Raw genomic sequence first — 64,212 nt, forward strand, 5'->3', positions numbered from 1 at the left:
TTGTTTTTTTGGCTGCAGCAGCAGCAGCAGCAAGGCCCACAGGGCTGGCTAGCTGGCTAGCCAGCAAGCAGGTAGCAATGAAAGTAGGAATCTTTCTTTTTAACCCTGTAAGGGGGTGGTGCACTGTACCGAAGATACTGCCATATCGGGTCAATGCATAGGGCGACGGAAGCAAGCTTCGAAATCGGCCCCCGTTCTCAAAAATCCATTTAATATATGGTCCCCAGATAGGGGACGTATCAGATATTAAACTGATAAGAACAGATACTACACTTGATCTTAGCCAAAAGGCCGAGAAGCGATAACCGTGAAAGGGGCGGGCCCAACAAGGTCCCCTTCATGGGCACTATCACTGCTTGCTGTCAGGGAGGCTGCCAGACAATTTTCCATGCACACTCTGGGCTGGGGGGCAGTCAACCACCAGTACACACAGCAGAACCTAAACCCATACCATTATTGCTAAGCAGCAAGACAGGGGCCCATTGCACTCCCACGGGGCCTTTTTAAATGCAATCCATAACCCGGATTTGCCAGGAACCCTTCTTACTCCTCCTACTTGCATGTGACACTGGGCTTAGGATCTGCATAGGAAACACACACACAAGCACACACCTACCTTTGTTGCCTGCAGATGCCTCCTTGGCTGTCCCCAAACGGTATCAAACCAACACCCACGGGAAGCTGTAAGCATAGAGGACATGCCTGCACCCCATTGGACTTACCTGTGTGGGTTAAACCCGGGTTATTTGACAACCTATGGCGGTGATGGTTCTGCTCAGGCAGAGCAGTGCTGATGCTCCTCATAAAGCTGTCGCTGCTGTGAAGGTTCTAGGTGACATCACAAATCCCTATGGTTACATACACAACAAAGCTGGGTTGTTGTTGTTTACACTCTGCAAGGCCTGTGGAAGTGAGTGACATCATAGCACTGTAGTTCTGAGGGTTCTAGATGGATGCAACAATCTCCTGTTGCTTCTATGAAGGCCATAATAGACGACATCACCAAACAGCTCCATAGTCACATACACAGCAAAGGAGAGATGTTGTTTACACCTAGTGATGTCAGTGGTATTGAGTGACATCACAGCACAGTGCTAAGGCTCCTGGGCCTGGACACAGCAGCGGCTGCAATATCTCAACGGAGAATACGTTTATATATATGTGTGTGTGTGCGCGTATATATATATATATATATATATATATATATATATATATATTTCTCCGCCGAAATCACTTTTAAACCCATTTCCACCTTTTTTTCCCTTCTCTTCCTCTTACTTTTTTTTCACGTTTTTTTACGTTTTTCTCCTTTTCGCCTCTTTTCTGGGCGTATTATTCTTCTTTTTCTTCTTTTTTTTCGTCTAATGCATACCCCATCAGTGCAGCAATGCTTATTCAATACCGCCAGCAGATGGAGACACTGGGGGATAATTTTCTAAGGATTTATACTGATTTTTCCTGTCTGAATTTGTCGCACAGAAAGTTGCAGGCCAAATATGTGTGACATTTCTGCGACTTTAGCTTCTAGAGCATTTTTACAACATTATACATAGGTGCTGAATACATAAAAAGCGACTGTTCAGCGACAGACAAGTCACATCGGCTGAAAGTAGGCCAGAATGTCAGTCCATGTTGGAGCAGGTTTAGATACAGTCTAAAGCATAGATCTCAAAGTCTGTGCACAGAATTTAGCAAGGGCCTCGCACCTTCTGATGCATCAGGTAGGTGCACAATAGCATAGCCTAACCCTCTGTACTTTGGTCTATATTGATGCGGGACATAGACAGCCAGCTGATGACCAATCCATTAGTGCAATGGATGGCTGGAAGCATTTGTCTTTGCCTTTGCAATACCACAGAAGCAATGCATGGTCAATGTACAGCAATGACACACCTGTGTGAACAGCCAGGAGACCCCCCCCCCCCCCCCCCCCATGTTATGTTACATAGTTACATAGTTAGTACGGTCGAAAAAAGACATATGTCCATCAAGTTCAACCAGGGAATTAAGGGGTAGGGGTGTGGCGCGATATTGGGGAAGGGATGAGATTTTATATTTCTTCATAAGCATTAATCTTATTTTGTCAATTAGGAACATTCAGCACCCACCCGCTATCAAGGCAGCTGCCTATCATGTCATGCCCTACCTGCACAGGTGTGCTGGCTACTCAAATGATCCAATTAAGGAGGCCATTTAGTCAGCAGCAGCAGAAGTCCTGTGCCTGGACGCTCCAACAGCGGCCAGACACAAGCAGAAGCAGAAGCAGCAGCAGCACCACCTTTTGTTTTTTGGCTGCAGCAGCAGCAGCAGCAAGGCCCACAGGGCTGGCTAGCTGGCTAGCCAGCAAGCAGGTAGCAATGAAAGTAGGAATCTTTCTTTTTAACCCTGTAAGGGGGTGGTGCACTGTACCCGAAGATACTGCCATATCGGGTCAATGCATAGGGCGACGGAAGCAAGCTTCGAAATCGGCCCCCGTTCTCAAAAATCCATTTAATATATGGTCCCCAGATAGGGGACGTATCAGATATTAAACTGATAAGAACAGATACTACACTTGATCTTAGCCAAAAGGCCGAGAAGCGATAACCGTGAAAGGGGCGGGCCCAACAAGGTCCCCTTCATGGGCACTATCACTGCTTGCTGTCAGGGAGGCTGCCAGACAATTTTCCATGCACACTCTGGGCTGGGGGGCAGTCAACCACCAGTACACACAGCAGAACCTAAACCCATACCATTATTGCTAAGCAGCAAGACAGGGGCCCATTGCACTCCCACGGGGCCTTTTTAAATGCAATCCATAACCCGGATTTGCCAGGAACCCTTCTTACTCCTCCTACTTGCATGTGACACTGGGCTTAGGATCTGCATAGGAAACACACACACAAGCACACACCTACCTTTGTTGCCTGCAGATGCCTCCTTGGCTGTCCCCAAACGGTATCAAACCAACACCCACGGGAAGCTGTAAGCATAGAGGACATGCCTGCACCCCATTGGACTTACCTGTGTGGGTTAAACCCGGGTTATTTGACAACCTATGGCGGTGATGGTTCTGCTCAGGCAGAGCAGTGCTGATGCTCCTCATAAAGCTGTCGCTGCTGTGAAGGTTCTAGGTGACATCACAAATCCCTATGGTTACATACACAACAAAGCTGGGTTGTTGTTGTTTACACTCTGCAAGGCCTGTGGAAGTGAGTGACATCATAGCACTGTAGTTCTGAGGGTTCTAGATGGATGCAACAATCTCCTGTTGCTTCTATGAAGGCCATAATAGACGACATCACCAAACAGCTCCATAGTCACATACACAGCAAAGGAGAGATGTTGTTTACACCTAGTGATGTCAGTGGTATTGAGTGACATCACAGCACAGTGCTAAGGCTCCTGGGCCTGGACACAGCAGCGGCTGCAATATCTCAACGGAGAATACGTTTATATATATGTGTGTGTGTGCGCGTATATATATATATATATATATATATATATATATATATATATATATATATTTCTCCGCCGAAATCACTTTTAAACCCATTTCCACCTTTTTTTCCCTTCTCTTCCTCTTACTTTTTTTTCACGTTTTTTTACGTTTTTCTCCTTTTCGCCTCTTTTCTGGGCGTATTATTCTTCTTTTTCTTCTTTTTTTTCGTCTAATGCATACCCCATCAGTGCAGCAATGCTTATTCAATACCGCCAGCAGATGGAGACACTGGGGGATAATTTTCTAAGGATTTATACTGATTTTTCCTGTCTGAATTTGTCGCACAGAAAGTTGCAGGCCAAATATGTGTGACATTTCTGCGACTTTAGCTTCTAGAGCATTTTTACAACATTATACATAGGTGCTGAATACATAAAAAGCGACTGTTCAGCGACAGACAAGTCGCATCGGCTGAAAGTAGGCCAGAATGTCAGTCCATGTTGGAGCAGGTTTAGATACAGTCTAAAGCATAGATCTCAAAGTCTGTGCACAGAATTTAGCAAGGGCCTCGCACCTTCTGATGCATCAGGTAGGTGCACAATAGCATAGCCTAACCCTCTGTACTTTGGTCTATATTGATGCGGGACATAGACAGCCAGCTGATGACCAATCCATTAGTGCAATGGATGGCTGGAAGCATTTGTCTTTGCCTTTGCAATACCACAGAAGCAATGCATGGTCAATGTACAGCAATGACACACCTGTGTGAACAGCCAGGAGACCCCCCCCCCCCCCCCCCATGTTATGTTACATAGTTACATAGTTAGTACGGTCGAAAAAAGACATATGTCCATCAAGTTCAACCAGGGAATTAAGGGGTAGGGGTGTGGCGCGATATTGGGGAAGGGATGAGATTTTATATTTCTTCATAAGCATTAATCTTATTTTGTCAATTAGGAACATTCAGCACCCACCCGCTATCAAGGCAGCTGCCTATCATGTCATGCCCTACCTGCACAGGTGTGCTGGCTACTCAAATGATCCAATTAAGGAGGCCATTTAGTCAGCAGCAGCAGAAGTCCTGTGCCTGGACGCTCCAACAGCGGCCAGACACAAGCAGAAGCAGAAGCAGCAGCAGCACCACCTTTTGTTTTTTGGCTGCAGCAGCAGCAGCAGCAAGGCCCACAGGGCTGGCTAGCTGGCTAGCCAGCAAGCAGGTAGCAATGAAAGTAGGAATCTTTCTTTTTAACCCTGTAAGGGGGTGGTGCACTGTACCCGAAGATACTGCCATATCGGGTCAATGCATAGGGCGACGGAAGCAAGCTTCGAAATCGGCCCCCGTTCTCAAAAATCCATTTAATATATGGTCCCCAGATAGGGGACGTATCAGATATTAAACTGATAAGAACAGATACTACACTTGATCTTAGCCAAAAGGCCGAGAAGCGATAACCGTGAAAGGGGCGGGCCCAACAAGGTCCCCTTCATGGGCACTATCACTGCTTGCTGTCAGGGAGGCTGCCAGACAATTTTCCATGCACACTCTGGGCTGGGGGGCAGTCAACCACCAGTACACACAGCAGAACCTAAACCCATACCATTATTGCTAAGCAGCAAGACAGGGGCCCATTGCACTCCCACGGGGCCTTTTTAAATGCAATCCATAACCCGGATTTGCCAGGAACCCTTCTTACTCCTCCTACTTGCATGTGACACTGGGCTTAGGATCTGCATAGGAAACACACACACAAGCACACACCTACCTTTGTTGCCTGCAGATGCCTCCTTGGCTGTCCCCAAACGGTATCAAACCAACACCCACGGGAAGCTGTAAGCATAGAGGACATGCCTGCACCCCATTGGACTTACCTGTGTGGGTTAAACCCGGGTTATTTGACAACCTATGGCGGTGATGGTTCTGCTCAGGCAGAGCAGTGCTGATGCTCCTCATAAAGCTGTCGCTGCTGTGAAGGTTCTAGGTGACATCACAAATCCCTATGGTTACATACACAACAAAGCTGGGTTGTTGTTGTTTACACTCTGCAAGGCCTGTGGAAGTGAGTGACATCATAGCACTGTAGTTCTGAGGGTTCTAGATGGATGCAACAATCTCCTGTTGCTTCTATGAAGGCCATAATAGACGACATCACCAAACAGCTCCATAGTCACATACACAGCAAAGGAGAGATGTTGTTTACACCTAGTGATGTCAGTGGTATTGAGTGACATCACAGCACAGTGCTAAGGCTCCTGGGCCTGGACACAGCAGCGGCTGCAATATCTCAACGGAGAATACGTTTATATATATGTGTGTGTGTGCGCGTATATATATATATATATATATATATATATATATATATATATATATTTCTCCGCCGAAATCACTTTTAAACCCATTTCCACCTTTTTTTCCCTTCTCTTCCTCTTACTTTTTTTTCACGTTTTTTTACGTTTTTCTCCTTTTCGCCTCTTTTCTGGGCGTATTATTCTTCTTTTTCTTCTTTTTTTTCGTCTAATGCATACCCCATCAGTGCAGCAATGCTTATTCAATACCGCCAGCAGATGGAGACACTGGGGGATAATTTTCTAAGGATTTATACTGATTTTTCCTGTCTGAATTTGTCGCACAGAAAGTTGCAGGCCAAATATGTGTGACATTTCTGCGACTTTAGCTTCTAGAGCATTTTTACAACATTATACATAGGTGCTGAATACATAAAAAGCGACTGTTCAGCGACAGACAAGTCGCATCGGCTGAAAGTAGGCCAGAATGTCAGTCCATGTTGGAGCAGGTTTAGATACAGTCTAAAGCATAGATCTCAAAGTCTGTGCACAGAATTTAGCAAGGGCCTCGCACCTTCTGATGCATCAGGTAGGTGCACAATAGCATAGCCTAACCCTCTGTACTTTGGTCTATATTGATGCGGGACATAGACAGCCAGCTGATGACCAATCCATTAGTGCAATGGATGGCTGGAAGCATTTGTCTTTGCCTTTGCAATACCACAGAAGCAATGCATGGTCAATGTACAGCAATGACACACCTGTGTGAACAGCCAGGAGACCCCCCCCCCCCCCCCCCATGTTATGTTACATAGTTACATAGTTAGTACGGTCGAAAAAAGACATATGTCCATCAAGTTCAACCAGGGAATTAAGGGGTAGGGGTGTGGCGCGATATTGGGGAAGGGATGAGATTTTATATTTCTTCATAAGCATTAATCTTATTTTGTCAATTAGGAACATTCAGCACCCACCCGCTATCAAGGCAGCTGCCTATCATGTCATGCCCTACCTGCACAGGTGTGCTGGCTACTCAAATGATCCAATTAAGGAGGCCATTTAGTCAGCAGCAGCAGAAGTCCTGTGCCTGGACGCTCCAACAGCGGCCAGACACAAGCAGAAGCAGAAGCAGCAGCAGCACCACCTTTTGTTTTTTGGCTGCAGCAGCAGCAGCAGCAAGGCCCACAGGGCTGGCTAGCTGGCTAGCCAGCAAGCAGGTAGCAATGAAAGTAGGAATCTTTCTTTTTAACCCTGTAAGGGGGTGGTGCACTGTACCCGAAGATACTGCCATATCGGGTCAATGCATAGGGCGACGGAAGCAAGCTTCGAAATCGGCCCCCGTTCTCAAAAATCCATTTAATATATGGTCCCCAGATAGGGGACGTATCAGATATTAAACTGATAAGAACAGATACTACACTTGATCTTAGCCAAAAGGCCGAGAAGCGATAACCGTGAAAGGGGCGGGCCCAACAAGGTCCCCTTCATGGGCACTATCACTGCTTGCTGTCAGGGAGGCTGCCAGACAATTTTCCATGCACACTCTGGGCTGGGGGGCAGTCAACCACCAGTACACACAGCAGAACCTAAACCCATACCATTATTGCTAAGCAGCAAGACAGGGGCCCATTGCACTCCCACGGGGCCTTTTTAAATGCAATCCATAACCCGGATTTGCCAGGAACCCTTCTTACTCCTCCTACTTGCATGTGACACTGGGCTTAGGATCTGCATAGGAAACACACACACAAGCACACACCTACCTTTGTTGCCTGCAGATGCCTCCTTGGCTGTCCCCAAACGGTATCAAACCAACACCCACGGGAAGCTGTAAGCATAGAGGACATGCCTGCACCCCATTGGACTTACCTGTGTGGGTTAAACCCGGGTTATTTGACAACCTATGGCGGTGATGGTTCTGCTCAGGCAGAGCAGTGCTGATGCTCCTCATAAAGCTGTCGCTGCTGTGAAGGTTCTAGGTGACATCACAAATCCCTATGGTTACATACACAACAAAGCTGGGTTGTTGTTGTTTACACTCTGCAAGGCCTGTGGAAGTGAGTGACATCATAGCACTGTAGTTCTGAGGGTTCTAGATGGATGCAACAATCTCCTGTTGCTTCTATGAAGGCCATAATAGACGACATCACCAAACAGCTCCATAGTCACATACACAGCAAAGGAGAGATGTTGTTTACACCTAGTGATGTCAGTGGTATTGAGTGACATCACAGCACAGTGCTAAGGCTCCTGGGCCTGGACACAGCAGCGGCTGCAATATCTCAACGGAGAATACGTTTATATATATGTGTGTGTGTGCGCGTATATATATATATATATATATATATATATATATATATATATATTTCTCCGCCGAAATCACTTTTAAACCCATTTCCACCTTTTTTTCCCTTCTCTTCCTCTTACTTTTTTTTCACGTTTTTTTACGTTTTTCTCCTTTTCGCCTCTTTTCTGGGCGTATTATTCTTCTTTTTCTTCTTTTTTTTCGTCTAATGCATACCCCATCAGTGCAGCAATGCTTATTCAATACCGCCAGCAGATGGAGACACTGGGGGATAATTTTCTAAGGATTTATACTGATTTTTCCTGTCTGAATTTGTCGCACAGAAAGTTGCAGGCCAAATATGTGTGACATTTCTGCGACTTTAGCTTCTAGAGCATTTTTACAACATTATACATAGGTGCTGAATACATAAAAAGCGACTGTTCAGCGACAGACAAGTCGCATCGGCTGAAAGTAGGCCAGAATGTCAGTCCATGTTGGAGCAGGTTTAGATACAGTCTAAAGCATAGATCTCAAAGTCTGTGCACAGAATTTAGCAAGGGCCTCGCACCTTCTGATGCATCAGGTAGGTGCACAATAGCATAGCCTAACCCTCTGTACTTTGGTCTATATTGATGCGGGACATAGACAGCCAGCTGATGACCAATCCATTAGTGCAATGGATGGCTGGAAGCATTTGTCTTTGCCTTTGCAATACCACAGAAGCAATGCATGGTCAATGTACAGCAATGACACACCTGTGTGAACAGCCAGGAGACCCCCCCCCCCCATGTTATGTTACATAGTTACATAGTTAGTACGGTCGAAAAAAGACATATGTCCATCAAGTTCAACCAGGGAATTAAGGGGTAGGGGTGTGGCGCGATATTGGGGAAGGGATGAGATTTTATATTTCTTCATAAGCATTAATCTTATTTTGTCAATTAGGAACATTCAGCACCCACCCGCTATCAAGGCAGCTGCCTATCATGTCATGCCCTACCTGCACAGGTGTGCTGGCTACTCAAATGATCCAATTAAGGAGGCCATTTAGTCAGCAGCAGCAGAAGTCCTGTGCCTGGACGCTCCAACAGCGGCCAGACACAAGCAGAAGCAGAAGCAGCAGCAGCACCACCTTTTGTTTTTTGGCTGCAGCAGCAGCAGCAGCAAGGCCCACAGGGCTGGCTAGCTGGCTAGCCAGCAAGCAGGTAGCAATGAAAGTAGGAATCTTTCTTTTTAACCCTGTAAGGGGGTGGTGCACTGTACCCGAAGATACTGCCATATCGGGTCAATGCATAGGGCGACGGAAGCAAGCTTCGAAATCGGCCCCCGTTCTCAAAAATCCATTTAATATATGGTCCCCAGATAGGGGACGTATCAGATATTAAACTGATAAGAACAGATACTACACTTGATCTTAGCCAAAAGGCCGAGAAGCGATAACCGTGAAAGGGGCGGGCCCAACAAGGTCCCCTTCATGGGCACTATCACTGCTTGCTGTCAGGGAGGCTGCCAGACAATTTTCCATGCACACTCTGGGCTGGGGGGCAGTCAACCACCAGTACACACAGCAGAACCTAAACCCATACCATTATTGCTAAGCAGCAAGACAGGGGCCCATTGCACTCCCACGGGGCCTTTTTAAATGCAATCCATAACCCGGATTTGCCAGGAACCCTTCTTACTCCTCCTACTTGCATGTGACACTGGGCTTAGGATCTGCATAGGAAACACACACACAAGCACACACCTACCTTTGTTGCCTGCAGATGCCTCCTTGGCTGTCCCCAAACGGTATCAAACCAACACCCACGGGAAGCTGTAAGCATAGAGGACATGCCTGCACCCCATTGGACTTACCTGTGTGGGTTAAACCCGGGTTATTTGACAACCTATGGCGGTGATGGTTTTGCTCAGGCAGAGCAGTGCTGATGCTCCTCATAAAGCTGTCGCTGCTGTGAAGGTTCTAGGTGACATCACAAATCCCTATGGTTACATACACAACAAAGCTGGGTTGTTGTTGTTTACACTCTGCAAGGCCTGTGGAAGTGAGTGACATCATAGCACTGTAGTTCTGAGGGTTCTAGATGGATGCAACAATCTCCTGTTGCTTCTATGAAGGCCATAATAGACGACATCACCAAACAGCTCCATAGTCACATACACAGCAAAGGAGAGATGTTGTTTACACCTAGTGATGTCAGTGGTATTGAGTGACATCACAGCACAGTGCTAAGGCTCCTGGGCCTGGACACAGCAGCGGCTGCAATATCTCAACGGAGAATACGTTTATATATATGTGTGTGTGTGCGCGTATATATATATATATATATATATATATATATATATATATATATATATATATATATATCTCCGCCGAAATCACTTTTAAACCCATTTCCACCTTTTTTTCCCTTCTCTTCCTCTTACTTTTTTTTCACGTTTTTTTACGTTTTTCTCCTTTTCGCCTCTTTTCTGGGCGTATTATTCTTCTTTTTCTTCTTTTTTTTCGTCTAATGCATACCCCATCAGTGCAGCAATGCTTATTCAATACCGCCAGCAGATGGAGACACTGGGGGATAATTTTCTAAGGATTTATACTGATTTTTCCTGTCTGAATTTGTCGCACAGAAAGTTGCAGGCCAAATATGTGTGACATTTCTGCGACTTTAGCTTCTAGAGCATTTTTACAACATTATACATAGGTGCTGAATACATAAAAAGCGACTGTTCAGCGACAGACAAGTCGCATCGGCTGAAAGTAGGCCAGAATGTCAGTCCATGTTGGAGCAGGTTTAGATACAGTCTAAAGCATAGATCTCAAAGTCTGTGCACAGAATTTAGCAAGGGCCTCGCACCTTCTGATGCATCAGGTAGGTGCACAATAGCATAGCCTAACCCTCTGTACTTTGGTCTATATTGATGCGGGACATAGACAGCCAGCTGATGACCAATCCATTAGTGCAATGGATGGCTGGAAGCATTTGTCTTTGCCTTTGCAATACCACAGAAGCAATGCATGGTCAATGTACAGCAATGACACACCTGTGTGAACAGCCAGGAGACCCCCCCCATGTTATGTTACATAGTTACATAGTTAGTACGGTCGAAAAAAGACATATGTCCATCAAGTTCAACCAGGGAATTAAGGGGTAGGGGTGTGGCGCGATATTGGGGAAGGGATGAGATTTTATATTTCTTCATAAGCATTAATCTTATTTTGTCAATTAGGAACATTCAGCACCCACCCGCTATCAAGGCAGCTGCCTATCATGTCATGCCCTACCTGCACAGGTGTGCTGGCTACTCAAATGATCCAATTAAGGAGGCCATTTAGTCAGCAGCAGCAGAAGTCCTGTGCCTGGACGCTCCAACAGCGGCCAGACACAAGCAGAAGCAGAAGCAGCAGCAGCACCACCTTTTGTTTTTTGGCTGCAGCAGCAGCAGCAGCAAGGCCCACAGGGCTGGCTAGCTGGCTAGCCAGCAAGCAGGTAGCAATGAAAGTAGGAATCTTTCTTTTTAACCCTGTAAGGGGGTGGTGCACTGTACCCGAAGATACTGCCATATCGGGTCAATGCATAGGGCGACGGAAGCAAGCTTCGAAATCGGCCCCCGTTCTCAAAAATCCATTTAATATATGGTCCCCAGATAGGGGACGTATCAGATATTAAACTGATAAGAACAGATACTACACTTGATCTTAGCCAAAAGGCCGAGAAGCGATAACCGTGAAAGGGGCGGGCCCAACAAGGTCCCCTTCATGGGCACTATCACTGCTTGCTGTCAGGGAGGCTGCCAGACAATTTTCCATGCACACTCTGGGCTGGGGGGCAGTCAACCACCAGTACACACAGCAGAACCTAAACCCATACCATTATTGCTAAGCAGCAAGACAGGGGCCCATTGCACTCCCACGGGGCCTTTTTAAATGCAATCCATAACCCGGATTTGCCAGGAACCCTTCTTACTCCTCCTACTTGCATGTGACACTGGGCTTAGGATCTGCATAGGAAACACACACACAAGCACACACCTACCTTTGTTGCCTGCAGATGCCTCCTTGGCTGTCCCCAAACGGTATCAAACCAACACCCACGGGAAGCTGTAAGCATAGAGGACATGCCTGCACCCCATTGGACTTACCTGTGTGGGTTAAACCCGGGTTATTTGACAACCTATGGCGGTGATGGTTCTGCTCAGGCAGAGCAGTGCTGATGCTCCTCATAAAGCTGTCGCTGCTGTGAAGGTTCTAGGTGACATCACAAATCCCTATGGTTACATACACAACAAAGCTGGGTTGTTGTTGTTTACACTCTGCAAGGCCTGTGGAAGTGAGTGACATCATAGCACTGTAGTTCTGAGGGTTCTAGATGGATGCAACAATCTCCTGTTGCTTCTATGAAGGCCATAATAGACGACATCACCAAACAGCTCCATAGTCACATACACAGCAAAGGAGAGATGTTGTTTACACCTAGTGATGTCAGTGGTATTGAGTGACATCACAGCACAGTGCTAAGGCTCCTGGGCCTGGACACAGCAGCGGCTGCAATATCTCAACGGAGAATACGTTTATATATATGTGTGTGTGTGCGCGTATATATATATATATATATATATATATATATATATATATATATATATATTCTCCGCCGAAATCACTTTTAAACCCATTTCCACCTTTTTTTCCCTTCTCTTCCTCTTACTTTTTTTTCACGTTTTTTTACGTTTTTCTCCTTTTCGCCTCTTTTCTGGGCGTATTATTCTTCTTTTTCTTCTTTTTTTTCGTCTAATGCATACCCCATCAGTGCAGCAATGCTTATTCAATACCGCCAGCAGATGGAGACACTGGGGGATAATTTTCTAAGGATTTATACTGATTTTTCCTGTCTGAATTTGTCGCACAGGAAAGTTGCAGGCCAAATATGTGTGACATTTCTGCGACTTTAGCTTCTAGAGCATTTTTACAACATTATACATAGGTGCTGAATACATAAAAAGCGACTGTTCAGCGACAGACAAGTCGCATCGCTGAAAGTAGGCCAGAATGTCAGTCCATGTTGGAGCAGGTTTAGATACAGTCTAAAGCATAGATCTCAAAGTCTGTGCACAGAATTTAGCAAGGGCCTCGCACCTTCTGATGCATCAGGTAGGTGCACAATAGCATAGCCTAACCCTCTGTACTTTGGTCTATATTGATGCGGGACATAGACAGCCAGCTGATGACCAATCCATTAGTGCAATGGATGGCTGGAAGCATTTGTCTTTGCCTTTGCAATACCACAGAAGCAATGCATGGTCAATGTACAGCAATGACACACCTGTGTGAACAGCCAGGAGACCCCCCCCCCCCCCCCCCCCCCCCATGTTATGTTACATAGTTACATAGTTAGTACGGTCGAAAAAAGACATATGTCCATCAAGTTCACCAGGGAATTAAGGGGTAGGGGTGTGGCGCGATATTGGGGAAGGGATGAGATTTTATATTTCTTCATAAGCATTAATCTTATTTTGTCAATTAGGAACATTCAGCACCCACCCGCTATCAAGGCAGCTGCCTATCATGTCATGCCCTACCTGCACAGGTGTGCTGGCTACTCAAATGATCCAATTAAGGAGGCCATTTAGTCAGCAGCAGCAGAAGTCCTGTGCCTGGACGCTCCAACAGCGGCAGACACAAGCAGAAGCAGAAGCAGCAGCAGCACCACCTTTTGTTTTTTGGCTGCAGCAGCAGCAGCAGCAAGGCCCACAGGGCTGGCTAGCTGGCTAGCCAGCAAGCAGGTAGCAATGAAAGTAGAATCTTTCTTTTTAACCCTGTAAGGGGGTGGTGCACTGTACCCGAAGATACTGCCATATCGGGTCAATGCATAGGGCGACGGAAGCAAGCTTCGAAATCGGCCCCCGTTCTCAAAAATCCATTTAATATATGGTCCCCAGATAGGGGACGTATCAGATATTAAACTGATAAGAACAGATACTACACTTGATCTTAGCCAAAAGGCCGAGAAGCGATAACCGTGAAAGGGCGGGCCCAACAAGGTCCCCTTCATGGGCACTATCACTGCTTGCTGTCAGGGAGGCTGCCAGACAATTTTCCATGCACACTCTGGGCTGGGGGGCAGTCAACACCAGTACACACAGCAGAACCTAAACCCATACCATTATTGCTAAGCAGCAAGACAGGGGCCCATTGCACTCCCACGGGGCCTTTTTAAATGCAATCCATAACCCGGATTTGCCAGGAACCCCTTCTTACTCCTCCTACTTGCATGTGACACTGGGCTTAGGATCTGCATAGGAAACACACACACAAGCACACACCTACCTTTGTTGCCTGCAGATGCCTCCTTGGCTGTCCCCAAACGGTATCAAACCAACACCCACGGGAAGCTGTAAGCATAGAGGACATGCCTGCACCCCATTGGACTTACCTGTGTGGGTTAAACCCGGGTTATTTGACAACCTATGGCGGTGATGGTTCTGCCTCAGGCAGAGCAGTGCTGATGCTCCTCATAAAGCTGTCGCTGCTGTGAAGGTTCTAGGTGACATCACAAATCCCTATGGTTACATACACAACAAAGCTGGGTTGTTGTTGTTTACACTCTGCAAGGCCTGTGGAAGTGAGTGACATCATAGCACTGTAGTTCTGAGGGTTCTAGATGGATGCAACAATCTCCTGTTGCTTCTATGAAGGCCATAATAGACGACATCACAAACAGCTCCATAGTCACATACACAGCAAAGGAGAGATGTTGTTTACACCTAGTGATGTCAGTGGTATTGAGTGACATCACAGCACAGTGCTAAGGCTCCTGGGCCTGGACACAGCAGCGGCTGCAATATCTCAACGGAGAATACGTTTATATATATGTGTGTGTGTGCGCGTATATATATATATATATATATATATATATATATATATTTCTCCGCCGAAATCACTTTTAAACCCATTTCCACCTTTTTTTCCCTTCTCTTCCTCTTACTTTTTTTTCACGTTTTTTTACGTTTTTCTCCTTTTCGCCTCTTTTCTGGGCGTATTATTCTTCTTTTTCTTCTTTTTTTTCGTCTAATGCATACCCCATCAGTGCAGCAATGCTTATTCAATACCGCCAGCAGATGGAGACACTGGGGGATAATTTTCTAAGGGATTTATACTGATTTTTCCTGTCTGAATTTGTCGCACAGAAAGTTGCAGGCCAAATATGTGTGACATTTCTGCGACTTTAGCTTCTAGAGCATTTTTACAACATTATACATAGGTGCTGAATACATAAAAAAGCGACTGTTCAGCGACAGACAAGTCGCATCGGCTGAAAGTAGGCCAGAATGTCAGTCCCATGTTGGAGCAGGTTTAGATACAGTCTAAAGCATAGATCTCAAAGTCTGTGCACAGAATTTAGCAAGGGCCTCGCACCTTCTGATGCATCAGGTAGGTGCACAATAGCATAGCCTAACCCTCTGTACTTTGGTCTATATTGATGCGGGACATAGACAGCCAGCTGATGACCAATCCATTAGTGCAATGGATGGCTGGAAGCATTTGTCTTTGCCTTTGCAATACCACAGAAGCAATGCATGGTCAATGTACAGCAATGACACACCTGTGTGAACAGCCAGGAGACCCCCCCCCCCCCCCCCCATGTTATGTTACATAGTTACATAGTTAGTACGTCGAAAAAAGACATATGTCCATCAAGTTCAACCAGGGAATTAAGGGTAGGGGTGTGGCGCGATATTGGGGAAGGGATGAGATTTTATATTTCTTCATAAGCATTAATCTTATTTTGTCAATTAGGAACATTCAGCACCCACCCGCTATCAAGGCAGCTGCCTATCATGTCATGCCCTACCTGCACAGGTGTGCTGGCTACTCAAATGATCCAATTAAGGAGGCCATTTAGTCAGCAGCAGCAGAAGTCCTGTGCCTGGACGCTCCAACAGCGGCCAGACACAAGCAGAAGCAGAAGCAGCAGCAGCACCACCTTTTGTTTTTTGGCTGCAGCAGCAGCAGCAGCAAGGCCCACAGGGCTGGCTAGCTGGCTAGCCAGCAAGCAGGTAGCAATGAACGTAGGAATCTTTCTTTTTAACCCTGTAAGGGGGTGGTGCACTGTACCCGAAGATACTGCCATATCGGGTCAATGCATAGGGCGACGGAAGCAAGCTTCGAAATCGGCCCCCGTTCTCAAAATCCATTTAATATATGGTCCCCAGATAGGGGACGTATCAGATATTAAACTGATAAGAACAGATACTACACTTGATCTTAGCCAAAAGGCCGGAAGCGATAACCGTGAAAGGGGCGGGCCCAACAAGGTCCCCTTCATGGGCACTATCACTGCTTGCTGTCAGGGAGGCTGCCAGACAATTTTCCATGCACACTCTGGCTGGGGGGCAGTCAACCACCAGTACCACACAGCAGAACCTAAACCCCATACCATTATTGCTAAGCAGCAAGACAGGGGCCCATTGCACTCCACGGGCCTTTTTAAATGCAATCCATAACCCCGGATTTGCCAGGAACCCTTCTTACTCCTCCTACTTGCATGTGACACTGGGCTTAGGATCTGCATAGGAACACACACACAAGCACACACCTACCTTTGTTGCCTGCAGATGCCTCCTTGGCTGTCCCCAAAACGGTATCAAACCAACACCCACGGGAAGCTGTAAGCATAGAGGACATGCCTGCACCCCATTGGACTTACCTGTGTGGGTTAAACCCGGGTTATTTGACAACCTATGGCGGTGATGGTTCTGCTCAGGCAGAGCAGTGCTGATGCTCCTCATAAAGCTGTCGCTGCTGTGAAGGTTCTAGGTGACATCACAAATCCCTATGGTTACATACACAACAAAGCTGGGTTGTTGTTGTTTACACTCTGCAAGGCCTGTGGAAGTGAGTGACATCATAGCACTGTAGTTCTGAGGGTTCTAGATGGATGCAACAATCTCCTGTTGCTTCTATGAAGGCCATAATAGACGACATCACCAAACAGCTCCATAGTCACATACACAGCAAAGGAGAGATGTTGTTTACACCTAGTGATGTCAGTGGTATTGAGTGACATCACAGCACAGTGCTAAGGCTCCTGGCCTGGACACAGCAGCGGCTGCAATATCTCAACGGAGAATACGTTTATATATATATGTGTGTGTGTGCGCGTATATATATATATATATATATATATTATATATATATATATATATATTTCTCCGCCGAAATCACTTTTAAACCCATTTCCACCTTTTTTTCCCTTCTCTTCCTCTTACTTTTTTTTCACGTTTTTTACGTTTTTCTCCTTTTCGCCTCTTTTCTGGGCGTATTATTCTTCTTTTTCTTCTTTTTTTTCGTCTAATGCATACCCCATCAGTGCAGCAATGCTTATTCAATACCGCCAGCAGATGGAGACACTGGGGGATAATTTTCTAAGGATTTATACTGATTTTTCCTGTCTGAATTTGTCGCACAGAAAGTTGCAGGCCAAATATGTGTGACATTTCTGCGACTTTAGCTTCTAGAGCATTTTTACAACATTATACATAGGTGCTGAATACATAAAAAGCGACTGTTCAGCGACAGACAAGTCGCATCGGCTGAAAGTAGGCCAGAATGTCAGTCCATGTTGGAGCAGGTTTAGATACAGTCTAAAGCATAGATCTCAAAGTCTGTGCACAGAATTTAGCAAGGGCCTCGCACCTTCTGATGCATCAGGTAGGTGGCACAATAGCATAGCCTAACCCTCTGTACTTTGGTCTATATTGATGCGGGACATAGACAGCCAGCTGATGACCAATCCATTAGTGCAATGGATGGCTGGAAGCATTTGTCTTTGCCTTTGCAATACACAGAAGCAATGCATGGTCAATGTACAGCAATGACACACCTGTGTGAACAGCCAGGAGACCCCCCCCCCCCCCCCCCCATGTTATGTTACATAGTTACATAGTTAGTACGGTCGAAAAAAGACATATGTCCATCAAGTTCAACCAGGGAATTAAGGGGTAGGGGTGTGGCGCGATATTGGGGAAGGGATGAGATTTTATATTTCTTCATAAGCATTAATCTTATTTTGTCAATTAGGAACATTCAGCACCCACCCGCTATCAAGGCAGCTGCCTATCATGTCATGCCCTACCTGCACAGGTGTGCTGGCTACTCAAATGATCCAATTAAGGAGGCCATTTAGTCAGCAGCAGCAGAAGTCCTGTGCCTGGACGCTCCAACAGCGGCCAGACACAAGCAGAAGCAGAAGCAGCAGCAGCACCACCTTTTGTTTTTTGGCTGCAGCAGCAGCAGCAGCAAGGCCCACAGAGCTGGCTAGCTGGCTAGCCAGCAAGCAGGTAGCAATGAAAGTAGGAATCTTTCTTTTTAACCCTGTAAGGGGGTGGTGCACTGTACCCGAAGATACTGCCATATCGGGTCAATGCATAGGGCGACGGAAGCAAGCTTCGAAATCGGCCCCCGTTCTCAAAAATCCATTTAATATATGGTCCCCAGATAGGGGACGTATCAGATATTAAACTGATAAGAACAGATACTACACTTGATCTTAGCCAAAAGGCCGAGAAGCGATAACCGTGAAAGGGGCGGGCCCAACAAGGTCCCCTTCATGGGCACTATCACTGCTTGCTGTCAGGGAGGCTGCCAGACAATTTTCCATGCACACTCTGGGCTGGGGGGCAGTCAACCACCAGTACACACAGCAGAACCTAAACCCATACCATTATTGCTAAGCAGCAAGACAGGGGCCCATTGCACTCCCACGGGGCCTTTTTAAATGCAATCCATAACCCGGATTTGCCAGGAACCCTTCTTACTCCTCCTACTTGCATGTGACACTGGGCTTAGGATCTGCATAGGAAACACACACACAAGCACACACCTACCTTTGTTGCCTGCAGATGCCTCCTTGGCTGTCCCCAAACGGTATCAAACCAACACCCACGGGAAGCTGTAAGCATAGAGGACATGCCTGCACCCCATTGGACTTACCTGTGTGGGTTAAACCCGGGTTATTTGACAACCTATGGCGGTGATGGTTCTGCTCAGGCAGAGCAGTGCTGATGCTCCTCATAAAGCTGTCGCTGCTGTGAAGGTTCTAGGTGACATCACAAATCCCTATGGTTACATACACAACAAAGCTGGGTTGTTGTTGTTTACACTCTGCAAGGCCTGTGGAAGTGAGTGACATCATAGCACTGTAGTTCTGAGGGTTCTAGATGGATGCAACAATCTCCTGTTGCTTCTATGAAGGCCATAATAGACGACATCACCAAACAGCTCCATAGTCACATACACAGCAAAGGAGAGATGTTGTTTACACCTAGTGATGTCAGTGGTATTGAGTGACATCACAGCACAGTGCTAAGGCTCCTGGGCCTGGACACAGCAGCGGCTGCAATATCTCAACGGAGAATACGTTTATATATATGTGTGTGTGTGCGCGTATATATATATATATATATATATATATATATATATATATATATTTCTCCGCCGAAATCACTTTTAAACCCATTTCCACCTTTTTTTCCCTTCTCTTCCTCTTACTTTTTTTTCACGTTTTTTTACGTTTTTCTCCTTTTCGCCTCTTTTCTGGGCGTATTATTCTTCTTTTTCTTCTTTTTTTTCGTCTAATGCATACCCCATCAGTGCAGCAATGCTTATTCAATACCGCCAGCAGATGGAGACACTGGGGGATAATTTTCTAAGGATTTATACTGATTTTTCCTGTCTGAATTTGTCGCACAGAAAGTTGCAGGCCAAATATGTGTGACATTTCTGCGACTTTAGCTTCTAGAGCATTTTTACAACATTATACATAGGTGCTGAATACATAAAAAGCGACTGTTCAGCGACAGACAAGTCGCATCGGCTGAAAGTAGGCCAGAATGTCAGTCCATGTTGGAGCAGGTTTAGATACAGTCTAAAGCATAGATCTCAAAGTCTGTGCACAGAATTTAGCAAGGGCCTCGCACCTTCTGATGCATCAGGTAGGTGCACAATAGCATAGCCTAACCCTCTGTACTTTGGTCTATATTGATGCGGGACATAGACAGCCAGCTGATGACCAATCCATTAGTGCAATGGATGGCTGGAAGCATTTGTCTTTGCCTTTGCAATACCACAGAAGCAATGCATGGTCAATGTACAGCAATGACACACCTGTGTGAACAGCCAGGAGACCCCCCCCCCCCATGTTATGTTACATAGTTACATAGTTAGTACGGTCGAAAAAAGACATATGTCCATCAAGTTCAACCAGGGAATTAAGGGGTAGGGGTGTGGCGCGATATTGGGGAAGGGATGAGATTTTATATTTCTTCATAAGCATTAATCTTATTTTGTCAATTAGGAACATTCAGCACCCACCCGCTATCAAGGCAGCTGCCTATCATGTCATGCCCTACCTGCACAGGTGTGCTGGCTACTCAAATGATCCAATTAAGGAGGCCATTTAGTCAGCAGCAGCAGAAGTCCTGTGCCTGGACGCTCCAACAGCGGCCAGACACAAGCAGAAGCAGAAGCAGCAGCAGCACCACCTTTTGTTTTTTGGCTGCAGCAGCAGCAGCAGCAAGGCCCACAGGGCTGGCTAGCTGGCTAGCCAGCAAGCAGGTAGCAATGAAAGTAGGAATCTTTCTTTTTAACCCTGTAAGGGGGTGGTGCACTGTACCCGAAGATACTGCCATATCGGGTCAATGCATAGGGCGACGGAAGCAAGCTTCGAAATCGGCCCCCGTTCTCAAAAATCCATTTAATATATGGTCCCCAGATAGGGGACGTATCAGATATTAAACTGATAAGAACAGATACTACACTTGATCTTAGCCAAAAGGCCGAGAAGCGATAACCGTGAAAGGGGCGGGCCCAACAAGGTCCCCTTCATGGGCACTATCACTGCTTGCTGTCAGGGAGGCTGCCAGACAATTTTCCATGCACACTCTGGGCTGGGGGGCAGTCAACCACCAGTACACACAGCAGAACCTAAACCCATACCATTATTGCTAAGCAGCAAGACAGGGGCCCATTGCACTCCCACGGGGCCTTTTTAAATGCAATCCATAACCCGGATTTGCCAGGAACCCTTCTTACTCCTCCTACTTGCATGTGACACTGGGCTTAGGATCTGCATAGGAAACACACACACAAGCACACACCTACCTTTGTTGCCTGCAGATGCCTCCTTGGCTGTCCCCAAACGGTATCAAACCAACACCCACGGGAAGCTGTAAGCATAGAGGACATGCCTGCACCCCATTGGACTTACCTGTGTGGGTTAAACCCGGGTTATTTGACAACCTATGGCGGTGATGGTTCTGCTCAGGCAGAGCAGTGCTGATGCTCCTCATAAAGCTGTCGCTGCTGTGAAGGTTCTAGGTGACATCACAAATCCCTATGGTTACATACACAACAAAGCTGGGTTGTTGTTGTTTACACTCTGCAAGGCCTGTGGAAGTGAGTGACATCATAGCACTGTAGTTCTGAGGGTTCTAGATGGATGCAACAATCTCCTGTTGCTTCTATGAAGGCCATAATAGACGACATCACCAAACAGCTCCATAGTCACATACACAGCAAAGGAGAGATGTTGTTTACACCTAGTGATGTCAGTGGTATTGAGTGACATCACAGCACAGTGCTAAGGCTCCTGGGCCTGGACACAGCAGCGGCTGCAATATCTCAACGGAGAATACGTTTATATATATGTGTGTGTGTGCGCGTATATATATATATATATATATATATATATATATATATATATATTTCTCCGCCGAAATCACTTTTAAACCCATTTCCACCTTTTTTTCCCTTCTCTTCCTCTTACTTTTTTTTCACGTTTTTTTACGTTTTTCTCCTTTTCGCCTCTTTTCTGGGCGTATTATTCTTCTTTTTCTTCTTTTTTTTCGTCTAATGCATACCCCATCAGTGCAGCAATGCTTATTCAATACCGCCAGCAGATGGAGACACTGGGGGATAATTTTCTAAGGATTTATACTGATTTTTCCTGTCTGAATTTGTCGCACAGAAAGTTGCAGGCCAAATATGTGTGACATTTCTGCGACTTTAGCTTCTAGAGCATTTTTACAACATTATACATAGGTGCTGAATACATAAAAAGCGACTGTTCAGCGACAGACAAGTCGCATCGGCTGAAAGTAGGCCAGAATGTCAGTCCATGTTGGAGCAGGTTTAGATACAGTCTAAAGCATAGATCTCAAAGTCTGTGCACAGAATTTAGCAAGGGCCTCGCACCTTCTGATGCATCAGGTAGGTGCACAATAGCATAGCCTAACCCTCTGTACTTTGGTCTATATTGATGCGGGACATAGACAGCCAGCTGATGACCAATCCATTAGTGCAATGGATGGCTGGAAGCATTTGTCTTTGCCTTTGCAATACCACAGAAGCAATGCATGGTCAATGTACAGCAATGACACACCTGTGTGAACAGCCAGGAGACCCCCCCCCCCCATGTTATGTTACATAGTTACATAGTTAGTACGGTCGAAAAAAGACATATGTCCATCAAGTTCAACCAGGGAATTAAGGGGTAGGGGTGTGGCGCGATATTGGGGAAGGGATGAGATTTTATATTTCTTCATAAGCATTAATCTTATTTTGTCAATTAGGAACATTCAGCACCCACCCGCTATCAAGGCAGCTGCCTATCATGTCATGCCCTACCTGCACAGGTGTGCTGGCTACTCAAATGATCCAATTAAGGAGGCCATTTAGTCAGCAGCAGCAGAAGTCCTGTGCCTGGACGCTCCAACAGCGGCCAGACACAAGCAGAAGCAGAAGCAGCAGCAGCACCACCTTTTGTTTTTTGGCTGCAGCAGCAGCAGCAGCAAGGCCCACAGGGCTGGCTAGCTGGCTAGCCAGCAAGCAGGTAGCAATGAAAGTAGGAATCTTTCTTTTTAACCCTGTAAGGGGGTGGTGCACTGTACCCGAAGATACTGCCATATCGGGTCAATGCATAGGGCGACGGAAGCAAGCTTCGAAATCGGCCCCCGTTCTCAAAAATCCATTTAATATATGGTCCCCAGATAGGGGACGTATCAGATATTAAACTGATAAGAACAGATACTACACTTGATCTTAGCCAAAAGGCCGAGAAGCGATAACCGTGAAAGGGGCGGGCCCAACAAGGTCCCCTTCATGGGCACTATCACTGCTTGCTGTCAGGGAGGCTGCCAGACAATTTTCCATGCACACTCTGGGCTGGGGGGCAGTCAACCACCAGTACACACAGCAGAACCTAAACCCATACCATTATTGCTAAGCAGCAAGACAGGGGCCCATTGCACTCCCACGGGGCCTTTTTAAATGCAATCCATAACCCGGATTTGCCAGGAACCCTTCTTACTCCTCCTACTTGCATGTGACACTGGGCTTAGGATCTGCATAGGAAACACACACACAAGCACACACCTACCTTTGTTGCCTGCAGATGCCTCCTTGGCTGTCCCCAAACGGTATCAAACCAACACCCACGGGAAGCTGTAAGCATAGAGGACATGCCTGCACCCCATTGGACTTACCTGTGTGGGTTAAACCCGGGTTATTTGACAACCTATGGCGGTGATGGTTCTGCTCAGGCAGAGCAGTGCTGATGCTCCTCATAAAGCTGTCGCTGCTGTGAAGGTTCTAGGTGACATCACAAATCCCTATGGTTACATACACAACAAAGCTGGGTTGTTGTTGTTTACACTCTGCAAGGCCTGTGGAAGTGAGTGACATCATAGCACTGTAGTTCTGAGGGTTCTAGATGGATGCAACAATCTCCTGTTGCTTCTATGAAGGCCATAATAGACGACATCACCAAACAGCTCCATAGTCACATACACAGCAAAGGAGAGATGTTGTTTACACCTAGTGATGTCAGTGGTATTGAGTGACATCACAGCACAGTGCTAAGGCTCCTGGGCCTGGACACAGCAGCGGCTGCAATATCTCAACGGAGAATACGTTTATATATATGTGTGTGTGTGCGCGTATATATATATATATATATATATATATATATATATATATATATTTCTCCGCCGAAATCACTTTTAAACCCATTTCCACCTTTTTTTCCCTTCTCTTCCTCTTACTTTTTTTTCACGTTTTTTTACGTTTTTCTCCTTTTCGCCTCTTTTCTGGGCGTATTATTCTTCTTTTTCTTCTTTTTTTTCGTCTAATGCATACCCCATCAGTGCAGCAATGCTTATTCAATACCGCCAGCAGATGGAGACACTGGGGGATAATTTTCTAAGGATTTATACTGATTTTTCCTGTCTGAATTTGTCGCACAGAAAGTTGCAGGCCAAATATGTGTGACATTTCTGCGACTTTAGCTTCTAGAGCATTTTTACAACATTATACATAGGTGCTGAATACATAAAAAGCGACTGTTCAGCGACAGACAAGTCGCATCGGCTGAAAGTAGGCCAGAATGTCAGTCCATGTTGGAGCAGGTTTAGATACAGTCTAAAGCATAGATCTCAAAGTCTGTGCACAGAATTTAGCAAGGGCCTCGCACCTTCTGATGCATCAGGTAGGTGCACAATAGCATAGCCTAACCCTCTGTACTTTGGTCTATATTGATGCGGGACATAGACAGCCAGCTGATGACCAATCCATTAGTGCAATGGATGGCTGGAAGCATTTGTCTTTGCCTTTGCAATACCACAGAAGCAATGCATGGTCAATGTACAGCAATGACACACCTGTGTGAACAGCCAGGAGACCCCCCCCCCCCCATGTTATGTTACATAGTTACATAGTTAGTACGGTCGAAAAAAGACATATGTCCATCAAGTTCAACCAGGGAATTAAGGGGTAGGGGTGTGGCGCGATATTGGGGAAGGGATGAGATTTTATATTTCTTCATAAGCATTAATCTTATTTTGTCAATTAGGAACATTCAGCACCCACCCGCTATCAAGGCAGCTGCCTATCATGTCATGCCCTACCTGCACAGGTGTGCTGGCTACTCAAATGATCCAATTAAGGAGGCCATTTAGTCAGCAGCAGCAGAAGTCCTGTGCCTGGACGCTCCAACAGCGGCCAGACACAAGCAGAAGCAGAAGCAGCAGCAGCACCACCTTTTGTTTTTTGGCTGCAGCAGCAGCAGCAGCAAGGCCCACAGGGCTGGCTAGCTGGCTAGCCAGCAAGCAGGTAGCAATGAAAGTAGGAATCTTTCTTTTTAACCCTGTAAGGGGGTGGTGCACTGTACCCGAAGATACTGCCATATCGGGTCAATGCATAGGGCGACGGAAGCAAGCTTCGAAATCGGCCCCCGTTCTCAAAAATCCATTTAATATATGGTCCCCAGATAGGGGACGTATCAGATATTAAACTGATAAGAACAGATACTACACTTGATCTTAGCCAAAAGGCCGAGAAGCGATAACCGTGAAAGGGGCGGGCCCAACAAGGTCCCCTTCATGGGCACTATCACTGCTTGCTGTCAGGGAGGCTGCCAGACAATTTTCCATGCACACTCTGGGCTGGGGGGCAGTCAACCACCAGTACACACAGCAGAACCTAAACCCATACCATTATTGCTAAGCAGCAAGACAGGGGCCCATTGCACTCCCACGGGGCCTTTTTAAATGCAATCCATAACCCGGATTTGCCAGGAACCCTTCTTACTCCTCCTACTTGCATGTGACACTGGGCTTAGGATCTGCATAGGAAACACACACACAAGCACACACCTACCTTTGTTGCCTGCAGATGCCTCCTTGGCTGTCCCCAAACGGTATCAAACCAACACCCACGGGAAGCTGTAAGCATAGAGGACATGCCTGCACCCCATTGGACTTACCTGTGTGGGTTAAACCCGGGTTATTTGACAACCTATGGCGGTGATGGTTCTGCTCAGGCAGAGCAGTGCTGATGCTCCTCATAAAGCTGTCGCTGCTGTGAAGGTTCTAGGTGACATCACAAATCCCTATGGTTACATACACAACAAAGCTGGGTTGTTGTTGTTTACACTCTGCAAGGCCTGTGGAAGTGAGTGACATCATAGCACTGTAGTTCTGAGGGTTCTAGATGGATGCAACAATCTCCTGTTGCTTCTATGAAGGCCATAATAGACGACATCACCAAACAGCTCCATAGTCACATACACAGCAAAGGAGAGATGTTGTTTACACCTAGTGATGTCAGTGGTATTGAGTGACATCACAGCACAGTGCTAAGGCTCCTGGGCCTGGACACAGCAGCGGCTGCAATATCTCAACGGAGAATACGTTTATATATATGTGTGTGTGTGCGCGTATATATATATATATATATATATATATATATATATATATATATTTCTCCGCCGAAATCACTTTTAAACCCATTTCCACCTTTTTTTCCCTTCTCTTCCTCTTACTTTTTTTTCACGTTTTTTTACGTTTTTCTCCTTTTCGCCTCTTTTCTGGGCGTATTATTCTTCTTTTTCTTCTTTTTTTTCGTCTAATGCATACCCCATCAGTGCAGCAATGCTTATTCAATACCGCCAGCAGATGGAGACACTGGGGGATAATTTTCTAAGGATTTATACTGATTTTTCCTGTCTGAATTTGTCGCACAGAAAGTTGCAGGCCAAATATGTGTGACATTTCTGCGACTTTAGCTTCTAGAGCATTTTTACAACATTATACATAGGTGCTGAATACATAAAAAGCGACTGTTCAGCGACAGACAAGTCGCATCGGCTGAAAGTAGGCCACAATGTCAGTCCATGTTGGAGCAGGTTTAGATACAGTCTAAAGCATAGATCTCAAAGTCTGTGCACAGAATTTAGCAAGGGCCTCGCACCTTCTGATGCATCAGGTAGGTGCACAATAGCATAGCCTAACCCTCTGTACTTTGGTCTATATTGATGCGGGACATAGACAGCCAGCTGATGACCAATCCATTAGTGCAATGGATGGCTGGAAGCATTTGTCTTTGCCTTTGCAATACCACAGAAGCAATGCATGGTCAATGTACAGCAATGACACACCTGTGTGAACAGCCAGGAGACCCCCCCCCCCCCCCCCCCCATGTTATGTTACATAGTTACATAGTTAGTACGGTCGAAAAAAGACATATGTCCATCAAGTTCAACCAGGGAATTAAGGGGTAGGGGTGTGGCGCGATATTGGGGAAGGGATGAGATTTTATATTTCTTCATAAGCATTAATCTTATTTTGTCAATTAGGAACATTCAGCACCCACCCGCTATCAAGGCAGCTGCCTATCATGTCATGCCCTACCTGCACAGGTGTGCTGGCTACTCAAATGATCCAATTAAGGAGGCCATTTAGTCAGCAGCAGCAGAAGTCCTGTGCCTGGACGCTCCAACAGCGGCCAGACACAAGCAGAAGCAGAAGCAGCAGCAGCACCACCTTTTGTTTTTTGGCTGCAGCAGCAGCAGCAGCAAGGCCCACAGGGCTGGCTAGCTGGCTAGCCAGCAAGCAGGTAGCAATGAAAGTAGGAATCTTTCTTTTTAACCCTGTAAGGGGGTGGTGCACTGTACCCGAAGATACTGCCATATCGGGTCAATGCATAGGGCGACGGAAGCAAGCTTCGAAATCGGCCCCCGTTCTCAAAAATCCATTTAATATATGGTCCCCAGATAGGGGACGTATCAGATATTAAACTGATAAGAACAGATTAAGTTAGCCCTCAGAAACTCAATCAGAGTTCCAAGATCTTATTTGAACTCGATTGTTGCTCATCATCAGGTAACCCATTTTTTATTTCTTCTTAACACTAATGACCACAAAATAAAATCAATAAAAAAGATTTAACCAGAAAAAAAAAACATACACATTTACAATAACAAACAAACATTGCTTTCACCAGTAATTAATCAGAGAGACATTCCATTTCTCCAGGCATATACCATTAGGAAATCTATCATTCCACGGTTTATCGTTCCTCTTATCATCTGTCTTTTTACCGGAAGTCCCAACCAAGATGGAACTTTATAAGTGTCCAAAAATCTGTCCATATCAGCTTGAAATGAAAAATACACTTTGTCTCTAGCTTCCTCGTACCGATTTTCATATTTCGACCTTAGTTCCATTAAATCCATATCAAATGGTCTTCTTTCCTTTTTTGGCATATTTTCCAACATGCCATCCAAAACACCTCCAAATTCCATTGGTACATAAACCTCTTCTTTCTTTTTCTTTTCTTCAGCCACTTTTCTGGCTGGAACTTCCTCCAACTCAGGTTCTACAATTTCTTCTTCTTCCCTACTCCTTTTAGCTGTTTCCTTTTTCGTTGTTTGTTTCTTGGGACATACATTTACCAGGTGATCTTCCTCACCGCACAGATGACACTTCTTTTTTTTGTTGTTGTTGCAGGTGTCTGCTTCATGACCTCCCTCCTGGCACTTATAGCACCATGAGTGAGTACATAGGTCTTTCCCGTGCCCGTATTGTTTACATTTACGGCAAAATTCCTCCATCCCTGAATAGAACAAGTCACCATTGACCGATCCAATTTTGAATCGCCCAGGTGGATAAATCACTTTACCGTCAGGTTCCTTTTTAAATTTAACTTTAAATTTCCATTTTGTAGTCCATAGGCCATATTGGTTCAGGACTTTTCCCTTTGACAGAATATTGTCACAGAATCTAGAAAGAAAAGTCTCAATGTCTTTTTCCAGTATATATGGGCTATACATCCGTACCGTCAATATTTTCTCCTGGTTCGGAAAATGCGGGGTCACCTCCACACCCTCCAAAACTGGATTGGCCTTCTTTTGCTGGTACTTGCTGCAAAAAAAATTAAAGTCCTCTTCAGAAGCCAATATAACATCGTAGTGTCCATTTCTTGGGAATTCAAGCATAGACAGGATTTGTTCCTTCTTAATTTCCAGCAACTTGAATAAGATCTCCTCGACCACGAAACATAATCCTTTTCCTCTCTTGCAGGTATCCAATAAGGAAATCCGAACTCCATTTCTGAGCTTAGCATACTCAGGGATACCTTCTGATGATGCTCCACTTGATCTAGCCATGTCCATCAGGATAAACACCTCCCCCACTGTAAGCAGGTAGGTGGTGGTGATCGCTCCCCGTTGTCTGGGGACTAAGCCAGCTCCCTAATAGCAGCAGGGGGGTGAAGTCCCTCCGTTAAGAAGGACGATCCCCCCAGGCAAAGGAGCCGGGTACCCCAGACACCCTCTGGCCAGACCAAGTGAGCAGAACTACACTTGATCTTAGCCAAAAGGCCGAGAAGCGATAACCGTGAAAGGGGCGGGCCCAACAAGGTCCCCTTCATGGGCACTATCACTGCTTGCTGTCAGGGAGGCTGCCAGACAATTTTCCATGCACACTCTGGGCTGGGGGGCAGTCAACCACCAGTACACACAGCAGAACCTAAACCCATACCATTATTGCTAAGCAGCAAGACAGGGGCCCATTGCACTCCCACGGGGCCTTTTTAAATGCAATCCATAACCCGGATTTGCCAGGAACCCTTCTTACTCCTCCTACTTGCATGTGACACTGGGCTTAGGATCTGCATAGGAAACACACACACAAGCACACACCTACCTTTGTTGCCTGCAGATGCCTCCTTGGCTGTCCCCAAACGGTATCAAACCAACACCCACGGGAAGCTGTAAGCATAGAGGACATGCCTGCACCCCATTGGACTTACCTGTGTGGGTTAAACCCGGGTTATTTGACAACCTATGGCGGTGATGGTTCTGCTCAGGCAGAGCAGTGCTGATGCTCCTCATAAAGCTGTCGCTGCTGTGAAGGTTCTAGGTGACATCACAAATCCCTATGGTTACATACACAACAAAGCTGGGTTGTTGTTGTTTACACTCTGCAAGGCCTGTGGAAGTGAGTGACATCATAGCACTGTAGTTCTGAGGGTTCTAGATGGATGCAACAATCTCCTGTTGCTTCTATGAAGGCCATAATAGACGACATCACCAAACAGCTCCATAGTCACATACACAGCAAAGGAGAGATGTTGTTTACACCTAGTGATGTCAGTGGTATTGAGTGACATCACAGCACAGTGCTAAGGCTCCTGGGCCTGGACACAGCAGCGGCTGCAATATCTCAACGGAGAATACGTTTATATATATGTGTGTGTGTGCGCGTATATATATATATATATATATATATATATATATATATATATATTTCTCCGCCGAAATCACTTTTAAACCCATTTCCACCTTTTTTTCCCTTCTCTTCCTCTTACTTTTTTTTCACGTTTTTTTACGTTTTTCTCCTTTTCGCCTCTTTTCTGGGCGTATTATTCTTCTTTTTCTTCTTTTTTTTCGTCTAATGCATACCCCATCAGTGCAGCAATGCTTATTCAATACCGCCAGCAGATGGAGACACTGGGGGATAATTTTCTAAGGATTTATACTGATTTTTCCTGTCTGAATTTGTCGCACAGAAAGTTGCAGGCCAAATATGTGTGACATTTCTGCGACTTTAGCTTCTAGAGCATTTTTACAACATTATACATAGGTGCTGAATACATAAAAAGCGACTGTTCAGCGACAGACAAGTCGCATCGGCTGAAAGTAGGCCAGAATGTCAGTCCATGTTGGAGCAGGTTTAGATACAGTCTAAAGCATAGATCTCAAAGTCTGTGCACAGAATTTAGCAAGGGCCTCGCACCTTCTGATGCATCAGGTAGGTGCACAATAGCATAGCCTAACCCTCTGTACTTTGGTCTATATTGATGCGGGACATAGACAGCCAGCTGATGACCAATCCATTAGTGCAATGGATGGCTGGAAGCATTTGTCTTTGCCTTTGCAATACCACAGAAGCAATGCATGGTCAATGTACAGCAATGACACACCTGTGTGAACAGCCAGGAGACCCCCCCCCCCCCCCCCCCCCCATGTTATGTTACATAGTTACATAGTTAGTACGGTCGAAAAAAGACATATGTCCATCAAGTTCAACCAGGGAATTAAGGGGTAGGGGTGTGGCGCGATATTGGGGAAGGGATGAGATTTTATATTTCTTCATAAGCATTAATCTTATTTTGTCAATTAGGAACATTCAGCACCCACCCGCTATCAAGGCAGCTGCCTATCATGTCATGCCCTACCTGCACAGGTGTGCTGGCTACTCAAATGATCCAATTAAGGAGGCCATTTAGTCAGCAGCAGCAGAAGTCCTGTGCCTGGACGCTCCAACAGCGGCCAGACACAAGCAGAAGCAGAAGCAGCAGCAGCACCACCTTTTGTTTTTTGGCTGCAGCAGCAGCAGCAGCAAGGCCCACAGGGCTGGCTAGCTGGCTAGCCAGCAAGCAGGTAGCAATGAAAGTAGGAATCTTTCTTTTTAACCCTGTAAGGGGGTGGTGCACTGTACCCGAAGATACTGCCATATCGGGTCAATGCATAGGGCGACGGAAGCAAGCTTCGAAATCGGCCCCCGTTCTCAAAAATCCATTTAATATATGGTCCCCAGATAGGGGACGTATCAGATATTAAACTGATAAGAACAGATACTACACTTGATCTTAGCCAAAAGGCCGAGAAGCGATAACCGTGAAAGGGGCGGGCCCAACAAGGTCCCCTTCATGGGCACTATCACTGCTTGCTGTCAGGGAGGCTGCCAGACAATTTTCCATGCACACTCTGGGCTGGGGGGCAGTCAACCACCAGTACACACAGCAGAACCTAAACCCATACCATTATTGCTAAGCAGCAAGACAGGGGCCCATTGCACTCCCACGGGGCCTTTTTAAATGCAATCCATAACCCGGATTTGCCAGGAACCCTTCTTACTCCTCCTACTTGCATGTGACACTGGGCTTAGGATCTGCATAGGAAACACACACACAAGCACACACCTACCTTTGTTGCCTGCAGATGCCTCCTTGGCTGTCCCCAAACGGTATCAAACCAACACCCACGGGAAGCTGTAAGCATAGAGGACATGCCTGCACCCCATTGGACTTACCTGTGTGGGTTAAACCCGGGTTATTTGACAACCTATGGCGGTGATGGTTCTGCTCAGGCAGAGCAGTGCTGATGCTCCTCATAAAGCTGTCGCTGCTGTGAAGGTTCTAGGTGACATCACAAATCCCTATGGTTACATACACAACAAAGCTGGGTTGTTGTTGTTTACACTCTGCAAGGCCTGTGGAAGTGAGTGACATCATAGCACTGTAGTTCTGAGGGTTCTAGATGGATGCAACAATCTCCTGTTGCTTCTATGAAGGCCATAATAGACGACATCACCAAACAGCTCCATAGTCACATACACAGCAAAGGAGAGATGTTGTTTACACCTAGTGATGTCAGTGGTATTGAGTGACATCACAGCACAGTGCTAAGGCTCCTGGGCCTGGACACAGCAGCGGCTGCAATATCTCAACGGAGAATACGTTTATATATATGTGTGTGTGTGCGCGTATATATATATATATATATATATATATATATATATATATATATATTTCTCCGCCGAAATCACTTTTAAACCCATTTCCACCTTTTTTTCCCTTCTCTTCCTCTTACTTTTTTTTCACGTTTTTTTACGTTTTTCTCCTTTTCGCCTCTTTTCTGGGCGTATTATTCTTCTTTTTCTTCTTTTTTTTCGTCTAATGCATACCCCATCAGTGCAGCAATGCTTATTCAATACCGCCAGCAGATGGAGACATGGGGGATAATTTTCTAAGGATTTATACTGATTTTTCCTGTCTGAATTTGTCGCACAGAAAGTTGCAGGCCAAATATGTGTGACATTTCTGCGACTTTAGCTTCTAGAGCATTTTTACAACATTATACATAGGTGCTGAATACATAAAAAGCGACTGTTCAGCGACAGACAAGTCGCATCGGCTGAAAGTAGGCCAGAATGTCAGTCCATGTTGGAGCAGGTTTAGATACAGTCTAAAGCATAGATCTCAAAGTCTGTGCACAGAATTTAGCAAGGGCCTCGCACCTTCTGATGCATCAGGTAGGTGCACAATAGCATAGCCTAACCCTCTGTACTTTGGTCTATATTGATGCGGGACATAGACAGCCAGCTGATGACCAATCCATTAGTGCAATGGATGGCTGGAAGCATTTGTCTTTGCCTTTGCAATACCACAGAAGCAATGCATGGTCAATGTACAGCAATGACACACCTGTGTGAACAGCCAGGAGACCCCCCCCCCCCCCCCCATGTTATGTTACATAGTTACATAGTTAGTACGGTCGAAAAAAGACATATGTCCATCAAGTTCAACCAGGGAATTAAGGGGTAGGGGTGTGGCGCGATATTGGGGAAGGGATGAGATTTTATATTTCTTCATAAGCATTAATCTTATTTTGTCAATTAGGAACATTCAGCACCCACCCGCTATCAAGGCAGCTGCCTATCATGTCATGCCCTACCTGCACAGGTGTGCTGGCTACTCAAATGATCCAATTAAGGAGGCCATTTAGTCAGCAGCAGCAGAAGTCCTGTGCCTGGACGCTCCAACAGCGGCCAGACACAAGCAGAAGCAGAAGCAGCAGCAGCACCACCTTTTGTTTTTTGGCTGCAGCAGCAGCAGCAGCAAGGCCCACAGGGCTGGCTAGCTGGCTAGCCAGCAAGCAGGTAGCAATGAAAGTAGGAATCTTTCTTTTTAACCCTGTAAGGGGGTGGTGCACTGTACCCGAAGATACTGCCATATCGGGTCAATGCATAGGGCGACGGAAGCAAGCTTCGAAATCGGCCCCCGTTCTCAAAAATCCATTTAATATATGGTCCCCAGATAGGGGACGTATCAGATATTAAACTGATAAGAACAGATACTACACTTGATCTTAGCCAAAAGGCCGAGAAGCGATAACCGTGAAAGGGGCGGGCCCAACAAGGTCCCCTTCATGGGCACTATCACTGCTTGCTGTCAGGGAGGCTGCCAGACAATTTTCCATGCACACTCTGGGCTGGGTGGGAAGTCAACCACCAGTACACACAGCAGAACCTAAACCCATACCATTATTGCTAAGCAGCAAGACAGGGGCCCATTGCACTCCCACGGGGCCTTTTTAAATGCAATCCATAACCCGGATTTGCCAGGAACCCTTCTTACTCCTCCTACTTGCATGTGACACTGGGCTTAGGATCTGCATAGGAAACACACACACAAGCACACACCTACCTTTGTTGCCTGCAGATGCCTCCTTGGCTGTCCCCAAACGGTATCAAACCAACACCCACGGGAAGCTGTAAGCATAGAGGACATGCCTGCACCCCATTGGACTTACCTGTGTGGGTTAAACCCGGGTTATTTGACAACCTATGGCGGTGATGGTTCTGCTCAGGCAGAGCAGTGCTGATGCTCCTCATAAAGCTGTCGCTGCTGTGAAGGTTCTAGGTGACATCACAAATCCCTATGGTTACATACACAACAAAGCTGGGTTGTTGTTGTTTACACTCTGCAAGGCCTGTGGAAGTGAGTGACATCATAGCACTGTAGTTCTGAGGGTTCTAGATGGATGCAACAATCTCCTGTTGCTTCTATGAAGGCCATAATAGACGACATCACCAAACAGCTCCATAGTCACATACACAGCAAAGGAGAGATGTTGTTTACACCTAGTGATGTCAGTGGTATTGAGTGACATCACAGCACAGTGCTAAGGCTCCTGGGCCTGGACACAGCAGCGGCTGCAATATCTCAACGGAGAATACGTTTATATATATGTGTGTGTGTGCGCGTATATATATATATATATATATATATATATATATATATATATATATATTTCTCCGCCGAAATCACTTTTAAACCCATTTCCACCTTTTTTTCCCTTCTCTTCCTCTTACTTTTTTTTCACGTTTTTTTACGTTTTTCTCCTTTTCGCCTCTTTTCTGGGCGTATTATTCTTCTTTTTCTTCTTTTTTTTCGTCTAATGCATACCCCATCAGTGCAGCAATGCTTATTCAATACCGCCAGCAGATGGAGACACTGGGGGATAATTTTCTAAGGATTTATACTGATTTTTCCTGTCTGAATTTGTCGCACAGAAAGTTGCAGGCCAAATATGTGTGACATTTCTGCGACTTTAGCTTCTAGAGCATTTTTACAACATTATACATAGGTGCTGAATACATAAAAAGCGACTGTTCAGCGACAGACAAGTCGCATCGGCTGAAAGTAGGCCAGAATGTCAGTCCATGTTGGAGCAGGTTTAGATACAGTCTAAAGCATAGATCTCAAAGTCTGTGCACAGAATTTAGCAAGGGCCTCGCACCTTCTGATGCATCAGGTAGGTGCACAATAGCATAGCCTAACCCTCTGTACTTTGGTCTATATTGATGCGGGACATAGACAGCCAGCTGATGACCAATCCATTAGTGCAATGGATGGCTGGAAGCATTTGTCTTTGCCTTTACAATACCACAGAAGCAATGCATGGTCAATGTACAGCAATGACACACCTGTGTGAACAGCCAGGAGACCCCCCCCCCCCCCCCCATGTTATGTTACATAGTTACATAGTTAGTACGGTCGAAAAAAGACATATGTCCATCAAGTTCAACCAGGGAATTAAGGGGTAGGGGTGTGGCGCGATATTGGGGAAGGGATGAGATTTTATATTTCTTCATAAGCATTAATCTTATTTTGTCAATTAGGAACATTCAGCACCCACCCGCTATCAAGGCAGCTGCCTATCATGTCATGCCCTACCTGCACAGGTGTGCTGGCTACTCAAATGATCCAATTAAGGAGGCCATTTAGTCAGCAGCAGCAGAAGTCCTGTGCCTGGACGCTCCAACAGCGGCCAGACACAAGCAGAAGCAGAAGCAGCAGCAGCACCACCTTTTGTTTTTTGGCTGCAGCAGCAGCAAGGCCCACAGGGCTGGCTAGCTGGCTAGCCAGCAAGCAGGTAGCAATGAAAGTAGGAATCTTTCTTTTTAACCCTGTAAGGGGGTGGTGCACTGTACCCGAAGATACTGCCATATCGGGTCAATGCATAGGGCGACGGAAGCAAGCTTCGAAATCGGCCCCCGTTCTCAAAAATCCATTTAATATATGGTCCCCAGATAGGGGACGTATCAGATATTAAACTGATAAGAACAGATACTACACTTGATCTTAGCCAAAAGGCCGAGAAGCGATAACCGTGAAAGGGGCGGGCCCAACAAGGTCCCCTTCATGGGCACTATCACTGCTTGCTGTCAGGGAGGCTGCCAGACAATTTTCCATGCACACTCTGGGCTGGGGGGCAGTCAACCACCAGTACACACAGCAGAACCTAAACCCATACCATTATTGCTAAGCAGCAAGACAGGGGCCCATTGCACTCCCACGGGGCCTTTTTAAATGCAATCCATAACCCGGATTTGCCAGGAACCCTTCTTACTCCTCCTACTTGCATGTGACACTGGGCTTAGGATCTGCATAGGAAACACACACACAAGCACACACCTACCTTTGTTGCCTGCAGATGCCTCCTTGGCTGTCCCCAAACGGTATCAAACCAACACCCACGGGAAGCTGTAAGCATAGAGGACATGCCTGCACCCCATTGGACTTACCTGTGTGGGTTAAACCCGGGTTATTTGACAACCTATGGCGGTGATGGTTCTGCTCAGGCAGAGCAGTGCTGATGCTCCTCATAAAGCTGTCGCTGCTGTGAAGGTTCTAGGTGACATCACAAATCCCTATGGTTACATACACAACAAAGCTGGGTTGTTGTTGTTTACACTCTGCAAGGCCTGTGGAAGTGAGTGACATCATAGCACTGTAGTTCTGAGGGTTCTAGATGGATGCAACAATCTCCTGTTGCTTCTATGAAGGCCATAATAGACGACATCACCAAACAGCTCCATAGTCACATACACAGCAAAGGAGAGATGTTGTTTACACCTAGTGATGTCAGTGGTATTGAGTGACATCACAGCACAGTGCTAAGGCTCCTGGGCCTGGACACAGCAGCGGCTGCAATATCTCAACGGAGAATACGTTTATATATATGTGTGTGTGTGCGCGTATATATATATATATATATATATATATATATATATATATATATTTCTCCGCCGAAATCACTTTTAAACCCATTTCCACCTTTTTTTCCCTTCTCTTCCTCTTACTTTTTTTTCACGTTTTTTTACGTTTTTCTCCTTTTCGCCTCTTTTCTGGGCGTATTATTCTTCTTTTTCTTCTTTTTTTTCGTCTAATGCATACCCCATCAGTGCAGCAATGCTTATTCAATACCGCCAGCAGATGGAGACACTGGGGGATAATTTTCTAAGGATTTATACTGATTTTTCCTGTCTGAATTTGTCGCACAGAAAGTTGCAGGCCAAATATGTGTGACATTTCTGCGACTTTAGCTTCTAGAGCATTTTTACAACATTATACATAGGTGCTGAATACATAAAAAGCGACTGTTCAGCGACAGACAAGTCGCATCGGCTGAAAGTAGGCCAGAATGTCAGTCCATGTTGGAGCAGGTTTAGATACAGTCTAAAGCATAGATCTCAAAGTCTGTGCACAGAATTTAGCAAGGGCCTCGCACCTTCTGATGCATCAGGTAGGTGCACAATAGCATAGCCTAACCCTCTGTACTTTGGTCTATATTGATGCGGGACATAGACAGCCAGCTGATGACCAATCCATTAGTGCAATGGATGGCTGGAAGCATTTGTCTTTGCCTTTGCAATACCACAGAAGCAATGCATGGTCAATGTACAGCAATGACACACCTGTGTGAACAGCCAGGAGACCCCCCCCCCCCCCCCCATGTTATGTTACATAGTTACATAGTTAGTACGGTCGAAAAAAGACATATGTCCATCAAGTTCAACCAGGGAATTAAGGGGTAGGGGTGTGGCGCGATATTGGGGAAGGGATGAGATTTTATATTTCTTCATAAGCATTAATCTTATTTTGTCAATTAGGAACATTCAGCACCCACCCGCTATCAAGGCAGCTGCCTATCATGTCATGCCCTACCTGCACAGGTGTGCTGGCTACTCAAATGATCCAATTAAGGAGGCCATTTAGTCAGCAGCAGCAGAAGTCCTGTGCCTGGACGCTCCAACAGCGGCCAGACACAAGCAGAAGCAGAAGCAGCAGCAGCACCACCTTTTGTTTTTTGGCTGCAGCAGCAGCAGCAGCAAGGCCCACAGGGCTGGCTAGCTGGCTAGCCAGCAAGCAGGTAGCAATGAAAGTAGGAATCTTTCTTTTTAACCCTGTAAGGGGGTGGTGCACTGTACCCGAAGATACTGCCATATCGGGTCAATGCATAGGGCGACGGAAGCAAGCTTCGAAATCGGCCCCCGTTCTCAAAAATCCATTTAATATATGGTCCCCAGATAGGGGACGTATCAGATATTAAACTGATAAGAACAGATTTTTGATTGAAAGAGCTTTATTTTCCGTTCAGTCATTACAAGTCGTACAATAAATTACAGTCACACAAAGCATGATAGTACAATACACAGCAAAGGTTCCCTAAGCTATACATCGCACACCATGCTACTCTAACATTCAGCTCAATCCTGCAATAGAAAAGCACAAGAGATCAAACAAAAACCAAATAATACAATCTGTGATCGGGGTAGGGGTGTGGGCGACTATGTGGGGGTAGGGAGGGGGCGGATCACAGGGCCAAACTGTTGGGCTGTATCTTCAGGGAGACATGGGAGAAGGAGAGGGGTCTTCACTCCTCTTCTTCCTCATCAACGGCCGAGCTGTCCAAGATGGAATAGTCTCTAAGCAGGTTCTTGATGAACCTGCGGCAGTCCCGGACGGACATGTTTTCCCTGTTGATCACGAGGCGGTTCCTGGCAAGCCACACTGCGTCCTTAAAACAGTTCATAAGGCGCCAGGCCTCCTGGATGGCCTCCACGTCGTGGGTCCCAGGGAACAGGCCGTAAAGCACCGAATGGTACGATAGGCAGCTCCTGGGCACTGAGTCTCTGAGTTCCTGTTCTAGGGCGTCCAACAGACCCTGTGCAAAGGGGCACTGCCAAAACACGTGGAAAGATGTTTCCTCCACGTAGGGGCAACGGGGGCAGTACCGGGTCTTGCACAGGTTGCGGGCATGCATGAATGACCTGAGAGAGAGACCTCCCATGACGGCCATCCACGACAAGTCCTTGTGTCCATTGGTAAGCCGCTTTGAGGCCACATTGTTCCAAACTGTCTCTGCAGTGGCTGCGGGGAGTCCCGGAACCAGCTCGGTCAAGTCCTTAGCTCGGATGAGCTTGTGGATTGTCTTCGGCTTCCATAGGTCGGGTTTCAGTCCTTCCAGCTGGTGCTCCCTCACAAACCGGACAACATCCCCATAGAACCAGGGAGTGTTCCAGTTGTAAGGGATGGAGCTGTCCCACTTGTCCCAGCCCAGCTGTCTCCAGAGGGGCATGAGAAGCAAGCGAGACATGGACCTGCCCGCTGAGCCAGTCTTTTCTACAAGAGTCCGCTGCACCGTGACACATGCAAAGGAGGCCCTCAGCAGAGCGGGGATGTCGGGTATTCCCTTCCCACCCTTGCGGGGTTCCTTGTACATCACGGTCCTCTTGACTCTGTCCATTTTGCCCCAGACGAAGCCAAACACTGTCCGGGTGATGGCCTTGCAAACGGTGGTATGGGGAGGCCAGGCCTGTGCGGTATATTGGAGCACAGGCAAAACTTCACTCCGCAGGACAAGTGCCTTGCCTTCCATCGTGAGCTTTCTGGAGCTCCACAGTCCGATCTTTGAGTTTATCCTTCCTAGTCGGTCTTGCCAAGACTTAAGGGCCGCTCCTTCCTTCCCGAACCAGACTCCAAGAATTTGAATGAAGTCCGGCTTAATAGTAAAGGGGAAGGGGGCGGAAGAAGCCAGGTGCCACTCCCCGAAGAGCATGGCCTCCGACTTCCCGCAGTTGACTTTTGCCCCCGAAGCTCTGCCGAAGTCCTCGCAGGTCTGGACGAGTGCAGTCACCGAACGCTGGTCAGCGCAGAAGACGGTCACGTCGTCCATGTAGAGCGAGCACTTGACCTCGTGGCGATCTGGTCCTGGTGCGGTGATCCCTCTGATCTCTCCATTCTGCCGGATAGTCTCAGCGAAGAGCTCTATAACACAAACAAAAAGGAGAGGTGAAAGAGGGCAGCCTTGTCTAACCCCTGAAAGAATGGAAAAGGGGTCAGTCTTCCAGCCGTTCACCAACACCGTGCTGTAAATGTCAAAATACATAACGTTAACAAAAGAGCAAAACATCTTCCCCAGACCCAGCCTGCGCAAAACCCTGTCCATGAATGCGTGGGAGACACGGTCGAACGCCTTCTCCTGATCTAAGCTGACCAGGGCGGCGCGGCCCCCGCGGTCCTGGATGTAATGGACCGTGTCTCTCACAAGGGCAAGGCTGTCGGCAATCCTGCGGCCAGGAATGCTGCAGGTCTGGTCCGGATGGACGATCTGCCCCATGACAGGTTTCAGCCTGTTGGCCAGCACCTTGGCGAGGATCTTGTAGTCCACGTTCAGGAGAGAGATGGGACGCCAGTTTTTCAGGTCACATCTCTCCCCCTTCCGCTTATACAAGATCGTGATCATCCCTTCCCTCAACGACGGAGGCATTCTGCCCCCCACCACCATCTCCTCGTACACCTCCAACAGGTCCGGACAGATCAGGTCACCCAGCGCTACGTAGAGCTCGGCCGGGAGACCGTCACTGCCCGGGGTCCTGCCGGGCTTAAAGGATCTAGCGGCAGAGAGCAGCTCCCCCACCGTCAAGGGATCGTCCATAGCCGCCGCACCTGCGGGATCAACAACGTTAGTGACACCTGACAGGAACCTCTCGGCGGCTTCGGGGTCGGATGACTTGGGGGCGTAGAGGTTGCTGTAGAAGTCGTGGACGACCCCCATCACTTCCTCCTTGCCGCTCCTCATGTGTCCGGTCTCATCTCGTAGCTCAGTCAGGGGCGTGTGGCCGGCATGGAGCTTCCTGAAAAAGAAAGAGTTACATTTCTCACCCTTCTCCAGGTTCTCCACCTTGGAACGAAAGACGATTCGCTTGGATTCCTCCTCAAAGTGCCTTTTCAAGCTCTTTTTGGTCTCCTCCAGCTCCTCCCTGACGTCCCAGCCACACTGGAGCAGGTCCTGCAGGGACCGCAGCTCGCGCTGCAGTTTCCTCAAGTCCCACTTCTTCGCACACGCCTGTTGTCTGCCTTTTGCCTGAAAGAAACAACGGAATTCGACTTTAACATATTCCCACCAATCGCTGATGCACTTGAACAGACATTTGTCATTTCGCCATACAAGGTACGCATCCCTAAGTTCCTCCATGACCTCCCTCTGCTCCAACAGGGCACAATTCAACTTCCAGGAGCCTGGGCCAGGTGGGAATCCATGGCCCAGAGTCCCCCGGAATCGAATGGCCCTGTGGTCAGAGAAGAAGCAGGGGACCATAGAGTACGACACCTTTCTGACTGCTCTCGAAGTGAAGATGAAGTCTATCCGAGAACGGAGCGAGCCATCGGGGCGGCTCCACGTATAGTTTACGGAGCCGTTCCCGATGGACCCGACAACGTCCTGCAAGGATGCCTCCGTCACCATCTCAATCAGCAGTTTAGACGTCACGTCCAGGTTGGCGGATGTGCCAGAACTGCGCCCGTCCACCTCAATGGGGCAGTTGAAGTCACCACCCAACACTACTGCCCTAGTGGTGGCGAGTTCAGCCCGCAGGGCCTGGAGAACCTCCAGTCGGACATCCCTCTCAGGGGAGGCGTACACGTTGATGAGCCGCACGGGCTCACCCGCCCAGGAACCGTCTGCGACAAGAAGTCTGCCACAGACGAGCTCCCGGACGGAATCAAGTGCAAAGTTACCTCCCCTGATCAGGATGGCCACCCCCGCAGACCTATTGTCGCCCCCACCAGACCAGTAGGAAGGGCCGTGAGGCCACTGCCTGGCCAGATGGTTGTAAGACCTAGAAGCAGACAAAGCACATTCCTGCAACATGTAAACATCACACCTCTGGGAATCTAAGAACGTAAGAACAGTCTGAAATCTAAACCAAGCTCTAATACTCCTCACATTAATGCAGAAGATGTTGAGATCAGCCATGGGAATAAAAAAGAGAGGTTAGTTCTGATACTAGTTACCAGTCTGGTCGGACGGGTCCTCTTCTCTGGCGCCTGTCGGCTCCTGTGGCTTCTCGTAGCGCCCTTCCAAGAACTCGTCGTAGACCGTGTTGGACGGAGTGTCCAGGATTTTCTTAACCTCTGGGTCCTGCAGCAGCTCCTCCATAGATTGAGCTTGGACTGGCTCTGCTTGGACCTGCTCCACTTGGGCCTGCTCCATCACCTCCTCTCCTTCTGAAGCTTCAAGGCTCTCGCAGACCTGCTCCATCTCCTCCTCCTCATCTGAAGCTTGAGGGGTCTCGCAGGTCTCGATTATCTTTCTTTTGTGGGACTCTTCTGATACGTTGTCCCTTCCTTTCCTCTTCCTCTGTATGGTACCTGGGGGAGGAAGCACAGGAAAGTCCTCCGAAGGGCGGGCACCAGCAGCTGGAGGGGGGTTAGGTGCTGCTGGGCCAGGAGAGAAAGGAGGCTGGGTGGGGCGGGGGGCAGGAGAGAGTGCCCGGGCAGGGGAGGACGGGGCAGGGGTGGGCCGGGCAGGGGTGGGCCGGGCAGGGGAGGACGGGGCAGGGGTGGGCCGGGGTGGGGTACGGGGGGCAGGGGTGGGGCGGGATGGGGCAGGAGGGGCAGGGGTGGGACGGGATGGGGTAGGAGGGGCAGGGGTGGGACGGGATGGGGCAGGAGGGGCAGGGGTGGGACTGGATGGGGCAGGGGTGGGGCGGGATGGGGCAGGAGATGGGGCGGGAGGGGCAGGGGATGGGACTGGAGGGGCAGGGGGGGGGGCGGGACGGGGCAGGGGTGGTGGCTTTCGCCTTCTTACCCTCCTTGGTCGGCTTGGCCATCCGTGGTGTTGGCTCCGGAGCTGGGGCTGGCTTCGGTGCTCTCGCTGCCACAGATGCCCATGTTCTCTCCCTCTGGGGGCAGTCCTTGTAGCTGTGGGCTGCCAGTCCGCAGAGGTTGCAGGTCTTGCTCTTGGGGCAGTCCTTGGTCGTGTGACCTGTCACACGGCAATACCTGCAGGCATCCTCCGTACAGTCCTTGCCCTCGTGGCCCATCTTGCCACATCTCCTGCAGGTCTGCGGCATGTCCGGGTAGAAGATAAGTCCTGTGGAGTTGCCCAAGGAAAATGTCGTTGGCAGGTGCTGTAGTCCGTCTGGAGAAGCAGGGTTCTTGTTGAGTCTGACGACCACAGACCACTTGCAGGTCCAGTATCCGAGTGAGTTCAGGATGCGGGTGGGCTCCCTCACCACGGTGCAGAAGCGCTTCAGGAAGGTCGAGATGTCCGTGCCTGGGGTGTGTGGGTTCCGCATTGAGACCGTCACCCGCCTCTCCTCTCTTTGAATAAGGCAGTTGCCCACAAAGCGAGAGAAAGGGGATTCGGGACTCGCCGCTTTCACCACCTCCCAGTATCTTCTACAGGTCCCAATGGTGGCAAAGGTGATGTAGAAGATTCCCGAAAAGAAGGTTGCTATTCCCAGGGTGTCAGCCGTGGGGAAGCCTTGATCCGCCAGCATCTTCTTGCAGAACACGTCGTGGGACATGTCCGGCACCCTTCCGTCCACGGGCTTGAGCTTCAAGGCAACAGTCTGCCTCATCCAGGGCTCCAGGGTTGGAGCTTCCAGGTTAGGAATTCTGCCGCCCTTCTGCCTTGCCGTGGTGGAGGTTGAAGCTTGCTGTGGTTGGGGCTGGACCTCCAGGCCTTGCCCTGCAGCCTCCTGGGTGGACTTGCTGGTTGAGGCCATGGCTTCTTCCAGCAGGCTCTTTTCCGCTTCCTTGCTTGCTTGTGGAGAGAGGCTTCGCAAAGTCTTCTTTCCCGGGTGGGAGGAGCTATGCAGATCCGGTCCCGGTGGGAGGAGCTATGCAAATCCTTCTCCAGAGGCAGCGAGTTTCTTCGAAAAGATTCTGCGCCGCCTTCCTCTTCGCCGCTGTTCCGGAATTCACCGCCGATTCCCTTCTTCCAGGTTCTTCGTCGGCTTCTTCCGGAGCTGCAGTCTTCAAGATCTTCTCCTTCTTCAGATGTTCCGAGGCAGGCAGGAGACGATCTTCAGGTGGTATGCTCTAGAGAAATGCGGTTCTAATAAGAACGAAAAGTACTGCAATCGTACTACGCAAAATCTCTACCACAATGCTTGGAGTTCTTCAGACCGTAGCGATCATGGTATCTCCCCTGCCAGGTAAGGTTTAGCTTCTAGAGCATTTTTACAACATTATACATAGGTGCTGAATACATAAAAAGCGACTGTTCAGCGACAGACAAGTCGCATCGGCTGAAAGTAGGCCAGAATGTCAGTCCATGTTGGAGCAGGTTTAGATACAGTCTAAAGCATAGATCTCAAAGTCTGTGCACAGAATTTAGCAAGGGCCTCGCACCTTCTGATGCATCAGGTAGGTGCACAATAGCATAGCCTAACCCTCTGTACTTTGGTCTATATTGATGCGGGACATAGACAGCCAGCTGATGACCAATCCATTAGTGCAATGGATGGCTGGAAGCATTTGTCTTTGCCTTTGCAATACCACAGAAGCAATGCATGGTCAATGTACAGCAATGACACACCTGTGTGAACAGCCAGGAGACCCCCCCCCCCCCCCCATGTTATGTTACATAGTTACATAGTTAGTACGGCCGAAAAAAGACATATGTCCATCACGTTCAACCAGGGAATTAAGGGGTAGGGGTGTGGCGCGATATTGGGGAAGGGATGAGATTTTATATTTCTTCATAAGCATTAATCTTATTTTGTCAATTAGGAACATTCAGCACCCACCCGCTATCAAGGCAAACGTGTCCCCAAACGGTATCAAACCAACACCCACGGGAAGCTGTAAGCATAGAGGACATGCCTGCACCCCATTGGACTTACCTGTGTGGGTTAAATCCGGGTTATTTGACAACCTATGGCGGTGATGGTTCTGCTCAGGCAGAGCAGTGCTGATGCTCCTCATAAAGCTGTCGCTGCTGTGAAGGTTCTAGGTGACATCACAAATCCCTTTGGTTACATACACAACAAAGCTGGGTTGTTGTTGTTTACACTCTGCAAGGCCTGTGGAAGTGAGTGACATCATAGCACTGTAGTTCTGAGGGTTCAAGATGGATGCAACAATCTCCTGTTGCTTCTATGAAGGCCGTAATAGACGACATCACCAAACAGCTCCATAGTCACATACACAGCAAAGGAGAGATGTTGTTTACACCTAGTGATGTCAGTGGTATTGAGTGACATCACAGCACAGTGCTAAGGCTCCTGGGCCTGGACACAGCAGCGGCTGCAATATCTCAACGGAGAATACGTTTATATCTATGTGTGTGTGTGCGCATATATATATATATATATATATATATATATATATATATATATATATATATTTCTCCGCCGAAATCACTTTTAAACCCATTTCCACCTTTTTTTCCCTTCTCTTCCTCTTACTTTTTTTTCACGTTTTTTTACGTTTTTCTCCTTTTCGCCTCTTTTCTGGGCGTATTATTCTTCTTTTTCTTCTTTTTTTTCGTCTAATGCATACCCCATCAGTGCAGCAATGCTTATTCAATACCGCCAGCAGATGGAGACACTGGGGGATAATTTTCTAAGGATTTATACTGATTTTTCCTGTCTGAATTTGTCGCACAGAAAGTTGCAGGCCAAATATGTGTGACATTTCTGCGACTTTAGCTTCTAGAGCATTTTTACAACATTATACATAGGTGCTGAATACATAAAAAGCGACTGTTCAGCGACAGACAAGTCGCATCGGCTGAAAGTAGGCCAGAATGTCAGTCCATGTTGGAGCAGGTTTAGATACAGTCTAAAGCATAGATCTCAAAGTCTGTGCACAGAATTTAGCAAGGGCCTCGCACCTTCTGATGCATCAGGTAGGTGCACAATAGCATAGCCTAACCCTCTGTACTTTGGTCTATATTGATGCGGGACATAGACAGCCAGCTGATGACCAATCCATTAGTGCAATGGATGGCTGGAAGCATTTGTCTTTGCCTTTGCAATACCACAGAAGCAATGCATGGTCAATGTACAGCAATGACACACCTGTGTGAACAGCCAGGAGACCCCCCCCCCCATGTTATGTTACATAGTTACATAGTTAGTACGGTCGAAAAAAGACATATGTCCATCAAGTTCAACCAGGGAATTAAGGGGTAGGGGTGTGGCGCGATATTGGGGAAGGGATGAGATTTTATATTTCTTCATAAGCATTAATCTTATTTTGTCAATTAGGAACATTCAGCACCCACCCGCTATCAAGGCAGCTGCCTATCATGTCATGCCCTACCTGCACAGGTGTGCTGGCTACTCAAATGATCCAATTAAGGAGGCCATTTAGTCAGCAGCAGCAGAAGTCCTGTGCCTGGACGCTCCAACAGCGGCCAGACACAAGCAGAAGCAGAAGCAGCAGCAGCACCACCTTTTGTTTTTTGGCTGCAGCAGCAGCAGCAGCAAGGCCCACAGGGCTGGCTAGCTGGCTAGCCAGCAAGCAGGTAGCAATGAAAGTAGGAATCTTTCTTTTTAACCCTGTAAGGTGGTGGTGCACTGTACCCGAAGATACTGCCATATCGGGTCAATGCATAGGGCGACGGAAGCAAGCTTCGAAATCGGCCCCCGTTCTCAAAAATCCATTTAATATATGGTCCCCAGATAGGGGACGTATCAGATATTAAACTGATAAGAACAGATACTACACTTGATCTTAGCCAAAAGGCCGAGAAGCGATAACCGTGAAAGGGGCGGGCCCAACAAGGTCCCCTTCATGGGCACTATCACTGCTTGCTGTCAGGGAGGCTGCCAGACAATTTTCCATGCACACTCTGGGCTGGGGGGCAGTCAACCACCAGTACACACAGCAGAACCTAAACCCATACCATTATTGCTAAGCAGCAAGACAGGGGCCCATTGCACTCCCACGGGGCCTTTTTAAATGCAATCCATAACCCGGATTTGCCAGGAACCCTTCTTACTCCTCCTACTTGCATGTGACACTGGGCTTAGGATCTGCATAGGAAACACACACACAAGCACACACCTACCTTTGTTGCCTGCAGATGCCTCCTTGGCTGTCCCCAAACGGTATCAAACCAACACCCACGGGAAGCTGTAAGCATAGAGGACATGCCTGCACCCCATTGGACTTACCTGTGTGGGTTAAACCCGGGTTAGTTGACAACCTATGGCGGTGATGGTTCTGCTCAGGCAGAGCAGTGCTGATGCTCCTCATAAAGCTGTCGCTGCTGTGAAGGTTCTAGGTGACATCACAAATCCCTATGGTTACATACACAACAAAGCTGGGTTGTTGTTGTTTACACTCTGCAAGGCCTGTGGAAGTGAGTGACATCATAGCACTGTAGTTCTGAGGGTTCTAGATGGATGCAACAATCTCCTGTTGCTTCTATGAAGGCCATAATAGACGACATCACCAAACAGCTCCATAGTCACATACACAGCAAAGGAGAGATGTTGTTTACACCTAGTGATGTCAGTGGTATTGAGTGACATCACAGCACAGTGCTAAGGCTCCTGGGCCTGGACACAGCAGCGGCTGCAATATCTCAACGGAGAATACGTTTATATATATGTGTGTGTGTGCGCGTATATATATATATATATATATATATATATATATATATATATATATATATATTCTCCGCCGAAATCACTTTTAAACCCATTTCCACCTTTTTTTCCCTTCTCTTCCTCTTACTTTTTTTTCACGTTTTTTTACGTTTTTCTCCTTTTCGCCTCTTTTCTGGGCGTATTATTCTTCTTTTTCTTCTTTTTTTTCGTCTAATGCATACCCCATCAGTGCAGCAATGCTTATTCAATACCGCCAGCAGATGGAGACACTGGGGGATAATTTTCTAAGGATTTATACTGATTTTTCCTGTCTGAATTTGTCGCACAGAAAGTTGCAGGCCAAATATGTGTGACATTTCTGCGACTTTAGCTTCTAGAGCATTTTTACAACATTATACATAGGTGCTGAATACATAAAAAGCGACTGTTCAGCGACAGACAAGTCGCATCGGCTGAAAGTAGGCCAGAATGTCAGTCCATGTTGGAGCAGGTTTAGATACAGTCTAAAGCATAGATCTCAAAGTCTGTGCACAGAATTTAGCAAGGGCCTCGCACCTTCTGATGCATCAGGTAGGTGCACAATAGCATAGCCTAACCCTCTGTACTTTGGTCTATATTGATGCGGGACATAGACAGCCAGCTGATGACCAATCCATTAGTGCAATGGATGGCTGGAAGCATTTGTCTTTGCCTTTGCAATACCACAGAAGCAATGCATGGTCAATGTACAGCAATGACACACCTGTGTGAACAGCCAGGAGACCCCCCCCCCCCATGTTATGTTACATAGTTACATAGTTAGTACGGTCGAAAAAAGACATATGTCCATCAAGTTCAACCAGGGAATTAAGGGGTAGGGGTGTGGCGCGATATTGGGGAAGGGATGAGATTTTATATTTCTTCATAAGCATTAATCTTATTTTGTCAATTAGGAACATTCAGCACCCACCCGCTATCAAGGCAGCTGCCTATCATGTCATGCCCTACCTGCACAGGTGTGCTGGCTACTCAAATGATCCAATTAAGGAGGCCATTTAGTCAGCAGCAGCAGAAGTCCTGTGCCTGGACGCTCCAACAGCGGCCAGACACAAGCAGAAGCAGAAGCAGCAGCAGCACCACCTTTTGTTTTTTGGCTGCAGCAGCAGCAGCAGCAAGGCCCACAGGGCTGGCTAGCTGGCTAGCCAGCAAGCAGGTAGCAATGAAAGTAGGAATCTTTCTTTTTAACCCTGTAAGGGGGTGGTGCACTGTACCCGAAGATACTGCCATATCGGGTCAATGCATAGGGCGACGGAAGCAAGCTTCGAAATCGGCCCCCGTTCTCAAAAATCCATTTAATATATGGTCCCCAGATAGGGGACGTATCAGATATTAAACTGATAAGAACAGATACTACACTTGATCTTAGCCAAAAGGCCGAGAAGCGATAACCGTGAAAGGGGCGGGCCCAACAAGGTCCCCTTCATGGGCACTATCACTGCTTGCTGTCAGGGAGGCTGCCAGACAATTTTCCATGCACACTCTGGGCTGGGGGGCAGTCAACCACCAGTACACACAGCAGAACCTAAACCCATACCATTATTGCTAAGCAGCAAGACAGGGGCCCATTGCACTCCCACGGGGCCTTTTTAAATGCAATCCATAACCCGGATTTGCCAGGAACCCTTCTTACTCCTCCTACTTGCATGTGACACTGGGCTTAGGATCTGCATAGGAAACACACACACAAGCACACACCTACCTTTGTTGCCTGCAGATGCCTCCTTGGCTGTCCCCAAACGGTATCAAACCAACACCCACGGGAAGCTGTAAGCATAGAGGACATGCCTGCACCCCATTGGACTTACCTGTGTGGGTTAAACCCGGGTTATTTGACAACCTATGGCGGTGATGGTTCTGCTCAGGCAGAGCAGTGCTGATGCTCCTCATAAAGCTGTCGCTGCTGTGAAGGTTCTAGGTGACATCACAAATCCCTATGGTTACATACACAACAAAGCTGGGTTGTTGTTGTTTACACTCTGCAAGGCCTGTGGAAGTGAGTGACATCATAGCACTGTAGTTCTGAGGGTTCTAGATGGATGCAACAATCTCCTGTTGCTTCTATGAAGGCCATAATAGACGACATCACCAAACAGCTCCATAGTCACATACACAGCAAAGGAGAGATGTTGTTTACACCTAGTGATGTCAGTGGTATTGAGTGACATCACAGCACAGTGCTAAGGCTCCTGGGCCTGGACACAGCAGCGGCTGCAATATCTCAACGGAGAATACGTTTATATATATGTGTGTGTGTGCGCGTATATATATATATATATATATATATATATATATATATATATATTTCTCCGCCGAAATCACTTTTAAACCCATTTCCACCTTTTTTTCCCTTCTCTTCCTCTTACTTTTTTTTCACGTTTTTTTACGTTTTTCTCCTTTTCGCCTCTTTTCTGGGCGTATTATTCTTCTTTTTCTTCTTTTTTTTCGTCTAATGCATACCCCATCAGTGCAGCAATGCTTATTCAATACCGCCAGCAGATGGAGACACTGGGGGATAATTTTCTAAGGATTTATACTGATTTTTCCTGTCTGAATTTGTCGCACAGAAAGTTGCAGGCCAAATATGTGTGACATTTCTGCGACTTTAGCTTCTAGAGCATTTTTACAACATTATACATAGGTGCTGAATACATAAAAAGCGACTGTTCAGCGACAGACAAGTCGCATCGGCTGAAAGTAGGCCAGAATGTCAGTCCATGTTGGAGCAGGTTTAGATACAGTCTAAAGCATAGATCTCAAAGTCTGTGCACAGAATTTAGCAAGGGCCTCGCACCTTCTGATGCATCAGGTAGGTGCACAATAGCATAGCCTAACCCTCTGTACTTTGGTCTATATTGATGCGGGACATAGACAGCCAGCTGATGACCAATCCATTAGTGCAATGGATGGCTGGAAGCATTTGTCTTTGCCTTTGCAATACCACAGAAGCAATGCATGGTCAATGTACAGCAATGACACACCTGTGTGAACAGCCAGGAGACCCCCCCCCCCATGTTATGTTACATAGTTACATAGTTAGTACGGTCGAAAAAAGACATATGTCCATCAAGTTCAACCAGGGAATTAAGGGGTAGGGGTGTGGCGCGATATTGGGGAAGGGATGAGATTTTATATTTCTTCATAAGCATTAATCTTATTTTGTCAATTAGGAACATTCAGCACCCACCCGCTATCAAGGCAGCTGCCTATCATGTCATGCCCTACCTGCACAGGTGTGCTGGCTACTCAAATGATCCAATTAAGGAGGCCATTTAGTCAGCAGCAGCAGAAGTCCTGTGCCTGGACGCTCCAACAGCGGCCAGACACAAGCAGAAGCAGAAGCAGCAGCAGCACCACCTTTTGTTTTTTGGCTGCAGCAGCAGCAGCAGCAAGGCCCACAGGGCTGGCTAGCTGGCTAGCCAGCAAGCAGGTAGCAATGAAAGTAGGAATCTTTCTTTTTAACCCTGTAAGGGGGTGGTGCACTGTACCCGAAGATACTGCCATATCGGGTCAATGCATAGGGCGACGGAAGCAAGCTTCGAAATCGGCCCCCGTTCTCAAAAATCCATTTAATATATGGTCCCCAGATAGGGGACGTATCAGATATTAAACTGATAAGAACAGATACTACACTTGATCTTAGCCAAAAGGCCGAGAAGCGATAACCGTGAAAGGGGCGGGCCCAACAAGGTCCCCTTCATGGGCACTATCACTGCTTGCTGTCAGGGTGGCTGCCAGACAATTTTCCATGCACACTCTGGGCTGGGGGGCAGTCAACCACCAGTACACACAGCAGAACCTAAACCCATACCATTATTGCTAAGCAGCAAGACAGGGGCCCATTGCACTCCCACGGGGCCTTTTTAAATGCAATCCATAACCCGGATTTGCCAGGAACCCTTCTTACTCCTCCTACTTGCATGTGACACTGGGCTTAGGATCTGCATAGGAAACACACACACAAGCACACACCTACCTTTGTTGCCTGCAGATGCCTCCTTGGCTGTCCCCAAACGGTATCAAACCAACACCCACGGGAAGCTGTAAGCATAGAGGACATGCCTGCACCCCATTGGACTTACCTGTGTGGGTTAAACCCGGGTTATTTGACAACCTATGGCGGTGATGGTTCTGCTCAGGCAGAGCAGTGCTGATGCTCCTCATAAAGCTGTCGCTGCTGTGAAGGTTCTAGGTGACATCACAAATCCCTATGGTTACATACACAACAAAGCTGGGTTGTTGTTGTTTACACTCTGCAAGGCCTGTGGAAGTGAGTGACATCATAGCACTGTAGTTCTGAGGGTTCTAGATGGATGCAACAATCTCCTGTTGCTTCTATGAAGGCCATAATAGACGACATCACCAAACAGCTCCATAGTCACATACACAGCAAAGGAGAGATGTTGTTTACACCTAGTGATGTCAGTGGTATTGAGTGACATCACAGCACAGTGCTAAGGCTCCTGGGCCTGGACACAGCAGCGGCTGCAATATCTCAACGGAGAATACGTTTATATATATGTGTGTGTGTGCGCGTATATATATATATATATATATATATATATATATATATATATATATATATTTCTCCGCCGAAATCACTTTTAAACCCATTTCCACCTTTTTTTCCCTTCTCTTCCTCTTACTTTTTTTTCACGTTTTTTTACGTTTTTCTCCTTTTCGCCTCTTTTCTGGGCGTATTATTCTTCTTTTTCTTCTTTTTTTTCGTCTAATGCATACCCCATCAGTGCAGCAATGCTTATTCAATACCGCCAGCAGATGGAGACACTGGGGGATAATTTTCTAAGGATTTATACTGATTTTTCCTGTCTGAATTTGTCGCACAGAAAGTTGCAGGCCAAATATGTGTGACATTTCTGCGACTTTAGCTTCTAGAGCATTTTTACAACATTATACATAGGTGCTGAATACATAAAAAGCGACTGTTCAGCGACAGACAAGTCGCATCGGCTGAAAGTAGGCCAGAATGTCAGTCCATGTTGGAGCAGGTTTAGATACAGTCTAAAGCATAGATCTCAAAGTCTGTGCACAGAATTTAGCAAGGGCCTCGCACCTTCTGATGCATCAGGTAGGTGCACAATAGCATAGCCTAACCCTCTGTACTTTGGTCTATATTGATGCGGGACATAGACAGCCAGCTGATGACCAATCCATTAGTGCAATGGATGGCTGGAAGCATTTGTCTTTGCCTTTGCAATACCACAGAAGCAATGCATGGTCAATGTACAGCAATGACACACCTGTGTGAACAGCCAGGAGACCCCCCCCCCCCCCCATGTTATGTTACATAGTTACATAGTTAGTACGGTCGAAAAAAGACATATGTCCATCAAGTTCAACCAGGGAATTAAGGGGTAGGGGTGTGGCGCGATATTGGGGAAGGGATGAGATTTTATATTTCTTCATAAGCATTAATCTTATTTTGTCAATTAGGAACATTCAGCACCCACCCGCTATCAAGGCAGCTGCCTATCATGTCATGCCCTACCTGCACAGGTGTGCTGGCTACTCAAATGATCCAATTAAGGAGGCCATTTAGTCAGCAGCAGCAGAAGTCCTGTGCCTGGACGCTCCAACAGCGGCCAGACACAAGCAGAAGCAGAAGCAGCAGCAGCACCACCTTTTGTTTTTTGGCTGCAGCAGCAGCAGCAGCAAGGCCCACAGGGCTGGCTAGCTGGCTAGCCAGCAAGCAGGTAGCAATGAAAGTAGGAATCTTTCTTTTTAACCCTGTAAGGGGGTGGTGCACTGTACCCGAAGATACTGCCATATCGGGTCAATGCATAGGGCGACGGAAGCAAGCTTCGAAATCGGCCCCCGTTCTCAAAAATCCATTTAATATATGGTCCCCAGATAGGGGACGTATCAGATATTAAACTGATAAGAACAGATACTACACTTGATCTTAGCCAAAAGGCCGAGAAGCGATAACCGTGAAAGGGGCGGGCCCAACAAGGTCCCCTTCATGGGCACTATCACTGCTTGCTGTCAGGGAGGCTGCCAGACAATTTTCCATGCACACTCTGGGCTGGGGGGCAGTCAACCACCAGTACACACAGCAGAACCTAAACCCATACCATTATTGCTAAGCAGCAAGACAGGGGCCCATTGCACTCCCACGGGGCCTTTTTAAATGCAATCCATAACCCGGATTTGCCAGGAACCCTTCTTACTCCTCCTACTTGCATGTGACACTGGGCTTAGGATCTGCATAGGAAACACACACACAAGCACACACCTACCTTTGTTGCCTGCAGATGCCTCCTTGGCTGTCCCCAAACGGTATCAAACCAACACCCACGGGAAGCTGTAAGCATAGAGGACATGCCTGCACCCCATTGGACTTACCTGTGTGGGTTAAACCCGGGTTATTTGACAACCTATGGCGGTGATGGTTCTGCTCAGGCAGAGCAGAGTGCTGATGCTCCTCATAAAGCTGTCCGCTGCTGTGAAGGTTCTAGGTGACATCACAAATCCCTATGGTTACATACACAACGAAGCTGGGTTGTTGTTGTTTACACTCTGCAAGGCCTGTGGAAGTGAGTGACATCATAGCACTGTAGTTCTGGAGGGTTCTAGATGGATGCAACAATCTCCTGTTGCTTCTATGAAGGCCATAATAGACGACATCACCAAACAGCTCCATAGTCACATACACAGCAAAGGAGAGATGTTGTTTACACCTAGTGATGTCAGTGGTATTGAGTGACATCACAGCACAGTGCTAAGGCTCCTGGGCCTGGACACAGCAGCGGCTGCAATATCTCAACGGAGAATACGTTTATATATATGTGTGTGTGTGCGCGTATATATATATATATATATATATATATATATATATATATATATATATTTCTCCGCCGAAATCACTTTTAAACCCATTTCCACCTTTTTTTCCCTTCTCTTCCTCTTACTTTTTTTTCACGTTTTTTTACGTTTTTCTCCTTTTCGCCTCTTTTCTGGGCGTATTATTCTTCTTTTTCTTCTTTTTTTTCGTCTAATGCATACCCCATCAGTGCAGCAATGCTTATTCAATACCGCCAGCAGATGGAGACACTGGGGGATAATTTTCTAAGGATTTATACTGATTTTTCCTGTCTGAATTTGTCGCACAGAAAGTTGCAGGCCAAATATGTGTGACATTTCTGCGACTTTAGCTTCTAGAGCATTTTTACAACATTATACATAGGTGCTGAATACATAAAAAGCGACTGTTCAGCGACAGACAAGTCGCATCGGCTGAAAGTAGGCCAGAATGTCAGTCCATGTTGGAGCAGGTTTAGATACAGTCTAAAGCATAGATCTCAAAGTCTGTGCACAGAATTTAGCAAGGGCCTCGCACCTTCTGATGCATCAGGTAGGTGCACAATAGCATAGCCTAACCCTCTGTACTTTGGTCTATATTGATGCGGGACATAGACAGCCAGCTGATGACCAATCCATTAGTGCAATGGATGGCTGGAAGCATTTGTCTTTGCCTTTGCAATACCACAGAAGCAATGCATGGTCAATGTACAGCAATGACACACCTGTGTGAACAGCCAGGAGACCCCCCCCCCCCCCCCCATGTTATGTTACATAGTTACATAGTTAGTACGGTCGAAAAAAGACATATGTCCATCAAGTTCAACCAGGGAATTAAGGGGTAGGGGTGTGGCGCGATATTGGGAAGGGATGAGATTTTATATTTCTTCATAAGCATTAATCTTATTTTGTCAATTAGGAACATTCAGCACCCACCCGCTATCAAGGCAGCTGCCTATCATGTCATGCCCTACCTGCACAGGTGTGCTGGCTACTCAAATGATCCAATTAAGGAGGCCATTTAGTCAGCAGCAGCAGAAGTCCTGTGCCTGGACGCTCCAACAGCGGCCAGACACAAGCAGAAGCAGAAGCAGCAGCAGCACCACCTTTTGTTTTTTGGCTGCAGCAGCAGCAGCAGCAGCAAGGCCCACAGGGCTGGCTAGCTGGCTAGCCAGCAAGCAGGTAGCAATGAAAGTAGGAATCTTTCTTTTTAACCCTGTAAGGGGGTGGTGCACTGTACCCGAAGATACTGCCATATCGGGTCAATGCATAGGGCGACGGAGAGCAAGCTTCGAAATCGGCCCCCGTTCTCAAAAATCCATTTAATATATGGTCCCCAGATAGGGGACGTATCAGATATTAAACTGATAAGAACAGATACTACACTTGATCTTAGCCAAAAGCCGAGAAGCGATAACCGTGAAAGGGGCGGGCCCAACAAGGTCCCCTTCATGGGCACTATCACTGCTTGCTGTCAGGGAGGCTGCCAGACAATTTTCCATGCACACTCTGGGCTGGGGGGCAGTCAACCACCAGTACACACAGCAGAACCTAAACCCATACCATTATTGCTAAGCAGCAAGACAGGGGCCCATTGCACTCCACGGGGCCTTTTTAAATGCAATCCATAACCCGGATTTGCCAGGAACCCTTCTTACTCCTCCTACTTGCATGTGACACTGGGCTTAGGATCTGCATAGGAAACACACACACAAGCACACACCTACCTTTGTTGCCTGCAGATGCCTCCTTGGCTGTCCCCAAACGGTATCAACCAACACCCACGGGAAGCTGTAAGCATAGAGGACATGCTGCACCCCATTGGACCTTACCTGTGTGGGTTAAACCCGGGTTATTTGACAACCTATGGCGGTGATGGTTCTGCTCAGGCAGAGCAGGTGCTGATGCTCCTCATAAAGCTGTCGCTGCTGTGAAGGTTCTAGGTGACATCACAAATCCCTATGGTTACATACACAACAAGCTGGGTTGTTGTTGTTTACACTCTGCAAGGCCTGTGGAAGTGAGTGACATCATAGCACTGTAGTTCTGAGGGTTCTAGATGGATGCAACAATCTCCTGTTGCTTCTATGAAGGCCATAATAGACGACATCACCAAACAGCTCCATAGTCACATACACAGCAAAGAGAGATGTTGTTTACACCTAGTGATTGTCAGTGGTATTGAGTGACATCACAGCACAGTGCTAAGGCTCCTGGGCCTGGACACAGCAGCGGCTGCAATATCTCAACGGAGAATACGTTCATATATATGTGTTGTGTGTGCGCGTATATATATATATTATATATATATATATATATATATATATATATATTTCTCCGCCGAAATCACTTTTAAACCCATTTCCACCTTTTTTTCCCTTCTCTTCCTCTTACTTTTTTTTTCACGTTTTTTTACGTTTTTCTCCTTTTCGCCTCTTTTCTGGGCGTATTATTCTTCTTTTTCTCTTTTATTTTCGTCTAATGCATACCCCATCAGTGCAGCAATGCTTATTCAATACCGCCAGCAGATGGAGACACTGGGGGATAATTTTCTAAGGATTTATACTGATTTTTCCTGTCTGAATTTGTCGCACAGAAAGTTGCAGGCCAAATATGTGTGACATTTCTGCGACTTTAGCTTCTAGAGCATTTTTACAACATTATACATAGGTGCTGAATACATAAAAAGCGACTGTTCAGCGACAGAGCAAGTCGCATCGGCTGAAAGTAGGCCAGAATGTCAGTCCATGTTGGAGCAGGTTTAGATACAGTCTAAAGCATAGATCTCAAAGTCTGTGCACAGATTTAGCAAGGGCCCTCGCACCTTCTGATGCATCAGGTAGGTGCACAATAGCATAGCCTAACCCTCTGTACTTTGGTCTATATTGATGCGGGACATAGACAGCCAGCTGATGACCAATCCATTAGTGCAATGGATGGCTGGAAGCATTTGTCTTTGCCTTTGCAACTACCACAGAAGCAATGCATGGTCAATGTACAGCAATGACACACCTGTGTGAACAGCCAGGAGACCCCCCCCCCCCATGTTATGTTACATAGTTACATAGTTAGTACGGTCGAAAAAAGACATATGTCCATCAAGTTCAACCAGGGAATTAAGGGGTAGGGGTGTGGCGCGATATTGGGGAAGGGATGAGATTTTATATTTCTTCATAAGCATTAATCTTATTTTGTCAATTAGGAACATTCAGCACCACCCGCTATCAAGGCAGCTGCCTATCATGTCATGCCCTACCTGCACAGGTGTGCTGGCTACTCAAATGATCCAATTAAGGAGGCCATTTAGTCAGCAGCAGCAGAAGTCCTGTGCCTGGACGCTCCAACAGCGGCCAGACACAAGCAGAAGCAGAAGCAGCAGCAGCACCACCTTTTGTTTTTTTGGCTGCAGCAGCAGCAGCAGCAAGGCCCACAGGGCTGGCTAGCTGGCTAGCCAGCAAGCAGGTAGCAATGAAAGTAGGAATCTTTCTTTTTAACCCTGTAAGGGGGTGGTGCACTGTACCCGAAGATACTGCCATATCGGGTCAATGCATAGGGCGACGGAAGCAAGCTTCGAAATCGGCCCCCGTTCTCAAAAATCCATTTAATATATGGTCCCCAGATAGGGGACGTATCAGATATTAAACTGATAAGAACAGATACTACACTTGATCTTAGCCAAAAGGCCGAGAAGCGATAACCGTGAAAGGGGCGGGCCCCAACAAGGTCCCCTTCATGGGCACTATCACTGCTTGCTGTCAGGGAGGCTGCCAGACAATTTTCCATGCACACTCTGGGCTGGGGGGCAAGTCAACCACCAGTACACACAGCAGAACCTAAACCCATACCATTATTGCTAAGCAGCAAGACAGGGGCCCATTGCACTCCCCACGGGGCCTTTTTAAATGCAATCCATAACCCGATTTGCCAGGAACCCTTCTTACTCCTCCTACTTGCATGTGACACTGAGGCTTAGATCTGCATAGGAAACACACACACACAGCACACACCTACCTTTGTTGCCTGCAGATGCCTCCTTGGCTGTCCCCAAACGGTATCCAACCAACACCCACGGGAAGCTGTAAGCATAGAGGACATGCCTGCACCCCATTGGACTTACCTGTGTGGGTTAAACCCGGGTTATTTGACAACCTATGGCGGTGATGGTTCTGCTCAGGCAGAGCAGTGCTGATGCTCCTCATAAAGCTGTCGCTGCTGTGAAGGTTCTAGGTGACATCACAAATCCCTATGGTTACATACACAACAAAGCTGGGTTGTTGTTGTTTACACTCTGCAAGGCCTGTGGAAGTGAGTGACATCATAGCACTGTAGTTCTGAGGGTTCTAGATGGATGCAACAATCTCCTGTTGCTTCTATGAAGGCCATAATAGACGACATCACCAAACAGCTCCATAGTCACATACACAGCAAAGGAGAGATGTTGTTTACACCTAGTGATGTCAGTGGTATTGAGTGACATCACACAGCACAGTGCTAAGGCTCCTGGGCCTGGACACAGCAGCGGGCTGCAATATCTCAACGGAGAATACGTTTATATATATGTGTGTGTGTGCGCGTATATATATATATATTATATATATATATATATATATATATTTTCTCCGCCGAAATCACTTTTAAACCCATTTCCACCTTTTTTTTCCCTTCTCTTCCTCTTACTTCTTTTTTTCACGTTTTTTTACGTTTTTCTCCTTTTCGCCTCTTTTCTGGGGCGTATTATTCTTCTTTTTCTTCTTTTTTTTCGTCTAATGCATACCCCATCAGTGCAGCAATGCTTATTCAATACCGCCAGCAGATGGAGACACTGGGGGATAATTTTCTAAGGATTTATACTGATTTTTCCTGTCTGAATTTGTCGCACAGAAAGTTGCAGGCCAAATATGTGTGACATTTCTGCGACTTTAGCTTCTAGAGCATTTTTACAACATATATACATAGGTGCTGATACATAAAAAGCGACTGTTCAGCGACAGACAAGTCGCATCGGCTGAAAGTAGGCCAGAATGTCAGTCCATGTTGGAGCAGGTTTAGATACAGTCTAAAGCATAGATCTCAAAGTCTGTGCACAGAATTTAGCAAGGGCCTCGCACCTTCTGATGCATCAGGTAGGTGCACAATAGCATAGCCTAACCCTCTGTACTTTGGTCTATATTGATGCGGGACATAGACAGCCAGCCTGATGACCAATCCATTAGTGCAATGGATGGCTGGAAGCATTTGTCTTTGCCTTTGCAATACCACAGAAGCAATGAGCATGGTCAATGTACAGCAATGACACACCTGTGTGAACAGCCAGGAGACCCCCCCCCCCATGTTATGTTACATAGTTACATAGTTTAGTACGGTCGAAAAAAAGACATATGTCCATCAAGTTCAACCAGGGAATTAAGGGGTAGGGGCTGTGGCGCGATATTGGGGAAGGGATGAGATTTTATATTTCTTCATAAGCATTAATCTTATTTTGTCAATTAGGAACATTCAGCACCCACCCGCTATCAAGGCAGCTGCCTATCATGTCATGCCCTACCTGCACAGGTGTGCTGGCTACTCAAATGATCCAATTAAGGAGGCCATTTAGGTCAGCCAGCAGCAGAAGTCCTGTGCCTGGACGCTCCAACAGCGGCCAGACACAAGCAGAAGCAGAAGCAGCAGCAGCACCACCTTTTGTTTTTTGGCTGCAGCAGCAGCAGCAGCAAGGCCCACAGGGCTGGCTAGCTGGCTAGCCAGCAAGCAGGTAGCAATGAAAGTAGGAATCTTCTTTTTAACCCTGTAAGGGGGGTGGTGCACTTGTACCCGAAGATACTGCCATATCGGGTCAATGCATAGGGCGACGGAAGCAAGCTTCGAAATCGGCCCCCGTTCTCAAACAATCCATTTAATATATGGTCCCCAGATAGGGGACGTATCAGATATTAAACTGATAAGAACAGATACTACACTTGATCTTAGCCAAAAGGCCGAGAAGCGCATAACCGTGAAAGGGGCGGGCCCAACAAGGGTCCCCTTCATGGGCACTATCACTGCTTGCTGTCAGGGAGGCTGCCAGACAATTTTCCATGCACACTCTGGGCTGGGCGAGGCAGTCAACCACCAGTACACACAGCAGAACCTAAACCCATACCATTATTGCTAAGCAGCAAGACAGGGGCCCATTGCACTCCCACGGGGCCTTTTTAAATGCAAGTCCATAACCCGGATTTGCCAGGAACCCTTCTTACTCCTCCTACTTGCATGTGACACTGGGCTTAGGATCTGCATAGGAAACACACACACAAGCACACACCTACCTTTGTTGCCTGCAGATGCCTCCTTGGCTGTCCCCCAAACGGTATCAAACCAACACCCACGGGAAGCCTGTAAGCATAGAGGACATGCCTGCACCCCATTGGACTTACCTGTGTGGGTTAAACCCGGGTTATTTGACAACCTATGGCGGTGATGGTTCTGCTCAGGCAGAGCAGTGCTGATGCTCCTCATAAAGCTGTCGCTGCTGTGAAGGTTCTAGGTGACATCACAAATCCTATGGTTACATACACAACAAAGCTGGGTTGTTGTTGTTTACACTCTGCAAGGCCTGTGGAAGTGAGTGACATCATAGCACTGTAGTTCTGAGGGTTCTAGATGGATGCAACAATCTCCTGTTGCTTCTATGAAGGCCATAATAGACGACATCACCAAACAGCTCCATAGTCACATACACAGCAAAGGAGAGATGTTGTTTACACCTAGTGATGTCAGTGGTATTGAGTGACATCACAGCACCAGTGCTAAGGCTCCTGGCCTGGACACAGCAGCGGCTGCCAATATCTCAACGGAGAATACGTTTATATATATGTGTGTCGTGTGCGCGTATAATATATATATATATATATATTATATCTATATATATATATATATATATTTCTCCGCCCGAAATCACTTTTAAAACCCATTTCCACCTTTTTTTCCCTTCTCTTCCTCTTACTTTTTTTTCACGTTTTTTTACGTTTTTCTCCTTTTCGCCTCTTTCTGGGCGTATTATTCTTCTTTTTTCTTCTTTTTTTTCGTCTAATGCATACCCCATCAGTGCAGCAATGCTTATTCAATACCGCCAGCAGATGGAGACACTGGGGGATAATTTTCTAAGGATTTTATACTGATTTTTCCTGTCTGAATTTGTCGCACAGAAAGTTGCAGGCCAAATATGTGTGACATTTCTGCGACTTTAGCTTCTAGAGCATTTTTACAACATATATACATAGGTGCTGAATACATAAAAAGCGACTGTTCAGCGACAGACAAGTGCGCATCGGCTGAAAGTAGGCCAGAATGTCAGTCCCATGTTGGAGCAGGTTTAGATACAGTCTAAAGCATAGATCTCAAAGTCTGTGCACAGAATTTAGCAAGGGCCTCGCACCTTCTGATGCATCAGGTAGGTGCACAATAGCATAGCCTAACCCTCTGTACTTTGGTCTATATTGATGCGGGACATAGACAGCCAGCTGATGACCAATCCATTTAGTGGCAATGGATGGCTGGAAGCATTTGTCTTTGCCTTTGCAATACCACAGCAAGCAATGCATGGTCAATGTACAGCAATGACACACCTGTGTGAAACAGCCAGGAGACCCCCCCCCCCCATGTTATGTTACATAGTTACATAGTTAGTACGGTCGAAAAAAGGACATATGTCCATCAAGTTCAACCAGGGAATTAAGGGTAGGGGTGTGGCGCGAATATTGGGGAAGGGATGAGATTTTATATTCTTCATAAGCATTAATCTTATTTTGTCAATTAGGAACATTCAGCACCCACCCGCTATCAAGGCAGCTGCCTATCATGTCATGCCCTACCTGCACAGGTGTGCTGGCTACTCAAATGATCCAATTAAGGGAGGCCATTTAGTCAGCAGCAGCAGAAGTCCTGTGCCTGGACGCTCCAACAGCGGCCAGACACAAGCAGAGCAGAAGCAGCAGCAGCACACCACCTTTTGTTTTTTGGCTGCAGCAGCAGCAGGCAGCAAGGCCCACAGGGCTGGCTAGCTGGCCTAGCCAGCAAGCAGGTAGCAATGAAAGTAGGAATCTTTCTTTTTAACCCTGTAAGGGGGGTGGTGCACTGTACCCGAAGATACTGCCCATATCGGGTCAATGCATAGGCGACGGACGGAAGCAGCTTCGAAATCGGCCCCCGTTCTCAAAAATCCATTTTAACATATGGTCCCCAGATAGGGGACGTATCAGATATTAAACTGACTAAGAACAGATACTACACTTGATCTTAGCCAAAAGGCCGAGAAGCGATAACCGTGTGAAAGGGGCGGGCGCCAACAAGGTCCCCTTCATGGGCACTATCACTTGCTTGCTGTCAGGGAGGCTGCCAGACCAATTTTTCCAGGCACACTCTGGGCTGGGGGGCAGTCAACCACCAGTACACACAGCAGAACCTAAACCCATACCATTATTGCTAAGCAGCAAGACAGGGGCCTCATTGCACTCCCACGGGGCCTTTTTAAATGCAATCCATAACCCGGATTTGCCAGGAACCCTCTTACTCCTCCTACTTGCATGTGACACTGGGCTTAGGATCTGCATAGGAAACACACACACAAGCACACACCTACCTTTGTTGCCTGCAGATGCCTCCTTGGCTGTCCCCAAACGGTATCAAACCAACACCCACGGGAAGCTGTAAGCATAGAGGACATGCCTGCACCCCATTGGACTTACCTGTGGTGGGTTAAACCCGGGTACTCTTGACAACGCTATGGGCGGTGATGGTTCTGCTCAGGCAGAGCAGTGCTGATGCTCCTCATAAAGCTGGTCGCTGCTGTGAAGGTTCTAGGTGGACATCACAAATCCCTATGGTTACATACACAACAAAGCTGGTTGTTGTTGTTTACACTCTGCAAGGCCTGTGGAAGTGAGTGACATCATAGCACTGTAGTTCTGAGGGTTCTAGATGGATGCAACAATCTCCTGTTGCTTCTATGAAGGCCATAATAGACGACATCACCAAACAGCTCCATAGTCACATACACAGCAAAGGAGAGATGTTGTTTACACCTAGTGATGTCAGTGGTATTGAGTGACATCACAGCACAGTGCTAAGGCTCCTGGGCCTGACACAGCAGCGGCTGCAATATCTCAACGGAGAATACGTTCTATATATATGTGTGTGTGTGCGCGTATATATATATACTATACTATATATATATATTTCTCCGCCGAAATCACTTTTAAACCCATTTCCACCTTTTTTTCCCTTCTCTTCCTCTTACTTTTTTTTCACGTTTTTTTACGTTTTCTCCTTTTCGCCTCTTTTCTGGCGTATTATTCTTCTTTTTCTTCTTTTTTTTCGTCTAATGCATAGCCCATCAGTGCAGCAATGCTTATTCAATACCGCCAGCAGATGGAGACACTGGGGGATAATTTTCTAGAGGATTTATACTGATTTTTCCTGTCTGAATTTGTCGCACAGAAAGTTGCAGGCCAAATATGTGTGACATTTCTGCGACTTTAGCTTCTAGAGCATTTTTACAACATTATACATAGGTGCCTGAATACATAAAAAGCGACTGTTCAGCGACAGACCAAGTCGCATCGGCTGAAAGTAGCCGCCAGAATGTCAGTCCATGTTGGAGCAGGTTTAGATACAGTCTAAAAGCATAGATCTCAAAGTCTGTGCACAGAATTTCTAGCAAGGCCTCGCACCTTCTGATGCATCAGGTAGGGGCACAATAGCATAGCCTAACCCTCTGTACTTTGCGTCT

At 47.0% G+C, this 64,212-nt stretch overlaps 24 non-coding genes and 1 pseudogene across 24 annotated transcripts; all 25 read right to left on the minus strand.

Annotated features, from left to right (window-relative positions):
- Window positions 1–113: 113 nt before the first annotated feature.
- Window positions 114–303, minus strand: LOC130315731 (U2 spliceosomal RNA). Its single transcript, XR_008863176.1, has one exon. It is a non-coding gene; the product is annotated as a U2 spliceosomal RNA (small nuclear RNA).
- A 2,090-nt stretch (window positions 304–2,393) lies between these two features.
- Window positions 2,394–2,584, minus strand: LOC130315715 (U2 spliceosomal RNA). Its single transcript, XR_008863161.1, has one exon. It is a non-coding gene; the product is annotated as a U2 spliceosomal RNA (small nuclear RNA).
- Window positions 2,585–4,680: 2,096 nt separating this feature from the next.
- On the minus strand, window positions 4,681–4,871 carry LOC130315727 (U2 spliceosomal RNA). The gene has a single exon (XR_008863172.1). It is a non-coding gene; the product is annotated as a U2 spliceosomal RNA (small nuclear RNA).
- A 2,092-nt stretch (window positions 4,872–6,963) lies between these two features.
- LOC130315739 (U2 spliceosomal RNA) lies at window positions 6,964–7,154 on the minus strand. Its single transcript, XR_008863182.1, has one exon. It is a non-coding gene; the product is annotated as a U2 spliceosomal RNA (small nuclear RNA).
- Window positions 7,155–9,238: 2,084 nt separating this feature from the next.
- LOC130315740 (U2 spliceosomal RNA) lies at window positions 9,239–9,429 on the minus strand. The gene has a single exon (XR_008863183.1). It is a non-coding gene; the product is annotated as a U2 spliceosomal RNA (small nuclear RNA).
- Window positions 9,430–11,521: 2,092 nt separating this feature from the next.
- LOC130315741 (U2 spliceosomal RNA) lies at window positions 11,522–11,712 on the minus strand. The gene has a single exon (XR_008863184.1). It is a non-coding gene; the product is annotated as a U2 spliceosomal RNA (small nuclear RNA).
- Window positions 11,713–13,810: 2,098 nt separating this feature from the next.
- On the minus strand, window positions 13,811–14,001 carry LOC130315716 (U2 spliceosomal RNA). The gene has a single exon (XR_008863162.1). It is a non-coding gene; the product is annotated as a U2 spliceosomal RNA (small nuclear RNA).
- A 2,084-nt stretch (window positions 14,002–16,085) lies between these two features.
- On the minus strand, window positions 16,086–16,274 carry LOC130315733 (U2 spliceosomal RNA). The gene has a single exon (XR_008863178.1). It is a non-coding gene; the product is annotated as a U2 spliceosomal RNA (small nuclear RNA).
- Window positions 16,275–18,368: 2,094 nt separating this feature from the next.
- Window positions 18,369–18,559, minus strand: LOC130315717 (U2 spliceosomal RNA). Its single transcript, XR_008863163.1, has one exon. It is a non-coding gene; the product is annotated as a U2 spliceosomal RNA (small nuclear RNA).
- Window positions 18,560–20,643: 2,084 nt separating this feature from the next.
- On the minus strand, window positions 20,644–20,834 carry LOC130315718 (U2 spliceosomal RNA). The gene has a single exon (XR_008863164.1). It is a non-coding gene; the product is annotated as a U2 spliceosomal RNA (small nuclear RNA).
- A 2,084-nt stretch (window positions 20,835–22,918) lies between these two features.
- On the minus strand, window positions 22,919–23,109 carry LOC130315719 (U2 spliceosomal RNA). Its single transcript, XR_008863165.1, has one exon. It is a non-coding gene; the product is annotated as a U2 spliceosomal RNA (small nuclear RNA).
- A 2,085-nt stretch (window positions 23,110–25,194) lies between these two features.
- Window positions 25,195–25,385, minus strand: LOC130315720 (U2 spliceosomal RNA). Its single transcript, XR_008863166.1, has one exon. It is a non-coding gene; the product is annotated as a U2 spliceosomal RNA (small nuclear RNA).
- Window positions 25,386–27,477: 2,092 nt separating this feature from the next.
- LOC130315738 (U2 spliceosomal RNA) lies at window positions 27,478–27,674 on the minus strand. The gene has a single exon (XR_008863181.1). It is a non-coding gene; the product is annotated as a U2 spliceosomal RNA (small nuclear RNA).
- A 3,632-nt stretch (window positions 27,675–31,306) lies between these two features.
- Window positions 31,307–31,497, minus strand: LOC130315721 (U2 spliceosomal RNA). The gene has a single exon (XR_008863167.1). It is a non-coding gene; the product is annotated as a U2 spliceosomal RNA (small nuclear RNA).
- A 2,090-nt stretch (window positions 31,498–33,587) lies between these two features.
- Window positions 33,588–33,778, minus strand: LOC130315722 (U2 spliceosomal RNA). The gene has a single exon (XR_008863168.1). It is a non-coding gene; the product is annotated as a U2 spliceosomal RNA (small nuclear RNA).
- A 2,088-nt stretch (window positions 33,779–35,866) lies between these two features.
- Window positions 35,867–36,057, minus strand: LOC130315724 (U2 spliceosomal RNA). The gene has a single exon (XR_008863169.1). It is a non-coding gene; the product is annotated as a U2 spliceosomal RNA (small nuclear RNA).
- Window positions 36,058–38,146: 2,089 nt separating this feature from the next.
- On the minus strand, window positions 38,147–38,319 carry LOC130315737 (U2 spliceosomal RNA; annotated as a pseudogene).
- An 8,221-nt stretch (window positions 38,320–46,540) lies between these two features.
- On the minus strand, window positions 46,541–46,731 carry LOC130315730 (U2 spliceosomal RNA). The gene has a single exon (XR_008863175.1). It is a non-coding gene; the product is annotated as a U2 spliceosomal RNA (small nuclear RNA).
- Window positions 46,732–48,822: 2,091 nt separating this feature from the next.
- On the minus strand, window positions 48,823–49,013 carry LOC130315725 (U2 spliceosomal RNA). The gene has a single exon (XR_008863170.1). It is a non-coding gene; the product is annotated as a U2 spliceosomal RNA (small nuclear RNA).
- Window positions 49,014–51,096: 2,083 nt separating this feature from the next.
- Window positions 51,097–51,287, minus strand: LOC130315726 (U2 spliceosomal RNA). Its single transcript, XR_008863171.1, has one exon. It is a non-coding gene; the product is annotated as a U2 spliceosomal RNA (small nuclear RNA).
- Window positions 51,288–53,380: 2,093 nt separating this feature from the next.
- LOC130315728 (U2 spliceosomal RNA) lies at window positions 53,381–53,571 on the minus strand. Its single transcript, XR_008863173.1, has one exon. It is a non-coding gene; the product is annotated as a U2 spliceosomal RNA (small nuclear RNA).
- Window positions 53,572–55,670: 2,099 nt separating this feature from the next.
- LOC130315732 (U2 spliceosomal RNA) lies at window positions 55,671–55,861 on the minus strand. Its single transcript, XR_008863177.1, has one exon. It is a non-coding gene; the product is annotated as a U2 spliceosomal RNA (small nuclear RNA).
- Window positions 55,862–57,950: 2,089 nt separating this feature from the next.
- On the minus strand, window positions 57,951–58,141 carry LOC130315729 (U2 spliceosomal RNA). The gene has a single exon (XR_008863174.1). It is a non-coding gene; the product is annotated as a U2 spliceosomal RNA (small nuclear RNA).
- Window positions 58,142–60,240: 2,099 nt separating this feature from the next.
- Window positions 60,241–60,433, minus strand: LOC130315735 (U2 spliceosomal RNA). The gene has a single exon (XR_008863179.1). It is a non-coding gene; the product is annotated as a U2 spliceosomal RNA (small nuclear RNA).
- A 2,115-nt stretch (window positions 60,434–62,548) lies between these two features.
- LOC130315736 (U2 spliceosomal RNA) lies at window positions 62,549–62,744 on the minus strand. The gene has a single exon (XR_008863180.1). It is a non-coding gene; the product is annotated as a U2 spliceosomal RNA (small nuclear RNA).
- Between the last annotated feature and the right edge of the window lie 1,468 nt (window positions 62,745–64,212).

The sequence above is a fragment of the Hyla sarda genome, unplaced genomic scaffold (genome assembly GCF_029499605.1).
Source record: "Hyla sarda isolate aHylSar1 unplaced genomic scaffold, aHylSar1.hap1 scaffold_1887, whole genome shotgun sequence".
Lineage (NCBI taxonomy): Eukaryota > Metazoa > Chordata > Amphibia > Anura > Hylidae > Hyla > Hyla sarda.